Source organism: Lithobates pipiens, unplaced genomic scaffold (genome assembly GCF_037356315.1).
Source record: "Lithobates pipiens isolate NorthernLeopardFrog02 unplaced genomic scaffold, aLitPip1_a1.2 Scaffold_1, whole genome shotgun sequence".
NCBI lineage: Eukaryota > Metazoa > Chordata > Amphibia > Anura > Ranidae > Lithobates > Lithobates pipiens.
The window spans coordinates 75,435,652-75,507,740 of record NW_027507685.1 but is presented as its reverse complement, the minus strand read 5'-3'; the positions used below and the strand labels follow the sequence as shown (position 1 = coordinate 75,507,740).

General features: G+C 44.7%; 1 long non-coding RNA gene across 3 annotated transcripts; it reads left to right on the top strand.

Moving 5' to 3' along the window:
• The first annotated feature begins 39,397 nt into the window (after nucleotides 1–39,397).
• On the top strand, nucleotides 39,398–66,599 carry LOC143934672 (uncharacterized). Of its 3 annotated transcripts, none has more exons than XR_013263364.1 (4): nucleotides 39,398–39,562; nucleotides 45,329–45,507; nucleotides 45,626–45,670; nucleotides 66,173–66,599. It is a non-coding gene; the product is annotated as an uncharacterized LOC143934672 (long non-coding RNA). The 3 variants fall into 3 exon arrangements; XR_013263369.1 differs by having other exon boundaries at nucleotides 39,460–39,579; XR_013263366.1 differs by lacking the exon at nucleotides 39,398–39,562 and adding an exon at nucleotides 39,580–39,602.
• Nucleotides 66,600–72,089: the final 5,490 nt, after the last annotated feature.

The following is a 72,089-nucleotide window of genomic DNA, read 5'->3' as shown; positions in this document are numbered from 1 at the left end:
CCGAACAATTCGTTGTTCCACAGAGAAACAAATATTTGTATTTCATGAGATATAATCTAAGGGTCCTTTCACACGGGGCGGATCAGTTCTGATCCGCCCCGTGGATGTCCGTTTGCTCAGCGGGGATCACTCCGCCGATCCCCGCTGAGCAGGGAGATGACAGGTCTGTCTCCGCACACTGTGCAGGGACGGACCTGTCACAGCGCCGCTCTCCCCTATGGGAGATCGGATGACGACGGACCGCAGTGCCCGTCGTCATCCGATCCGATCCGCAGACGGATGGAAAAATAGCTTTTTCCTCCGTCACACTTTTTCGGATCGGAGCGGGTCGGATGTCAGCGGACATGTCACCGCTGACATCCGACGCTCCATAGAGCTCTATGGAGCACCCGTTCAGGTCCGCCTGAAAAACTGACAGGCGGGCCTGAACGGGACGTTAGTGTGAAAGGGGCCTAAGGCATTCTGGAACTATATGTTGATACATCGAAAAGTTGCAGTATTCATTGACCAAAAGGAAATGAACAGTCTTTTAGCCATTAAGTAAACTGGCTGTCTCGCTCAATTTATTTCTTTCTTCGTGGCTTTTGTGAATTAACAGCTGTTTTCTAAAAAGAATCGATTCGATAAATATAAACAAATAACATTTGAAATTGGTAACATTGAACACTGTAGTTTATGAATGGACTATATATTTATAACCATCGTATGGACACTCTTCTACAAGGGAATGCAGTGAAACTAGGCTGTTAGTAATATCTTTAATTTAGAACTAGTCTCTATTTCATGCTTGCTGCTGATTGCCAGAAAAACATACTGACAGATTTTGTAAGTGGTCTTACTGGTCTAACTTGTTTATAATAACCAATTTTTTGGCAATCGGTAGCAACTGGTCCCAACCAGCGTCATTCTTTGTGTTTGTAGTGTGTGTTATTTATGTCTTGTTTGTGGTTTGTCCTATATGATTCATGTTGGGTTTATTTTGGGAATGGATATTTTTTACGAATGGTCTTTGGGTTTTTTTATTAATGAAATTTTGGTTAAATATGATATTTGAAATCTAAAATAAATTATATATTTCTAAATTAACCTTTCTGTATGAGGTAAAGAATTTTTGTTAGGTGTCAAAAAGTAACTGCTTTCTACAGCTCGTGTCTATCGAACTGCGTCTTTTTTTTGTTTGTACATCCTCATCCTGGGCTGTTCTCAGCTTGTGCTCCTCTCCATTCAGGAAATGGCTTACAGCTTCTCCCCAGCCAATGGGAACAAAGGGGTGTGGACTGTGTAAGGCAAAGTAGAAGCTCAGTACTGGAGCGTGGCTGTGGGGCCCTAGAGCAGATCGGAGCTGGATTTTGTGGAGGATATGATAATATGACAGGGAGGCTGCAGGGTCCCCTCGGAGCTAGGGGCGGGGTTGCGATTGTGACCCCTGCAACCCCTTATGCTATGCCCATGTTTGCATCCCTGCCTCAGCCTGCATGCCAGCCAGCTCTCCTCTTCAGCAACATGTGATTTAAGTGTTACAGCCTCCCAAATGACACACTTCAGATTCTATGACAGGGCTTCTGTGTCACTTGAGGCAGGAGGCCCCTTCTTATTAACCCTGCATGTACCAGCACAACCTCTGACACATAGGGTGAACTCCTGGACTCCAGACTCTCCCTCCAGCTCTGGAGTCCAGGAGTTGACCCTGCGTGTCAGAGGTTGTGCTGGGACATGCAGGGTTAATAAGATGGAGCATCCTGCCTCTGAAAGCAATCATCAGTCCTCCTACTCCACCTCCCATTGGGTAAGTATGATTATAAGGGTGGTCTGGGATAAGTCAAGTGTAGCTGTTTTAGGGCTACTGATGCATTTTTGCAGCAGTCCAATAAATTTTTTTATTTCTACGTTATTTGGCTGTCATGCCAGCTGTGGGTCCCCAGAGTCTGGTTCTCACCTGGATGGCCCTCTATAATCGATTTTCCCAATTGGGCCAGGGGATTAAATAAATACATTTTCAAAATGGCACTGTGAGTTCACGGATGTGCTGACGCTGGTGCTTTTTGAAACGCAGACAAATAAAAACATCTTGATGTTGATACTGAGGGGGAAAAATCAAAGCGGCTTCCTTGTATTTTTTGGGAACTTGTTGCATGGTTTCTGTGCCTATGCATTGCTCTGTAAAAAAAATAAAAAAAAATACAAAATTAGTCCTTTCCCTATTCAGTTATGTGGATGTCAGTTGGGAGGTCTACAAAATATATGGAGGGCTGTGCTGTTTAATTTTGATACCCAGTTTTGCCTAAAAATAGCTGCTTGGAAAGAAAAAAAATTTGACTGCCGAAATGTTAGTCTATGGTATATGTATATTGACCTGCGTTGGTAGCTGCCAACTTTATTCACGTTAGCGCTGACTTTTACTCTGCATATGGTTACTACTCATGTGCCTGCATAGTCCAACTTCTTTTAAAGCGGGAGTCCACCGGGACTCCGCGTTTTTTTTTTTTTTTTAAAAGCCAGCAGCTACAAATACTGCAGCTGCTGACTTTTAAAATAGTGACACTTACCTGTCCAGCGCGCCCGCGATGTCGGCACCCGAAGCCGATCGCTAGGTCGTCTGTCGGGTCCTGCCGCCGCCATCTTGGGCATGGGAATCAGGAAATGGAGCCTTTCGGCTTCATTTCCCGGTTCCCTACTGCGCATGCGCGAGCCGCGCGGCGCAATCCGGACGGTCCCCGCTGCCTCTGGGAACTGTGTGTTTCCCAGCAGGCAGCGGGGCACTTGCGCAAAGGGGCGGGCAGTTGCGGAAAGGGGCGTAATCTACGCCCCTTTCCGCAGACAGCTATCCCGGAAGAGGGTGCAGTTACCTGGATTATCCAGGTAACTGCACCCCCCTCCCCCCTGAAAGGTGCCAATTGTGGCGCCGGAGGGGGGGGGATTCCGATGAGCGGAGGTCCATTTTAGGGTGGACCTCCGCTTTAAGTCACCTGCACAGAACATCAGTAGTATACAAAAAGGGAACTCCTGACTGTTTAATGAGAGCCACTATTTGCGTACGACTTTTCCCTTGGCGGTGGTGCCCACCCAGCAGTCGACTCTTTCTGAATGAACCAATGAACTTGGAACCAGGTTCCAAGTTCAACCCTCCTAAAACAGAGGATGCCAGTGAAAGTCTCAAAGATGTTGAACTGGCTAGACCAGTACCCTCTCAGTCGGGAGGCTTGGATCTTGCAGTCAGGATTGAACTGGGGGTTTTGGATCCCTTTCATCCACCCCTAATGCTCCTTGCAGGCTTCCTCACTTGGTGTGGTACCCAAAAAAGAACAAAAAACAAAAATAAAAAAATAATATACATCAGCTTATACAACCCATTTCTTTCTCTGCAGGTTTGTCAGTTAATGGTGGTATTGATCAAAAGAATTCCTGGGACCATTACTCCACTTTTGATACAGCACTTTCTTTGCTGAGTTCTTTGGTGCCTCTGCTTTCCGGCTTCCTTCCTGTACACTGTGAGGCCACGTACACACGCAGGGACTGTTCGCTCAACTTTGTCCGTCAAACAGTTTCAGCGGACAGTCCGCTCAAAATTAGCATGGACGGACTTGGCTACACACGACGAACGAACAGTCCGCTGAAACCGTGCGCGATGACGTGAACGGCACGTATGACGGGACTAGAAAACGACGTCCTATACACTGCAATGCAAACTTCGGCGTGTAAATCCTTTCTGAGCATGCGCGGAACTTAGTTTGACGAACAAGCCTACACACGAGGGGACTGTTCGCTGAAACAAAGTTTCAGCGGACAGTTTTTCGGAATTTCCGAAAAACTTTGTTCAGCAGACTGTCCGCTGAAACTGTCCGCTGAAAGCCCACACACGAGCGGACTGTCCGCCGAAACACTGTTCAGCGGACAAAGTTGAGCGAACAGTCCCGCGTGTGTACGCGGCCTGACTGTTCCATCCCAACAACATGGAAGGTCCTGCCCATCTTCTGTCCTTTTGGGCATTGAGATTAACATGGTGTAGATGGTTTGTTGACTTCCTGGGATAAATTATCTTCTTTCTAGGGCTGCAACTAACGATTATTTTCATAATCGATTAGTTGGCCGACTATTGTTTCAATTAATCGATTAATCGGTTAATAATCTTTAAAAAAAAAAAAAGTGGGTCAAATTGATGTTCATTTTCAGCCACAGTGACGGGAAAATTTGGAAATAATAGAAAACTTCTTAGTCAAAGGAATTTTTAGACAGTGTAAGTGGTTTTCATTTTAAAAACAGAATGTTAAAAACAAGTGAAAATTTCAAACAAAATTCTTTCATTCAGTGAATGTATCAAGATTTTTCGTCTGAATATTCTCATCTGAAAATTGATGCATGTGGCCAGCATAAGGCTCAGTACACACCTATACAGTTTGCTTTTGATCTGTTTCTGCAGTGCTTTTTGCTGTGCGTTTTGATTTTTGTGCACATGATTTTACTGCAATTTGCATTTTTTTGGGCTGGTTAAAAAACACAAATTGTTGCAAAAACGCATTACATGCTTTTCTGCAGCTTCTCCATTGAAGTGTATTGAACCAATAAAGCACCATTTTGCGTTAAAAGTCCCTGACCCTTTCAGATGTGAACGTGTCCCATAGGAAACCATGTAAATGAACTGTAGTGCATTTCTGCAAAAAGCACCATAAAACGCATAGATGTGAACCAGATCTAAAGCCGCGTACACACGGGCGGACTGTATGGCCTACTTAGTCCGTCATACAATCCGACGGACAGTCCGTCCTACTTTCGAATGAACGGACTTGACCCCACACGGATGCACAAACAGTTCGTCGAAAGCTTGCGCGATGACGTGTACAGCACGTATGACGGGACTAGAAATAGGAAGTCCAATACACAGCAATGCACCCTTCCGCCGTGTAAATCCTTTCTGAGCATGCGCCATTCTTAGTCCGTCGAACTAGCCTACTGACGAGCGGATTGTCCGCTGAAACCAAAGTATGACGGACAGTATTTCGAAAAATCCGAAATACTTAGTACGCCAGACTGCACGCTGAAAAAGTCCGCTGAAGCCCACACACGAGCGGACTGTCCGCTGAAATGTGTTTCGACGGACTAAGTAGGCCATACAGTCCGCCCGTGTGTACGCGGCTTAAGATGTTTAATAACATAATGGGGTTAATAAAAACTAAAATGACTCCTTTATAGTAGAAAAAAGCAGATAATCACTACTGTAAGGGGTTATTTTTTTTTTTACTGTAGAACAGTGAAAGTAATATTTACAGTAGTGATGATTTGCTCTTTTTGTACTATAAAGGGCTCATTTTAGTTTTTTTTTAACCCCATTATGTTACTGGCCGATTAATCGATTATGAAAATAGTAATCGATTAATTTCATAATCAGTTAGTTGTCGATTAATCGATTAGTTGTTTCAGCCCTACTTCTTTCCTTGGTTAAATTCCCAAGGGACTCTAGGAAGCTATGACTGTAGCAGCTTTAATCTTTTTGGACCATCTTGTTTTCACATTCCACATACTTCTCATGGGCAGTACCTTCTGTGGGCATATATGGAATGTATAGCAGATACACATCATTACGTACAAATTATCAGCCCTATGCGTGATGACTTGTGTCGCAAAGTCCCGGACCTCTAGAGGCCTAATGGTGACCTCCAGAGTCAGAGAGAGCTGACATCCTTCTTTGTAGAGTGGGTTATAATGGATGGTGGGTGTATGATTGGCACCAGACACTTTTTGAATGCAAAGAGATTAAATGTCTCTTGAACAAGAACTGTGGGAAAGAGGGTTAGGGCCAGAACACCCTTAAGTAGATGCAATGATAATTGTCAGCCTCAGAGACTTCTATAGTTAGACAGGGGAAGGCCTCCAGCCGGACACCATTTCTGTATAGGTAAGGCCACTGTCTCATATGGCAACAAATCTTGCAACAGTCACTAATGGTAGTTGTATTTAACTCACTGAGCTCCCAGTCTCCCATTAGACTCTCAGACCCAATCTCCACCAGATCCCCTGAGCTCTTATACTTCCATAACTCGGTATCTTCCTCAAGCGTCACCCCTGCTTCCCTGCTGGGTCCCTGGCTTGGCACTCACAGATACTCCTCAATCCTCTGCTGTCCCGCTGGGTCCCTGGCTTGGCACTTGCTGAAGTTTTCCCACTTCTTCACCATCCCCGGCTGGTGAGAAGAATGCCCTGGTACTGGCTCCAGCTTACCCACAGTGGTCTCCAGTAAAAAGGTGGATGGTCCCTTAGAGGTGACAGCTTTCCCCTCAGCTTCTGTATAGGCCCTTAGACAGCCTGGCAGCCAGATGTCCCAGGGATAGGCCTCAAACTACCGGCCTAGCAACCCAGGGCAGCATAACACATGTCTACCCAGCCGTCCAGGTGGCACAGAACCCCAATCATCTGACTCCGCCCAAATAAATAGGCTCTCCCAGCAGGCCATGGGGCTAAAGAAACCCCCACCAATTGGCTGAGACACCCCATCCATTCATAACCTGACCTTGCTAAGCCCTTGTCTATCTAATGTCACCAGCATAATGCCACATAGCGACAGAAGAGAGAAAGTGCAGAAAGTCCAGAACTAGAGAGGAATCAGTGGATCTACTAACAATTAACCAGGGCAACTACGGCCTGGCAAACTAAATTTACTAGCAACCCTGCCTAAACACCAGGGTGCTACACTTGGAAGAGTGGTTGTCCTGCTTGCACTCCTCTAAGCCCTTGTACACGGTCGGACATTCCGACAACAAAATCCGTCAGATTTTGTCCGATGGATTTTGTCCGAAACTTGTGTTGCATACACACGGTCAGACAAAGTTGTCGGAAAATCGTTATTGACGTTATTTCATTACGACGGGACTACGTTCAGGCTAGTAGCCAATAGCTTTGGTCTAGGAATTTGATCTGAGCATGCGTGGCACTTTGTCCGATCGGAATTCTCTACACACAATCGGACAAAGTGCGATAGGATCATGTTGTCGGAAAGTTTTAGAGCCCAGCTCTAAAACTTTGTCCGTCTGATATTCCGACGGAAACAGTCCACCTTTGTTCTCCCTGTTGTGTTTTTCTGGTGCTAGGATGTCTTCAGTTGACTGCTTGTTTCATATGTAGCTAATTCCAATGCTGATTTGTCCTCTTGTTCACAGTTCATAATGCTGAATTTTGACACTGTGGGGAGAATTTTCCTTTGCAGTTGGCAGAATTAGTTGTCGCAGTTTTCATGGCCTACACTGGCGGCTGGTATTACCTGGGACAATTTGTTTCAGGCCCCTTCATTCTTATCATCCATGAACGGGGTAACAATGCAGGGCATTACAGGCCTGTAGATTCAATCTCCTCTGTTAAACATGTTATTGCCCTATGTTGTGCCAGTTTTACCAATCTATTGTTTGGTCCAACATTGTTCCCCTTTTCTGGTTTTGGCCCATCACATATTTTATTCTTGCTTCTAGTTCTTGTTTGGAGCTGTTTTGCCGCTAGGTGAATGCCTAGGTTTTCAAACTTGTCTACAGGATTGGTGGCATTGTTGTCCACCACTGGGGTCTTGAGGGAGAAAACAGTATTAAAACCTGATAGGGTTCATTTAAATGATTGGCCTAAATATGTTAATCTCGGCCTACAATCTGGTGTCAAGCAGGTGTACCACTGACTTGCTTGGGGTGGTTTTGATCTTGCCAGCAATGGATGTTGCTTTATGGGTTTTGCCCTCAAGTTAAATTCTGGGGTCAGTCTAATGCCTGTCTGGCACTGATGGTAAGGACAGGCCTCTTAGATTATGTGTGGTTATGTTTATGGGTGCCCACAATATACTGTGACTGGCATTGTTGTTCGGTAAATTCTGGGGTCAGTCTAATGACTATTTGGCACTGATGGTAAGGACAGGCCTCTTAGACTATGTGAGTTTATGCTTTATGGGTGCACATGGTATACTGTGGCTGTGTTGTTTGGTACATTTGGAAAGTTGTACTTTTGAAAAGTTCAATAAAACTGTTGCCTTGCCCTATTTCCAACTTAACACTCATGCTATCCGATTCAGCAAATCACGCTGCATTTTGCAAACAGATTGCGGGGTGTCGCTAAAGTAACATACACTCCGCAATTGCTTCGCATTTGCAGTTGCAGTATAGATGCGGTGCAAATTCACTTTAAATTCGCACCATATCTAGTGTAAACCTAGGCTGAAAGAACAGGTCAGAGTCTAGGATTACACCTGACGTAAGGGGAAGGACTGATAGTTGTATTGTTCATTTTTATAGAAAAGTCAGGGAGGAGGGCACAAGCGGGTGTGGGGGTGGGGGAGGGGGAATGTTATACACACGGTTTTAGAAAGATTTTGTTTGAGAAGTGATGTGGTATCCATGTTGATATGTCAGTTAGTAGCTTAGTAAGTGGCTGCAGTCCCTGTCTGACTTTCTTCTGCCTAACTCCTTGGATTTATTATCTGAAGCATGTCCAGCCATGGTGTCACCAGGGTCACCATGGCTCAATTTTCACGGGAATCAGAGGAAATTTGAGCTGTATATGGTCAGGATTAAGGTTACAGATCCAATGGTGTTCCAGCGGTGCTTCCCAATAGTCCGACTTTGACCCCTTGCACACCACACCGCACCTTGCGTCGGCGGTAAAACGCCGCTATTTTTAGCAGCGTTTTACCGCCGGATTTGCGGCGCATTTCGGCCGCTAGCGGGGAGCTTTTACCCCCCGCTAGCGGCCTGAAAGGGTTAAAACCGCCGGCAATACGCCGTAATAGCGGCGTTTTGCCGGCGGTATTACAGCACTGCCCCATTGATTTCAATGGGCAGCAGCGGTGGAGGAGCGGTAAACACACCGCTCCTTCACCGCTCCAAAGAAGCTGCTGGCAGGACTTTTTTCTGACGTCCTGCCAGCGCACCGCTGTAGTGTGAAAGCCCTCGGGGCTTTCACACTACACACAATGGTGCAGCTTCTTTAGGGCGTTTTGCAGGCGCTATTTCTAACGCTATAGCGCCTGCAAAACGCCCTGGTATGAAAGGGGTCTTAAGGTGAACGATGTATCCCAGGGACCTGGCAGTCCTGCAGTAACACACAATATGAATTGAATTATGGTTTCTCACAGTCCTTAGCAATACTTGGCAATTGATAAAGTACAATTCTCAGCAGTACACAACAGAAAGGAGCTATAAGTCCCAGCAGATCTCAGCAGGACACAACAGGGAAGGAACTTCAACCCCCAGAATTTCCAGTGTCCAGATAGCAGCACACAGCTAATACAGAACTACAAGTCCTGGCAGTTTTGTCCTCTTCCTTATATAGTGAGACCCTGCAGCAATGACTTCCTCCATGTAGACCACTGGAGTAAATTCGGAGTACTCTGTTGAATCCTGTGCTCCCTTCTGAGTCTTCAAACACCCTATGCAGGCAAAGGAATCCACTGATCAATCATCAGATCAGCTGACTTACACACCTAGTTGTTCATGTAACATATGTTTTACAGTCTTACTAATTCCACTTACAGGAGTACATATGCCTAAAAATCCAGAAACCTATTTATTACCTAATATTAGGGCTGTTACTGATTAAAATTTTTGTGTTCAATTAATCGATTTTTTTTAAATCGATTAATCAACTAATTTCGATTAATTATAACGCACATACAGTTTTTTCAAATTTTTTTTTTTATTAAACTTTACGAACAATGTAGAAAGTTAGTTTAACTTATAAAACGTATCTAGTATATCTAGGCATCACTTTAGCCAGTCACGAAGACATACCAGAGTGTTTACATTTTCTGGAAGCAGACAGGATCGCATTTTATTTACGATATACCCTGAAGAACTGAACAGTCTTTCACACGGAACAGATGTTGCCGGTACACAAAGAATTGTCTGCACAAAACTGCTTAGGACAGGAAAACGATGGTTATTAAGTTTCCACCACATGAGCGGATCCTCCGTTTCTGGAATGGGAGCTTCTACTTGGTACCGCGTCAGCTCGGCCTGTACACTGTGTACTGCATCTGATTCGTCAGCTGAGGATTGCGATTCAGAGTCGCTCAGCAACAGAGTAAGTTTTTGTTTCTTCGGCACAGGTACTTTTGTCTCATCATTGCTTTTTTCTTCTAAGTCTGTTGGACGTCCTGCTGGCTGTGTTCTATCGTGGAAGGCCCTGAATGCATTGGACAATGCTGTCCACACTGCTTTGCGTTTCTCTCTTCTTAAACAGGTGAGTTTCTTGTAACGTGGATCTAAAGCCACAGCCATTTGCAATATTGTCAAAGCATCAATGCCTTCAATTCTGTTTGTGAAGTCATTCAATGTTGCAGTTTTGAATCGTCCAATATAACCTGGATCATCATCATTAACTATTAATAGTAGTGATGCACCGAAATTTCGGCCGCCGAAACATATCGGCCGAAAATGCCCTTTTCGGCAATTTGCCGAAAGAGAAAAACGGCCGATAATGGAGCCGAAAATGGGGCGTGGCCTGGGTGGGGGCGGGGCTCCGCCCCCCGCCCCTGGTGACGCCCATCATAGCGCAGGAGAGCCACCTCCGCCGCCTTTTTGATAAGAGTGCCGGGAACATCACAGCTTTCATTTCAATTGCTGTGTGTTCCCGGCCGTGCGCCGTCACACGCAGCCCCTCCCCCTTGTCCGGGCACTTAGATAGACAGATTATCCGCAGGATTGGACGGATGATCTGTCTATCAAAGTGCCCGGACAAGGGGGAGGGGCTGCGTGTGACGGCGCACGGCCGGGAACACACAGCAATTGAAATGAAAGCTGTGATGTTCCCGGCGCTGTTATCAAAAAGGCGGCGGAGGCGGCTCTCTTCCCTGCACACAGTGCACAGGCTGGCTGCAAAATGGCACACAGGCTGCAATGGGGCACACTGGCTGCAATTGGCTGCAATGGGACACACTGGCTGCAATTGGCTGCAATGGGGCACACTGGCTGCAATTGGCTGCAATGGGGCACACTGGCTGCAATTGGCTGCAATGGGGCACACTGGCTGCAATGGGGCACACTGGCTGCAATGGGGCACATTAGCTGCAATGGGGCACACTGGCTGCAATGGGGGATGCCTCCTGTACCACGTCCTCTGTCTCTGACCATCTCCTGTTCCATGTCCCCAGTCTGACCATCTTCTGTACCACGTCCCCAGTCTCTGACCATCTCCTGTACCACGTCCTCTGTCTCTGACCATCTCCTGTTCCATGTCCCCAGTCTGACCATCTTCTGTACCACGTCCTCTGTCTCTGACCATCTCCTGTTCCATGTCCCCAGTCTGACCATCTCCTGTAACACGTCCTCTGTCTCTGACCATCTCCTGTTCCATGTCCCCAGTCTGACCATCTCCTGTACCACGTCCTCTGTCTCTGACCATCTCCTGTTCCATGTCCCCAGTCTGACCATCTCCTGTACCACGTCCTCTGTCTCTGACCATCTCCTGTTCCATGTCCCCAGTCTGACCATCTTCCGTACCACGTCCCCAGTCTCTGACCATCTCCTGTACCACGTCCCCAGTCTCTGACCATCTCCTGTACCACGTCCCCAGTCTCTGACCATCTCCTGTACCATGTCCCCAGTCTCTGACCATCTCCTGTACCACGTCCCCAGTCTCTGACCATCTCCTGTACCACGTCCCCAGTCTCTGACCATCTCTTATACCGTGTCCCCAGTCTGACCATCTCCTGTACCGTGTCCCCAGTCTGACCATCTCCTGTACCGTGTCCCCAGTCTCTGACCATCTCCTGTACCGTGTCCCCAGTCTCTGACCATCTCCTGTACCGTGTCCCCAGTCTCTGACCATCTCCTGTACCGTGTCCCCAGTCTCTGACCATCTCCTGTACCGTGTCCCCAGTCTCTGACCACCTCCTGTACCATGCATGCAGTCTCTGACCATCTCCTGTACCATGTCCCCAGTCTCTGACCATCTCCTGTACCATGTCCCCAGTCTCTGACCATCTCCTGTACCATGTCCCCAGTCTCTGACCATCTCCTGTACCATGTCCCCAGTCTCTGACCATCTCCTGTACCATGTCCCCAGTCTCTGACCATCTCCTGTACCATGTCCCCAGTCTCTGACCATCTCCTGTACCATGTCCCCAGTCTCTGGCCATCTCCTGTACCATGTCCCCAGTCTCTGACCACCTCCTGTACCATGTCCCCAGTCTCTGACCATCTCCTGTACCATGTCCCCAGTCTCTGACCACCTCCTGTACCATGTCCCCAGTCTCTGACCACCTCCTGTACCATGTCCCCAGTCTCTGACCACCTCCTGTACCATGTCCCCAGTCTCTGACCACCTCCTGCACCATGTCCCCAGTCTCTGACCACCTTCTGTACCATGTCCCCAGTCTCTGACCACCTTCTGTACCATGTCCCCAGTCTCTGACCACCTTCTGTAGCATGTCCCCAGTCTCTGACCACCTTCTGTACCATGTCCCCAGTCTCTGACCACCTTCTGTACCATGTCCCCAGTCTCTGACCACCTCCTGTACCATGTCCCCAGTCTCTGACCACCTCCTGTACCATGTCCCCAGTCTCTGACCACCTCCTGTACCATGTCCCCAGTCTCTGACCACCTCCTGTACCATGTCCCCAGTCTCTGACCACCTTCTGTACCATGTCCCCAGTCTCTGACCACCTCCTGTACCATGTCCCCAGTCTCTGACCACCTCCTGTATAAAAATATTTTTTAAAAACAGTCATTTTCGGTATCGGTGCTGTTTCGGTATTGGTTTCGGTTTTCGGCCTAGTGTATTTTTCATTTTCGGTATCGGTTTCGGCACCAAAAAACCCATTCGGTGCATCCCTAATATTAGTCTATGCAAAAAGGCCTGTAATGGAAGAACGGCAGAACATGTCGCATATTGTTCACCCCCAACATATTCCGTAGCATCTGCAAGTGAACCTAAGACTGATGTATATTTGGCCATTTTGTCCCAATCTGACTCTGTCAGTTTTGGTCCACTGTAGTTTTTTGGAAGATCAATGTGATACTGCATTATGGCATCTTTGACTTCCAGCAATCTGGCTAACATCATGTAGGTACTGTTCCAACGAGTTGCCACATCCTGTTGCAATTTGTGGAACATGACATCTTTCGGCAAAGAGACACTGGAATGGCTGCTCTTCAGTTCAGATGTGTTGGCCGAGCTGTGCTTGAAATGTCCAACTAAGTGTCGACATTTTGCCACAAGAGGTGATGAGTCAGCTGCCTTCAAACCTGCTAATATGCTAAGCTGAAGACAATGTGCGATACATGGTATGTGACTGTAATCCGTTTGTCCGATAGCAGCAACCATGTTTCGTGCATTGTCCGTTATGATACCGCATATTTTATCGGTGATGTTCCATGTTGCAGCAAACTCTTTATAGAAACTGGCAACGTTTTCAGCAGTGTGTCGTTTATCCACAAGTAAGCAACCTAAAGCTACTGATCTCAGTTTCCAGTCGGAATCAATCCAGTGTCCTGTTATACCACAGTATGATTCATTGTTGTTTGAGGTCCAAAAGTAGTGATAGCAATACTGTGAATACTTTCTATAGCTTTCTTATGCTGTGTTAGTTTCTCGTTGTACATCTGACAAATTACAGCGTCGATTGTACGGCAAGTGGGTAACTTATAAGTCTGGTTTTGAAGAGCTATACGTAGTACTGTTTGTAGTCCATCATCTTCCACAATTGCTGTTGGACGTCCTGAAGTGGCAATCCACCGAGCAATAGCAATTTTCAAGTCCGCAGAAACTTTGTCACTTATAGGCTTGTTTGACTGAGACGACAAGAAATTAGATATTGATTGTACTGAAGAACTCTTCTGCCGGTCACTGTCGACAACGTGTTGATACTTAAGTGGATGTTTGTGCTGTAGGTGGTACGTCAGCGATGTATTTGAACCACGAAAAGCAAACTGTTTATTGCAGTGAATGCAGTAAACTTTGTTGCCATCGTCTACTTTGCCATCAGCAGTTAGTCTAAAAATGAAATGCTTGCTCAACTTTCCGCTTATATGCTTAACTGCAACGTTGCTTTCATTGCTCGCCATTGTTGTTTACTGTCTAAACATCTAAGTAAATTAAAATTTTATATAGAACGCCAAGGATCTCTTTCCGTCACACTGTTAACAGTGGAGGTTTTCAAGTTCTCACAGAACGTTTCCCTTTTTGCCCCCTTCCCTTGATGGAGCCTGATACATCCTCCTGCTCCACAGATACAAAGGTACCTCAATCCAGTGGGTGCAGTTTGCTCGCATTCAGCAGGGTAAGTCTCAATGTCCAGGCTATAAAAGCAGAAAGAAATATGCAATCAGTGCAAAAATGAATAAATAAAAACCCCCCTCTCCCCCCCATGTGCAAGCTGAACACTAAGGAATTTCAATTTCCACAAAAAAAAAGTGCAGCGCAAATTGAATCAGTCCCACATATAAATACATAAACAGAGAGTGATGATAAATAGAATGTCCAAATCGCTGACAATCCCTCCACCTCTGGTTTAACTACTTTCACCTCCCAGCATGGACCCCTGAGCAAACAGGAGGTCATGCAAGCAGAAAAACGGTCGGTTAGCGCGGATCAAAGACTTCCTTCACATCTCCTTATTACTCAGCAAGGGGACCGCATCATAAGTACAAATGAAGCAACAGCAGACGCCACGCCGGACGGCACAAATCTACAGCTTATCAGCCAATAGGACAAAATATACACTGTCCAGGCTGTCCGGTGATGTCACGGACATTAGGGGTGCAACAGATCAAAAAACTCACAGTTTGGATCGTTCCTCAGATCAGAGTCACGGATTGGATAATTTTTCGGATCACCACCATATATAGTCCCCACTGTAATATCCACATCTCCCCCCATACTGTAATGTCCACATCTCCCCCCATACTGCAATATCCACATCTCCCCCCATACTGTAATATCCACATCTCTCGCCATACTGTAATATCCAAATCCCCCCCATACTGTAATGTCCACATCTCCCCCATACTGTACTGTCCACATCTCCCCCATACTGTACTGTCCACATCTCCCCCCATACTGTACTGTCCACATCTCCCCCATACTGTACTGTCCACATCTCCCCCCATACTGTAATGTCCACATCTCCCCCATACTGTACTGTCCACATCTCCCCCCATACTGTACTGTCCACATCTCCCCCATACTGTACTGTCCACATCTCCCCCATACTGTAATGTCCACATCTCCCCCCATACTGTAATGTCCACATCTCCCCCCATACTGTACTGTTCACATCTCCCCCAATACTGTAATGTCCACATCTCCCCCCATACTGTAATGTCCACATCTCCCCCATACTGTAATGTCCACATCTCCCCCATACTATAATGTCCACATCTCCCCCCATACTGTAATGTCCACATCTCTGCCATATTGTAATGTCCACATCTCCGCCCATACTGTACTGCCCACATCACCGCCATACTGTACTGCCCACATCTCTGCCATACTGTACTGTCCACATCTCCCCCCATACTGTACTGTCCACATCTCCCCCATACTGTAATGTCCACATCTCCCCCATACTGTACTGTCCACATCTCCCCCCATACTGTACTGTCCACATCTCCCCCATACTGTACTGTCCACATCTCCCCCATACTGTAATGTCCACATCTCCCCCCATACTGTAATGTCCACATCTCCCCCCATACTGTACTGTTCACATCTCCCCCAATACTGTAATGTCCACATCTCCCCCCATACTGTAATGTCCACATCTCCCCCATACTGTAATGTCCACATCTCCGCCATACTGTAATGTCCACATCTCCCCCATACTGTAATGTCCACATCTCCCCCATACTATAATGTCCACATCTCCGCCATACTGTACTGCCCACATCTCTGCCATATTGTAATGTCCACATCTCCGCCCATACTGTACTGCCCACATCTCCGCCATACTGTACTGCCCACATCTCTGCCATATTGTAATGTCCACATCTCTGCCATACTGTACTGCCCACATCTCCGCCATACTGTACTGCCCACATTTCTGCCATACTGTAATGTCCACATCTCCGCCATACTGTAATGTCCACATCTCTGCCATACTGTACTGCCCACATCTCTGCCATATTGTAATGTCCACATCTCCCCCATAATGTACTGCCTACATCTACCCAATACCTTAATATTAACGATTGTCTGCTCTGTCCGGAATAGACAGCAGGCAGACCCATCCGTCTTCAGAGTAGAAGGCACAAACAGGCGGGCGATGATGACGTCAGCACGCCGCTACTAAGCCTCCGTCGGGTGGACCAAGATGGCCGCGGCTCCGGAGCTAGGCCGAAGCCGCGGCCTTTCCTATGGGCGAGACCGCGGAGCTCACTCCGCGGATCATCCTCAATCAAAATAATTTTGATCGATCAAAGAAATTAACGATTAATCGAACAATTAATTGTTAATTTCCGCAGCCTTACATAATATCAAACTTACAATAAAACAATATATTAGAACGATAATACCACATTTAATAAATGCAGCAAAACACCTGATCCCCAAACATTGTCAAGCATTGGAAAGCCCAATGCTGGGAGAATGAGTTCAAAGGGTAGAATTCATATTTAACCCTTTCATGCCTACGCCTATTTCTGACATGTGTTGCTTACATTTTTTTTTGCTAGAAAATTACTTAGAACCCCCAAACATTATATATCTTTTTTACCCTAGAGAATAAAATATGTATATATATAATGTATATACATATAATAAAATAAAATATGTATATATATATATATATATATATATATATATATATATATATATTATATAATAAATATAAATAAAAATAAATAATTATATATATTAAATATTTTATGTCACACTGTATTTGTGCAGCGGTCTTTCAAACGCAATTTTTTGGGGAAAAAGACACTTTCATGAATTAAAAAAAAAATTAAACAGCCCAATTTATTTGTATAATGTGAAAGATGATGTTACGTCAAGTAAATAGATACCTAACATGTCATGCTTGGAAATTGCGCACACTCGTGGAATGGCAACAAACTACGGTACCTAAAAATCTCCAAAGGTGCTTTAATGCTTTAAAATAATTTTACAGTTACCAAGTTAGAGTTACAGAGGAGGTCTTTTGCTAGAATTATTGCTCTCACTCTGACGATTGTAGCAACGTGTGATTTGTGATATGTATGCGTTTTCTTTGCTAGATGGGGGCGCTTTTTTCTTCTTTTTTTTTTTCTTTCTTTTTTTTACATTGTCCCTTTAAAAAAAAAAAATCTGATCACTTTTATTGCTGTCACAAGGAATGGGTAAACATCCCTTGTGACAGTAATAGGTGGTGACAGGTACTCTTTATGGAGGGATTAGGTTTCAGACCCCCTAATCCCTCCTTTGCACTTAAAAGTATTCAGATCACCAAAATCGACAATTCTGAATGCTGTAATTTTTTTTTCCATTTAATCGTGCCATTGGCAACTGAGTAAACCGGAAGTGATATTGTGACGTTGCTTCCGAGATTTTACATCGGAGACCCGATCAAAGCCGAATCCGGCTTTGCTCAGGTCTCAGCCTAGGCAACGGATGAGCTGGCTGGTGACTTGGGTCTCCCGGTGGGACAGGAGGCCCGGGAAGAGTGGCGGAAGGCGATGGGAGGAGATGGGACCTCCCTTCTGCTCCTTTAGGATAACAGCTGAGGAGTTTTTAGCCACATCGTTTGTTATCACTAAAAAGCCAACCACTGGCTCTAAAAAATGGCACCTGCAGCTGCAGGTATCACCCCAGTTTAACCCCTTCAAGCCATGAACGCAAATTTGCATATGGTCGCCACGAAGGGGATAACATGGGAGAATTGTGTAATTACGGAGAAGATAGAATAGAAAAATTTTAAAATACATGGAAAGGATGGAACGAGTTTAAGAATACAAAGAAATACTCCAATGCCGCGTACACATGATCGGAATTCTGGTCAGAAAAAGCTCTGATGGTTTTCCCGTCGGAATTCCGACGGAATTTCGCTCAAACTGTCTTGCCTACACAAGATCACACCAAATAACACTGCGACATACAACACGTCCTACGGCACTATAAAAGGGAAGTTTAATGCTTCCGGGCATGCGTCGAATTGTTTCCGAGCATGCATAGGAATTTTGCGTGTCGGAATTGCATACACACGATCTAAAAATCCGATAGAAAGGTCTTCCATCTGAAAAATTAATAACAGGCTCTCAATCTAAAGATCGTCGGAAATGCAGACAGAAAAAGACAGATGGGCATACACACGGTCGGAAAATCCGAAGAAAAGCTCCCATCGGACTGTTTCCATCGGAAATTCCGGCCATGTGTACGCGGCATAAGATAATGGGAATCTGAAAAAAGAGAGGTAGAGGGAATAAATAAAGGAAGATTATAACACATTTAAGAAATGTGGGATGGGGAAGGCAAGGGGAGGGGGGGATTGGGGAAAACTATATTTTTATGAACGAGAATTTTGAACAAACTATTTAATATTTTGTATATGTGGAAAAAAAAGAGACTCTATAGAGAAAATTCTATATCATTTATTTATTTATTTCAGGTACTTATATAGTGCTGTCAATTTTTACGCTGCGCTTTACATATGTTTTGTACATTCACATCAGTTCCTGCCCTCAAGGAGCTTACAATCTAAGGAATTATGTAATATACCCAATAACAACTTAGAGTTGAGATCCGCGCTATAGCCGTCATTCGGCTATAGCGTGGACCTGCTTTGCCGGGACGACGTCTATTGACGTGTGGCGCGCTCTGTGTTCAGCGAGTCTATGAGACTCGCCTGATCACAGATCGGAGCAAGGGGTCGATCCCGACCCCTTACCACGTGATCAGCTGTCAGCCAATGACAGCTGATCATGTGAACACAACAGAGCCGGTATTAGGCTATTTTTCCTCCTCGCGCTGTCAGCGCGAGGAGGAAAAATAGCCTAATACCGGCTCTGTTGTGTTCACATGATCAGCTGTCATTGGCTGACAGCTGATCACGTGGTAAGGGGTCGGGATCGACCCCTTGCTCCGATCTGTGATCAGGCGAGTCTCATAGACTCGCTGAACACAGAGCGCGCCACACGTCAATAGACGTCGTCCCGGCAAAGCAGGTCCACGCTATAGCCGAAAAAAAAAAGCTGATCACTAGCGGCTGTGAGAGGGACTTCAGTCCCGATCACGGCGAGCTGGGGCCAGCGCATAAGTGCCCACCTGCCCCCTGCCAGTGCCACCTAAAGTATGGGGAAAGTGCCACCCATCAGTGCCACCAATTAGTGCCCATAGTGCCACCCATCAGTGCCCACAGTGCCACCCATCAGTGCCCACAGTGCCACCTATCAGTGCCCACAATCTGCCTCAACAACAGTGCTGCACCTCAGTGCCACATATCCGTGCCCATCAGTGTCATCTACCAGTGCCCATCAGTGACGCCCATCAGTGCCCAGCAGTGCCACCTATCAGTGCCACCTATCAGTGGCCATCAGTCCCATCTATCAGTGGTACCTATCAGTGCCCACCCATGCCACCCATCCTAGCCACCCATCCGTGCCACCCATCAGTGCCACCCATCAGTGCCATCTTATCTGTGCCTATCGGTGCCACCTTATCTGTGCCTATTAGTGCCGCCTTAACTGTGCCTACCAGTGCCCACCAGTGCAGCCTATCAGTGCCCACCAGTGCAGCCTATCAGTGCCCACCAGCGCCGCCTCATCAGCGCATTTCAATGAAGGAGAAAAATGACCTGTTTGCAAAATTTTATAACAAACTATTAGACCCCTTTCACACCACACCGCACCTTGCGTTGGCGGTAAAACGCCGCTATTTTTAGCGGCGTTTTACCGCCAGATTTGCGGCGCATTTCGGCCGCTAGCGGGGCGCTTTTACCCCCGCTAGCGGCCGCGAAAGGGTTAAAACCGCCGGCAATACGCCGGCAATAGCGGCGTTTTGCCGGCGGCATTACAGCGCTGCCCCATTGATTTCAATGGCAGCAGCGGTGGAGGAGCGGTAAACACACCGCTCCTTCACCGCTCCAAAGAAGCTGCTGGCAGGACTTTTTTCGGACTTTCTGCCAGCGCACCGCTGTAGTGTGAAAGCCCTCGGGGCTTTCACACTACACACAATGGTGCAGCTTCTTTAGGGCGTTTTGCAGGCGCTATTTCTAACGCTATAGCGCCTGCAAAACGCCCTGGTGTGAAAGGGGTGTTAAAGATGATTTTTTTTTTCCATCTTTTTTTGTTTGTTTAGCAAAAAATAAAACTCCCAGCTGTAATTAAATACCACCAAAAGAAAGCTCTATTTGTGGGAAAAAATGATAAAAATTTCATTTGGGTACAGTGGTGTATGGCCGCGCAATTGTCATTCAAAGTGCATCAGCGCTGAAAGCTGAAAATTGGTCTGGGCAGGAGGGGGGTTAAAGTGCCCAGTAAGCAAGTGGTTAAACTACAGACATCAGATTCACATTACAGTTTGTACAGTGTAATGTACAATAGTGATGGTCATCTTCATTTAGCGGCCAACGTACACACAACTTAGTTCATTGTTATCCCATTAGAGCACACGCATGCATGAGAAACCTCCATAAACCTGCAAAAGGGCCCCAAGGTATCGACTACCTTAGGGCAGTGATGGTGAACCTTGGCACCCCAGATGTTTTGGAACTACATTTTCCATGATGCTCATGCACTCTGCAATGTAGTTGAGTATCACGGGAAATATAGTTCCAAAACATCTGGGGTGCTAAGGTTCGCAATCACTGGCCTAGGGGCATCTGCAGAGATTAATCCTGTACTGGGTTACAGCTACTGTTTTCCCCAAGAGAGTCTGGCCTGAAAATGTAATTCAAGTAAAAATACCATTTATGGCTGTGTTGCAGTGACTTTGCGACATTTGATTCTTTTGAAGCTGTTGCTATGGAGTGTGTGTAACATTACCATATATTATTTAGAGGAATGAAATATAAGATTGAGGAAAATGGTATAGGTGGGAACGATCATGATACTCAAAGATAAAGCACCACATTGGATCTCAGCATATTAAGGTGTCTTGAATAGAAACTGTATTGCATATATTGGTCATTCAGGTAAGGCAACTTAGATGGGAAGGAATTTTAACATACCTAAAGTGGAGGCAGCTACACTGAGCCATTTCTACCAAGGTGTCTCAAACAGCAAACCAATGTCCCACTCCATATGCCTCTAGAAACCCAGGCCCTGCTCTAAATGTCTCCATATACCGCACTCAAGATGCCTTCGGAAACCCTGATCCATAAACAGAATACAAAGAAACTTGGACCACAATTGTGGATGGCAGAAAGCCATGGAAAATATTTGAATATTTTCACCTGGCTGTAGTGGAAGAGCAATTACACTCTTTAAACAATGCCTGCCCAGACATACAATGGTTATCTAGACCTACTATGATACTGTGGACATGGAATCTTCCCTAGAGTACCAACTAGAACCTGGCAATACACAAGCACACCCTGGGATGACACCAGCCTGGTCTAACCAGCACCCTCCAAGCATAGCTCCCAACTGTCCCTGATTTAGACCAAAGTCCCTCTTTCCTCCTCATTTGTCCCTCATTTTGGTCTGATCCATATAGTTGTATATAAATGCACTTTTTCTCTTCCAAGAACTGTTTCCCAGTGCTAAACCTTTCATCCAATTTCTGATTTGCTTCATTTGTAAATTTCAAAAGCCAGTATAAATAAATAGTAGTGGTAAAAAAAGCACTCGTGGGTTTAACAAATAATTTTTTTGGTATAATTCTCCTTTAAGGGGGCTTGGCAGTAGTTTGTCTTATGCCTACATACTTTTCTAATAGGTGTCCCCCATTCCCATCTCACAAAGTTGGGAGGTATGCTCTAAGTAGTCCTTGTCATAACTGCTTTAGGCCTTACAGCAATGGACCCCAATAGCCACCTCACAATGCACTGCCTGTTTCCAGAGGACACCCCCATCTTGAGTTAGGAGATGAAAAAGAGTCCAGACAAAGAAAGGCTTTAAATTATTTACTAAACATAGGTTATTACATCCTTCAGTCACCTCAGCAGTGACAGTGCACTCCTGAAAGTATACAGTGCCTTGTAGCCTGTTTGAAGCATGTTTGAAGCCTGAAATGTGGCAAAAGGTTGAAAAGTTCAAGGGGGCCGAATACTTTCGCAAGGCACTGTAACTAAAGGCAGAACATTGTTCTTAGTTTTGGATGGAGTCCAGAGAGATAACATGCAAAAAACTAGTAATATCATTTTTTTTTTTTAAATCAAAAATTGTTAAAAAATATGTGTAGTATGAGCTTGCACGTCTTAAAGCTAGAAAATGGTCTAAATAGATTTTGAGAAAGGACCATGATTAGTAAGTAAAAAAAACATGGCGCCAATAGAGTAAAAGTGTCAATATTGCTGAAATATAAACCTCATAAATGTTATAATAAAAACGATAAATGAAAGTCCATAAATTAAGTGCTCTGTGTTTTTAAATCCATACATAAAGTGAAGAAAGGAAATTCATTGCCACCAAATAAAGGGAAGTGTTGTGCTTCTTCCCCACCAGTTCAGACTACACTCACCAAAGGGATGTGTCCTGCTTTTTTTTAAAGTGAAGGTCAAAAATCGCTTGAATTAAAAATCTCCATATGTTCCAGTTGTGATCTCACCTTCCTTACTGGTGTCATAGACAGTTTGGCCTCTGTTTGGATATCTGTGCTTTTGCGCCTTTTACAAAATTCTCTGTATGGGACTCCCTCACATTTGCTTAGGAAAAAGTGGATCAAATCTCTCTGGTAAGTGTGGTGTGAACTGATGGAGGGAACATTTTCCTTTGTTTGGTGGCTCTTTTTCCTTTCTTCACTTCATGGATGGATTTAAAGACACAGAGTACTTAATTTATGAACTTTCATTTATTTTGTATGTTATGACATATTTATGAGGTTTTTACTGTTGTCTGTGCCACAATTAAGGAGATTCACCCTCTCTATTTGCCCTGTTTACCATTATCAACAAAAGTGAAAGTAATCCTAAATTTTGGGTTGACCACAGAACAGTAATAGGTGGAAAATTGTCCAGTGGAGTATTGGTGATATAAAAAATGAAAAAACAAAAATATCGCGCTTGGGGTAAACCTAAAAGCTGCAACTAAAAACCATCTAATATCAAGATATGGAAAAACTCAGAAAAAATTGTATATATAAAGTTGCGCTAAAATTACATGAAAAATTAAAGTGAGAAATCTAATACAAATCATTGAGATTACAAATCAAAAAACATCCTGTGTAAAGTTCAATCAGGAAAGAAGGAGTCTTTTGTAATCAGGGACTCTCTGTTTCCAAGAAAAACCAATGAATAGGGAAATCGATCCTTTTTATGAATTCAGTGTAATCTTCTTACAAATCCAGAGTTGAAAAAAGTTTGACTCTTACCACAATGGGTGGACTCCCAGTCAATGGAGTCGTTAGCGCGAGCAGACAGCCCTCTGCAGGCTTCTTTTGCGTGTAATCCGTTCCGGTGTGCTACTAGACGCATGGATAGATGCGGATCATTCGGAAGTAACCAGCCTAGATTACGATTCCGTACGTCCTACTTCCTCTCTCGAACACCGTAGATAGTGGCTATCCGATCTCCCTGTACGTCTGGAGTTTGTTTATAGCTGCCCAGCGAATCAAGGTTTTTCAATACGCAAACCTGTAGTAAAACACAAGATACTCGGGCCTCTCGGCCACGAGTAAAGGGAAGGGGAAAACAAAGAAGGACTCCGATCGTGAACGTACTGTTAGGCAGTCGGCAATTTTATTAAAAAATTTTTTTTTAACATACAGCAGACCAAAAATGTGACCGAATAGGTCCGATTCTAGAAGATTTTTAATATACAGTAGACCAAAGGTATGACCGAATCGGTCCGATTCTAACAAAAAATAAAAAATATGCATTAAAAACCAGTTAAAATAAGAACAAATATACACCCGTGCTAGGGAATATTCTAAGCGTGGTGGTATCAGCACAAACAGCCCGACATGTTTCGTAAAAACTTACATCCTCCTGGGGCACAGGTGATATGCTGATCCATCACGTTTAAATAGCGTTACGACTAAACCAAGCCTCGATTCCGTTCGAAAGAGGTGAGGGTCGACATTCCGGTCGAACCAAGCCTCAGTTCCGAACGGCTACCATTTTTTCGAAGGTTATAGGAATGAACCGAATCCCTCGTCTCCCAAACCATTGGTCCCGCCCAGGTCGCCATTTTCATGGAGACCAAACGCGGTCCGGGCCTGAAACAAAGTCCGAGCTCGAGCTCTATTTTCTTATGGATTGAACCTATATCTGAACTGCACACCTCTGAGTGGAAAGCACATATCGAAAAATGTGTGACCACTCACGTTCGAATGGCCCACGGTGTCCAATTCCTATTAGGAAACCATCTTTAAAAAATCTAAATAGAAGGAAGTGGTCTGTCCTCATTTAGTTCAAAAATTGGAGGAGACACCAAAAACATATGAAAAAAGGAACAAAAATAAATAAACCATTCCCCCAAACAGACACATTTGCATCATATATCAACTGTATTTCATACCCCTCATGCATTATCTATAAAAGCATTAATCTCTATATCTACGTTGAGTCCAAAAGGTTTAAGGCTCTTGATTTTATATATCCAACTCATTTCGAGTTTTGAAATTGCCCTCTTTTTAGGGCCTCCTCTCCAGGGTAACTGTAATTTATCGATTCCCAGGAGGGACGTTCCCCGGGGGTCGCGATCATGTACTTCCAAGTAATGTTTCGAAACCGGGTGTCCTTTAAATCCCCTTCTAATGTTACCCAAATGTTCCCCTAACCTCACCTGGAGAGGGCGTAATGTGCGACCCACATAGTGGAGCCCACAGGGGCAAGTTAGGAGATATACCAATCCCTCTGTGGAAAAGGCTATAAATGATTTAATGGGGAAGATCTGTTTAGTGTTTCCTGAGCAAAATTCTGTTGTTTTCTTTTTCTTTATATTATTAATTGAACATACACAGCACTTATTACACTTAAAAAACCCTATCAGATTCTGAAAAAACATAGGTTTAATTGTCGGGGGGTCGCACACATTAGGTGCGATTTTATGTCTAATAGATGGTACACCCCTAAACACCACCTGTGGTTTCTCCGGGAGGAATGAACCCAGAATTTGGTCATTTTTGATTATGTGCCAATATTTACGCACAATCCTTTTGACCGAAAAGTGTTGTTGAGAGAATCTAGCATTGAAAATTGCGGTTAATATTATTCCCCTCCACCTCCGTTCTTTCTTTAAGTAAAAGGCTACGATCAATCTCTCGTACTTCTCTCAATTTTTCTTTTAAATCTTGTTCATCATAGCCTTTAGCCAGTAATCTCTCTACAAGAACCCCGGCCTGCGCATCAAAATCGTCCTCTCGGGAGCAGTTGCGCCTCATTCTGATGAACTGGCTCTTCGGAACGGACTGTAGCCACGCTTTATGGTGGCAACTGTCACATGGGATAAATGCGTTACGATCAGTATCTTTGAAAAACGTGGCTGTCAATAGGGTATCTCCCTCATTCCAAATTTTAAGATCCAGAAAGTTAATGGTATGTTGACTCGCTTTGTATTTAAATTCAATCCCTCTATCGTTCCTATTAAGTTCCATCATGAATTCCTCAAGTGACTCAAAAGAGCCATTCCATAGGAGGAGGACGTCATCTATATACCTGGCCCAAAGGGCCAATTCCGGTCTTTTATCCAAATAGATGACGTCCTCCTCCCATTTCCCCATAAAGAGATTCGCCAAACTGGGGGCAAATTTAGCCCCCATGGCTACTCCTCTCTTTTGGAGAAAGAAACCTCCCGCGTGCCAAAAAAAGTTGTGCGTAGTGGCATATTCTAGGAGTTCCATAATAAAATCCTTCTGTCTATCTACCAAACCTGAGTTTTTATCCAAAAAATATTTTACTGACCAGAGGCCCCAGTCATGTGGGATCACCGTATATAAGGATGTCACATCCGCTGTGACCATCCAAACACCCTCCTGATATTGACAATTCTTAAGGATATTAATAGTATGACGGGTATCTTTAATGTAAGCTGGTAACAGTTTAACTAGAGGCTGTAGGTACCCGTCTATGTATTTCCCTGCTCTTGATGTTAGTGAGTCAATTCCACTGATAATGGGTCTACCCGGTGGGTGAACCGGATCTTTATGTATCTTAGGCAGGTAGTACATGACGGGTATCCTAGAAGAGACAGGGACCAAGAAGGACTTCTCCTTCTTGTTTACAATACCCATCTCAAAGCCTTGCTTAACAATATCCTCCAGCTCCTTTTTATATTTAAATCTTGGATCGCCGGGTAGTGGAATATATGTGTCAGTATCCCCAACTATTCTATTAAGTTCGACTAAGTAATCCTCCTTATTTAATATCACTATCCCCCCTCCCTTATCCGCGGGCCTAATGACCAGATTTTTCTGGTTACAGAGCTGATTAAAACCTAATTGTAATTCCTTTGCCATCTTTACCTCTTTGATTTTCAGGCATTCAAGATCCCTAAGGACAACGTCCCTAAAGACCCTGATAGATGCAGATAGACCACCTGGGGGGTTGAAGAGAGATGCATTATTTAAACCAGAATGTTTAATATCTGTCTGGCTGATCGCATTCCTCTCCTGTGTGTTAGACAACATATACCTTTTAACGTTCAATTTCCTGGTGTATTTTTGTATGTCCATATACGTTTCGAATTTATTAAGAGCCTTAGGGGGGGCATACTTTAGCCCCTTATCTAAAACGGAAATCTCAGCCTCAGTAAGAATGACACTACTGAGATTGAAAATTCCCTCTCCATTTATTCCCTTTTTCGTTTTGCTTTTTGATCTCCGTCCGCCTCTCTTTCCTCTCTGGGTTCTATTGATCTTTCTAGACTTTGTTCCCCCCTGGGAAAACCCCACTGCTCTGATTGTTGTTCATCCCATCTGGGATATTGAGGGGGTCCCCACTCCAATTCCCTTCTTTGAGGATACGGGGGTTGGTACCATGGAGTCCTTTCTCTTCCTCCACCTCTTGGTCCCCTATATTCTCCTGGTAAATCCATCCTATTCTCAAAATATGCGTCCTGGTTATTCATACCCTGGAATCTATTCTGAGTTGGAACATTGTATTCCTGCTACCTCTCATCCCTATATACATTACCCTGGTTCCCATATGGTCCATACTCATTCCCATACATTCCATTCGGAAATGTAGTGTACGGGTAGTTATTCCCTTGTCTTACATCATTAACCACTTGCCGACCCCCGCACGACGATATACGTCGGCAGAATGGCACGGGCAGGCATATGGGCGTATATATAAGTCCCTGCCTGCCCGCGGGTGGGGGGCCCGATCAGGCCCCCCCCCCCCGGTGCCTGCGGCGGTCGGCATTCGTTCGGGAGAGATCCGGGATGAGGGGACGGCCATTCATTCATGGCCACCCCCTCGCGATCGCTCCCGACGAATAGAAATCCTTCGTGACATCACTTCCTCTCCTGTATTGTAAACACAGGCAGAGGAAGTGATGTAATCTCTCCTCGTGTCGGTCTTTTTCGTTCCGGCACCGAGGAGAGAGGATCGGTGAGTTGCACCCAACACTACACATACAGTAGAACACGCCAGGCACACTTTTCACCCCCCCGATCACCCCCCAATCACCCCCCCAATCAGCCCTGCCCCCCCAGTCACAGTGACACCAAGTGCATTTTTTTTTTTTTTTTTTGCATTGGTGTCATTTGTGACTGTAATAACTGTTAGGGCAGTTAGGGTTAGCCCCCTTTAGCTCTAGGGTGCCCCCCTAACCCCTCCAATAAAGGTTTAACCCCGTGATCACCCCCCGTCGCCAGTGTCACTAATAAGCGATTTTTTTCTGATCGCTGTATTAGTGTCACAGGTGACGCTAGTTAGGCAGGTAAGTATTTAGGTTCGCCGCAGCTTTTTATAGCGTCAGGGACCCCCATATACTACCGCATAGCCCCCTGATTGCCCCCCAGTTAACCCTTTCACCAGTGATCACCATATAACTGTTACAGGTGACGCTGGTTGGTTAGTTATTTTTTTTTTGTTTCAGGGCACCTGCCATTTATTACCTAATAAAGGTTTAACCCCCTGATCACCCGGCGGGTGATATAAGTTTGAGGGTCAGATAAGGTCTGCGTCGCCCCAGCGTCAGGTTAGTGCCAGTACCGCTAACACCCACGCGCAAAGCATACACCTCCCTTAGTAATATAGTATCTGATCAGATCTATATTAGCGTTGCCAGCATTTTAGGTTTCCCAAAACGCATTGTTAGCGGGATCAGCCCAGATACCTGCTAGCACCTGCGTTTAGCCCCTCCGCCAAGCCCAGCCCAGCCCACCCAAGTGCAGTATCGATCGATCACTGTCACTTACAAAACACAACACACATAACTGCAGCGTTCGCAGAGTCAGGCTTGATCCCTGCGATCGCTAACAGTTTTTTTTGTAGCGTTTTGAAACAGTCGCTGACAGGCTAGGTGCTTTTTTACCTGTGAGTCTCACTAGTGTACCCCTAAATTTAGAGCCCAAAATGGCAAAGCGAAGGTACACTAGTGAAGAGGCCTACACGTTTCTGAGCATGACAGATAGTGAAGAGGACGTCACTCATCTGTCAGATTCAGGCTCAGAATACGATCCTGTAGAGGACAGCGGCTCCATGACAGATAGCTCTGACGACGGAGATGAGGCCGCTGCTAAGAACAGGTGTGCCCAATCCCGAATGTATTCTGTTGTTGAGGTGCAGGAACCGCAGGTCACTCGTATGGAGCAGAGACGTACTAGAGCCGCTCATCCTTCTGGTGAACTGGCAAGCACCAGCGGCCTAGTACACCCTGGACGTACATCCAGCACTGCAGTAACACGTGGTGACGTGGCGAGTCCCATAAGTGCAGTTCAAGCTGGCGAGGTGGCAAGCACAAGTAGTGTCCCGCTGCCACCAAGAAGAAGACAAAGACAGGCCCGTCGTACCCATAGTGCCCTTCCTGCAGAATTCGCCAATCCTATTTGGGTGCCCACATCTTCTGCAGAACCCGTACTTCCCCCATTCACTGGCCAACCTGGCATTAACGTGGAAACAGTTGATTTTAAGACACTTGACTTTTACTCACTGTTTTTCACCGAAGATCTCTATAGATCTATTGTGGACCAAACCAATTTGTACGCTGGTCAACACATCGCCACTTTTCCCCAGTCCGCCCTTGCCAAACAATGGAAACCAGTTACGGTTTCCGAATTTAAAATCTTTCTGGGCCTCTCCCTCAACATGGGCGTAACCAAAAAGAGTGAGTTGCGGTCATATTGGTCCACTGACCCAATTCACCATATGCGCGTGTTCTCTGCTTCCATGTCCAGGGCACGATACGAGATGATTTTGCGGTTCATGCACTTCAGCGACAATGAACTCTGTCGTCCTCGTGGAGACCCTGAATACGATCGGCTCTACAAAATTCGGCCCCTCATAAACCACTTCAACCAACGTTTTGCAGACTTGTTTACTCCCCATCAAGTTGTCTGCGTTGATGAGTCCCTGATTAAGTTTTCTGGTCGCTTGTCATTCAAACAATACGTCCCCAACAAGCGTTCCAGATACGGGGTCAAGATGTATAAGCTCTGTGACAGGGCCACAGGCTATACACGTAGTTTCATGGTTTATGAGGGTAGAGATAGTCACGTAGAGCCGGAGAACTGCCCTGATTACATAGGAAGCGCTGGCAAGATAGTGTGGGACATGGTGTCACCCTTATTCGGAAAGGGGTACCACTTGTACGTGGACAATTATTACACAAGCGTGCCACTGTTTAGTCACTTGTTTGATAAGCAGATTGGAGCATGTGGCACCGTGCGACCTAATCGCCGGGGCTTTCCCCAGCGGCTTGTAGAGTCCCGTCTTAGGCTGGGGGAGAGAGCCTGCTTGCGCAGTAATAATTTGCTCGCTATGAAGTGGAGGGATAATAAGAATGTTTTCGTTCTTACCTCCCTTCATGCAGACACGACGGTCCAAATTCCTACGGCGACTGGTATTGTGGAGAAACCCCTCTGTGTCCACAAATATAACCTTAACATGGGAGGGGTGGACCTCAATGACCAGTTGTTGGCGCCGTATCTAGTTGCCCGTAAGGCCAGACGCTGGTACAAAAAAGTGTCTGTTTATTTATTCCAATTGGCTATACTGAATGCTTATGTACTACACAAAGCTTCAGGACGGACTGGATCCTTCCTTAAATTCCAGGAGGATATCGTCAGAGCCCTTCTGTATCCAGACGGTGCTCCACCTCACCTTCCCCAACCAGATGCAGTAAGCCGGCTGCATGAGAGGCATTATCTTTATGCCCTCCCGAGTACCCCTACCCAACAAGCCCCCCAAAGAAAATGTCGTGTCTGCAGAAAGCGCGGATTTAGGCGTGACACCCGTTATTGTTGTCCCCGCTGTCCTGACAATCCTGGTCTTTGCATTGGTGAATGTTTTGAACGCTACCATGAACTAATTGAGTATTAGCGTAGGGTACAGCATTGCACAGGCTAGGCACACGTTCACAGGGTCTCCCAAGATGCCATCGCATTTTGAGAGACCCAAACCGCTGGAACCGTTACAACAGAAGTGTTAAAGTTACATAAAAAAGTGTTTAAAAAAAAATAAAATAATAAAGTAAAAAAAACAAAAAAACAAAAAAAATATAAAATAAAAAACCAAAAATAGTTGTCGTTTTATTGTTCTCTCTCTCTCTATTCTCTCTCTATTGTTCTGCTCCTTTGTACTGTATTCTATTCTGCAATGTTTTATTGTTAACCATTTTTTGTTTTCAGGTACGCCATTCAGCTGTAGCGTGGATTTATTTATCTTGACAGCAACAGCGTTTGCTCCCACGATACGTAAAGCCACGACTCCAGCGCTGTCGGAGGTGATTTCACCACCACAGTTAAAAAAGAGCATATATGCCGAAGCATGGGGGCATAAGGGGTGGAGGAGCGATTTTGCTCCTAATGCCGCGTACATACAGTCAAAATTCCGACGGAGGGCTTGCCCGTGGAAAAGTTTGAATGTATGTACGCGGCATAACTTTTTTGCGGGAGGATGCCCCCATGCTTCGGCATATATATATTTTAGGCACAGATTGTGTTAAATGTGTTATTTTTTGCTATTTTTTTTGTATTTGCTTTGCAGGTATGGTAAGTCCTACTGTTATACTGTAATGTTACTTTGTTTTATTGTTAACCATCATTTGCTTAGCAGGTACGCCATTCTGCTGCAGAGCGGATTTATTTATCTTGACAGCAACAGCGTTTGCTCCCACGATACGTAAAGCCGCGACTCCAGCGCTGTTGGAGGTGATTTCACCACCACAGTTAAAAAAGAGCATATATGCCAAAGCATGGGGGCATACGGGGTGGAGGAGCGATCTGCTCCTACCTTTTGCGGGAGGATGCCCCCATGCTTCGGCATATATAAATGGTGCATGTATGCCCACCATTAAAAGTGGGTGGATGAAGGGTGGTATCTAATGGTGGGCATACCCACCGATCAATATTTTTTTTTCGTTCAGCCCACAGGCTGCATGAAAAAAAAATTACAATATATGCCCAACCAGTTCCAGCAACATACTGGTATGTTGCGGGACTTTGAGTGCTTATACCAGAATTATGCCTGCAGGTTTAAGTATCATCTTGGTATCATTCTTTTCAGCCAGCGGTCGGCTTTTATGTAAAAGCAATCCTAGCGGCTAATTAGCCTCTAGACTACTTTTACAAGCAGTGGGAGGGAATGTCCCCCCCCGCACCATCTTCCATGGTTTTCTCAGGCTCTCCTGTCCCAACAGGGAACCTGAGAATGCAGCCGGTGGTTCCGCCAGCTGACCATAGAGCTGATCAGAGACCAGAATGGCTCCAATCATCTCTATGGCCTAAGACACCGGAAGCTACGAGCATTTCATGACTTAGATTTTGCGGGATGTAAACAGCGCCATTGGGAAATTGGGAAAGCATTTTATCACACCGATCTTGGTGTGGTCAGATGCTTTGAGGACAGAGGAGAGATCTAGGGTCTGATAGACCCTAATTTTTTTTAAAAAGAGTACCTGTCACTACCTATTGCAATCATAGGGGATATTTACATTCCCTGAGATAACAATAAAAATCATAAAAAAATATATATAAATGAAAGGAACAGTTTAAAAATAAAATAAAAAAGCAAAATAAATAATAAAAAAAAACAAAAAAAAAAAAACACCCCTGTCCCCCCCTGCTAAGGCGCAACGTCGAACGCAAGCGTTGGTCTGGTGTCATATGTAAACAGCAATTGCACCATGCATGTGAGGTATCACCACGAAGGTCAGATCGAGGGTACTAATTTTAGCAGTAGACCTCCTCCGTAAATCTAAAGTGGTCACCTGTAAAGGCATTTAAAGGCTTTTAAAAATGTACGTAGTTTGTCGCCGCTGCATGTTTCTGCGCAATTTTAAAGCATGTCATGTTTGGTATCCATGTACTCGGCCTAAGATCATATTTTTTATTTCATCAAACATTTGGGCAATATAGTGATTTTTAGTGCATTAAAATAAAAAAAGTGTGTTTTTTCCCCAAAAAATGCGTTTGAAAAATCGCTGCGCAAATACCGCGTGAAAAAAAAAAATTAAACACCCACCATTTTAATCGGTAGGGCTTTTGCTTTAAAAAAACACTTCATGTTTGGGGGTTCAAAGTAATTTTCTTGCAAAAAAAATTATTTTTTCATGTAAACAAAAAGTGTCAGAAAGGGCTTTTTCTTCAAGTGGTTAGAAGAGTGGGTGATGTGTGACATAAGCTTCTAAATGTTGTGCATAAAATGCCAGGACAGTTCAAAACCTCCCCAAATGACCCCATTTTAGAAAGTAGACACCCCAAGCTATTTGCTGAGAGGCATGTCGAGTCCATGGAATATTTTATATTTTGACAAAAGTTGTGGAAAAAATACATTATTATTTTTTTTTATTTTTTTTTTGCACAAAGTTGTCATTAAATCATATATTGCTCTAACATGCCATGGTTATATGTGAAATTACACCCCAAAATACATTCTGTTGCTTCTCCTGAGTACGGGGATACCACAAGTGTGAGACCTTTTGGGAGCCTAACCGCGTACGGTACCCCAAAATCCAAGCACCACCTTCAGGATTTCTAAGGGTGTAAATTTTTGATTTCATTCCTCACTGCCTATCACAGTTTCGGAGGCCATGGAATGCCCAGATAGCACAAAATCCCCCCAAGTGACCCCATTTTGGAAAGGAGACACCCCAAGCTATTTGCCGAGAGGTATGGTTAGTATTTTGCAGACCTTCATTTTTGTCACAAAGTTTTGAAAATTGAAAAAAAAAAAAAAAATATACATTATTTTTTTTTTCTTCATTTTCAAAAACAAATGAGAGCTGCAAAATACTCACCATGCCTTTTGGCAAATAGCTTGGGGTGTCTACTTTCCAAAATGGGGTCATTTTGGGGGGTTTTGTGCTATTTTGGCATTTTATGGCCTTCAAAACTGTGATAGGTAGTGAGGTGTGAAATCAAAAATGTACACCCTTAGAAATCCTGAAGGCGGTTCTTGGTTTTCGGGGCCCCGTACGCGACTAGGCTCCCAAAAAGTCCCACACATGTGGTATCCCCGTACTCAGGAGAAGCAGCAGAATTTATTTTGGGGTGTCATTTCACATATGCCCATGGCATGCGTGAGCAATATATCATTTAGTGACAAACTTGCGGCAAAATATAAAATATTCCATGGACTCAACATGCCTCTCAGCAAATAGCTTGGGGTGTCTACTTTCTAAAATGGGGTCATTTGTGGGGGTTTTGTGCCATCTTGGCATTTTATGGCCTTCAAAACTATAATAGGTAGTGAGGCGTGAAATCAAAAATTTACGCCCTTAGAAAGCCTGAAGGCGGTTCTTGGCTTTCGGGGCCCCGTATGCAGCTAGGCTCCCAAAAAATCCCACACATGTGGTATCCCCGTACTCAGGAGAAGCAGCAGAATTTATTTTGGGGTGTCATTTCACATATGCCCATGGCATGTGTGAGCAATATATCATTTAGTGACAACTTTGTGAAAAAAAAATAAAAAATAAAAAAGTTTGTAATTTTCCCGCAACTTGTGGCAAAATATAAAATATTCCATGGACTCAACATGCCTCTCAGCAAATAGCTTGGGGTGTCTACTTTCTAAAATTGGGTCATTTGTGGGGGTTTTGTGCCATCTTGGCATTTTATGGCCTTCAAAACTGTAATAGGTAGTGAGGTGTGAAATCAAAAATTTACGCCCTTAGAAAGCCTGAAGGCAGTTCTTGGCTTTCGGGGCCCCGTACGCGGCCAGGCTCCCAAAAAATCCCACACATGTGGTATCCCCGTACTCAGGAGAAGCAGCAGAATTTATTTTGGGGTGTAATTTCACATATGCCCATGGCATGCGTGAGCAATATATCATTTAGTGACAACTTTGTGAAAAATGTATAAAGTTTGTAATTTTCCCGCAACTTGTGGCAAAATATAAAATATTCCATGGACTCAACATGCCTCTCAGCAAATAGCTTGGGGTGTCTACTTTCTAAAATGGGGTCATTTGTGGGGGTTTTGTGCCATCTTGGCATTTTATGGCCTTCAAAACTGTGATAGGTAGTGAGGAGTAAAATGACATATGTATGCCCTTAGAAATCCTGAAGGCTGTGCTTGGCTTTCGGGGCCCCGTACGCGGCTAGACTTCCAAAAAGTCGACCACATGTGGTATCCCCGTACTCAGGAGAAGCAGCAGAATGTATTTTGGGTTACAATTCCACATATAACCATGGCATGTGTGAGCAATATATCATTTAGTGACAACTTTATGTAAAAAAAAAAAAAATTTTTTTTTTTGTCATTATTCAATCGCTTGCGGCAAAAAAATTAAATATTCAATGGGCTCAACATGCCTCTTATCAATTTCCTTAGGGTGTCTACTTTCCAAAATGGGGTCATTTGGGGGGGTTTTGTACTGCCCTGCCATTTTAGCACCTCAAGAAATGAGATAGGCAGTCATAAACTAAAAGCTGCGTAAATTCCAGAAAACGTACCTTAGTTTGTAGATGTGACAACTTTTGCGCAAACCAAAGACATGTGGCTGAATACATTTTGGCCTAAATGTATGACTAAAATTGAGTTTATTGGATTTTTCTAATAACAAAAAGTAGAAAATATCATTTTTTTTCAAAATTTGCGGTCTTTTTACGTTTATATCGCAAAAAATAAAAATCGCAGAGTCAGTCAAATACCTTTAAAAGAAAGCTCTATTTGTGGGAAGAAAAGGACGCAAATTTCGTTTGGGTACAACATTGCATGACTGCGCAATTACCAGTTAAAGCAGCGCAGTGCCAAAGTGTAAAAAGACCTCTGGTCATTTACCAGCAAAATGGTCCGGTCTGAAAGTGGTTAAAGGGCTTCCTATTTTTTGGTTTCCAATAAGGGGATTTTTTTCTGGGGTGTAACCTGGAGTTTTTGGTCTCAATTGAGGTGGTTTATAGTATCTCTCAGGGGATCTATAAGACACCCTTCTTATATTGGTATTGGTGATAACCAGGGCTTCCCTCGCTTTGAAAGGATTTCCTCTCAACACCTGTTTTAGCTATTGTACAGAAAGTGAAGGGAAATGTACCCAATGGGAGGATGACAAAAAAAATGGTAGGTGTTATAACCCTCCCTTAGTCTATCCAAAATGAAAAAAAGTTTTAAATTTACCAACAAAAGAGAGAATATTGTTAAGAAAAGAGCCAATTTATAGGCTCATACAGTTTAGGAGGGTCGCCAAAGTCCAGCATTCCATACAAACAGGATGTGGGTAGTCCCAATAATCATGCACCTTTCCTCCCTGCTTCTCCCCTAATAAAAAAGCTAAAGCTTCTAGAGCTTCAAAGACTAGACCTTGCTTGATCCCCAAGACACTTCCCATGATGACCTACAGTGGACTCCCATCAGAACTTTTTACAGGGCTTGCACTACCTGAGGTCACACCCTACTACTCTGGGGCCTTTAGCAGCTATCTGGATAACTAAAGTACCTACCCACTACAACGGGTCCCTGAACCTTCTCTTATAACTGTGGCAACATCTTGTGGCCAAAGCAGGGAGCCATACCAGGCACTCCCATGCCCCTACAGTACACTAGCTAAAACAATCTTACCAAATTTGTTCTGGTAGGGACTCAGAACACTGCCAGTGTCATTTACACAGGAATCAATGCATTTGTATAGCATTGATTGCTGTATAAATGACAATGGTCCCAAAAATGTGTTAAAAATGTCCGATGTGTCCGCCACAATGTCGCAGTCACAATAAAAATCGCTGATCGCCGCCATTACTAGTAAAAAAATATTATTAATAAACATGCCATAAAACTATCCCCTATTTTGTAAACACTATAACTTTTGCGCAAACCAATCAATAATCGCTTATTGCGATTTTTTTTACCAAAAATATGTAGAAGAATACGTATTGGCCTAAACTGAGGGAAAAAATTTTTTTTTATATATTTTTGGGGGATATTTATTATAACAAAAAGTTAAAAATTATGCTTTTTTTTCTAAATTGTCGCTCTATTTTTGTTTATAGCGCAAAAAATAAAAACCGCAGGGGTGATCAAATACCACCAAAAGAAAGCTCTATTTGTGGTAAAAAAAGGACATCAATTTTGTTTGGGAGCCACGTCGCATGACTGCGTAATTGTCAGTTAAATCGAAGCAGTGCCGAACCGCAAAAAGTGGTCTGGTCTTAAACCAGCAAAATGGTCCGGTCTGAAAGTGGTTAAAGAGGTCCCGTCATGCTTTTTTTTCTATTACAAGGGATGTTTACATTTTCTTAGTAATAGGAATAAAAGTGACAGTTATTTTTTTTTTTTAAATGGACAGTGCAAAAATAAAACATTAAAATAAAGAAAAAAAATTAAAAATTTGAAGCGCTCTGTTTCGCCGAGCTCGTGCGCAGAAGCAAATGCATACATAAGTTTTGCCTGCACATGAAAACGGTGTTCAAACCACACATGTGAGGTATTGCCGCGATCATTAGACAAGAGCAATAATTCTAGCAAATGACCTATGTAACTTTAAACTGGTAACCTTTAGAAATGTTTAAACGTTGCCAATGGAGATTTTTAAGTGCCAAAGTTTGTCTTCATTCCACGAGCCAGCGCAATTTTGAAGCATGATTTGTTGGATATCAATTCACTCGGCGTAACATTATCTTTCACAATATAGAAAAAAATGGGCTAACGTTACTCTTGTCTTCTTTTTTAATTCAAAAAAGTGTATTCTTTCCAAAATCATTTGCGCTTGTAAGACCACTGCGCAAATACAGTGTGCCATAATGTATTGCAAGACCACCATTTTATTCTCTAGGCTGGTGTCTGAAAAAAATATATATAATGTTTGGGGGTTTTATGTAATTTTCGAGCAAAAACAATTTTAACTTGTAAACAACAGATCTCAAAAAGAGGCTCGGTCCAGAAGTGATTAACTGTGGGCAGCTAAAGCTGCTGCCTGTTCACTTCCTGGATTTACACACACAGGGGCACACCTCCAGCTCTGCAGCTCTCATTGGCCCTCCTATGACTCCCCTCTCTTCCTGGCAAACTCTCATGAGAGTGAGAGAGAAAGCTGTGCATGATGTCATATGCTTAGGCCAGTGGTGCCCAACCTTTTTAATAGCGAGGGCAACTTAACCAACTTGGTAACCAGTCGCTGGCCACAATGAGCGGAGCAGGTGGATGACAGGTCATGGCTACTCTATAGGCCCTCCAATCCGATCCACCCAGATGGAAGGGGACGAATTCCCTCCTATTTTTTTAATGGAATTTTTAGGATCGGATTGGAGGCAGCGGAGTAAACGGACAAAAGTCTGTTTACATAGTTACATAGTTAGTCAGGTTGAAAAAAGACACAAGTCCATCCAGTTCAACCACATCTGCTGCTCTGTAGAGGTGAATGAGGGTCCAAGGGTCCAATTGAGTAGGGCCGACCGTGTGAAAAGGGCCTAAACTGCTTTCACACTGATGTGCTGTGGTTTACCCACACCGCAGGTGCAGCGTAGTACACCTGTGTCTATCTTGTGGGTTAACTGAACTTTGCCATAGACTCTGCCTGTGGCAAAAGCCGCCACTTTCTTCCTCTACCACCAGCTTCATTCACAACACTGATGCTGCAGTATGACGGGTTGGCAACCTGCGATCTGGTCTTACTAACCCACCATTCCAGAACAGGAGGTCGTGGGCCACATCAGAGGGCTCTGCGGGTTGGCCACCCCTGGCTTAGACTAATGACCAGACAAGAAACAGGAAGTGGGCTCAGACATCCCAAGTCTCCTGCATTTGACTGCGAGCTCCCAGACACCCACGAGTTCCGGGCAATCTCCGGGCTGGGCCTGTCACTGAGCCAAAGACAGAGCAGCCCGAGCGCACAAATGGAGTACGGCCCCGCTGTGTGATCCCTGCCCTGATCTGTGCCCTATGATGAGCCCTGCTGTGTGCCCCATGCCTCTCTGTGTGTCCCGTGATTTGCCCTACAGTATGCCTCATGCCCTGCTGTGTGCCCCATGCCTCTCTGTGTGTCCTGCTCTGTGCCCCATGTCCTGATATGTGCCCTGTGATGTGCCCCATGCCCTGCTGTATGCCACATGTCCTGATGTGTGTCCCATGATGTGCCCTACAGTATGCCTCATGCCCTGCTGTGTGCCCCATGATGAGCCCTGCTGTGTGCCCCATGCCTCTCTGTGTGTCCTGTGTGCCCCGTGATGTGCCCTACAGTATGCCCCATGCCTCTCTGTGTGTCCTGCTCTGTGCCCCATGTCCTGATGTGTGCCCTGTGATGTGCCCCATGCCCCGCTGTATGCCACATGTCCTGACGTGTGTCCCATGATGTGCCCTACCTACTGTATGCCTCATGCCCTGCTGTGTGACCCATGCCTCTCCATGTGCCGTGTGACCCGCTGTGTGCCCCATGTCCTAATGTGTGCCCAGTCGACAGGGTCAGCACAGACGTGAAGCGTCACCTCCCTAAAATTAATTTGCAACATGCCTGAAATTCGTTTTTGCAGGTTTGGATGTCTGTGGGCTGTATAACGTATTTACTGGCAGAAAAGAAACGTTTTACTTTCCACAGATAAAACAACAAGGGCAGAAGATTTATTAGATGGCAAGTTGAAAAAAATGACTAAAGGTCCGTTTTAATTCCGTGGCCCTGTCGCCACCATGACAAGCTGACAACAGAACCACGGCTGTGCAGAGTGCAGACCCACTGCGGCGGATGCCCCACTCCCCACGTAAGTCATTGAAGGGCTCACGTTCGTCTCCTCCACATTGTGGTTGGCACTGGATGTCACTTGGGGAGGGAAATTCCGTGAGTCGCTCCCGATGACGTCACGAGAGGACGAGTAAACACACACAGCTGTGGAGGGGGCGGGGTGGAAGGCGGAAGTGTTTGTTCCAGTGGGTTCAGCTTGGGATCCTGAGGAACTCTGTACCCCTCTGAGGTCCAGTGGGGACCCCTGCAGCCTGGTGAGCGGCCGTGTCATGTAATGTGTCCTCGCTGTAGTTGGTGTGTGTGGAGCTCAGCTCCTGTGTTTGTTATTGTGGGGGAGGTACATGGGGCTGTGTGCACTGCTTTTACTTGTCCCTCATCTGGGGGCTTTGTCTTCCAGTCCTGTTTTCTGACAAATAGAACTTCTATGACTATTAGTGATTTCCAGTACTGGGAGATCTCTCTCTGGTTTCCTGTATTTAGAATAGATCTGATGTCACAAGACTATTTGTAGGTTTGGATGGAGTGGTGAGGGGTTAGAGCCCCTGGCAAGGTTCATACAGCTGGGTGGAAGGATGTGGGGGGGCTGGGGGTGTATATCAGCAGATATGGGGTGTAATATAGGGGGGGGTCCCTGCTTTACAGAGGGGAATAGCGGTAGGTTGATTCGTGTCCCCAATCATCTGTAGATGGAAGCAGAAAACCGCCAATCCCGTTTGTGAGTCCATGTCAGTGTCTGTGTCCCCACTGGGAGGGGGGGGGGGGGTTGATTGTGCCTCTTTGGTTTGGTGACAACTTTCACTGGCACACAAGTTTGAGTTGTCACCATAAGAGGAATAGAAAGGAAATCTCCCAGTGGGGACACTTGTATCAGTAAAAGCTGACCATACACTATACAATCTCTTTTTAGAGTTACCACAACTATATAATAAGAGGACACATGTCCACAAACCCATAAACTCCCACTCCTTCTTAGTATGTGCTGACTCATGGTGCCATGATCTTATAGGACAGGGGTCTCCAAACTTTCTAAACAAAGGGTCAGTTAAAGCAGTTGTATACCCCTTTAGCACATTTTTACCTACAGGTAAGCCTATAATAAGGCTTACCTGTAGGTAAAATGAATATCTCCTAAACTTGTACTTTTTAGGAGATATTCACCTTGTATGCAGCTGCTGACATCAGCGGTGCATACACTCTGAAGGTCCGGCGGATGCTGCCGGAAAATCAGAGCTCCTTGCCGGAAAGAAGACTCCAGCACGCGCAGTGATGTCATCGCGGCTCTGGCCACTCACCGCGCCGGAGCCGCGAACCCGGGAAGAGTTGCCGAGGCAAAGTTAGCTCCCTTGGCGGTGACCGGGAGATGGTGCGGGGGCTTCGTTCTAAGGTAAGTGTTTTATAATCTAGTATGCCTTGCATACTAGCGCATTGTGCCTTTTGCCTTTTTATAGTTTTTTTTTTTTTTTTTTTTTCCCTTTTCTTTTCTTCTGGTCATACATCCGCTTTAACTGCCCTTCAGGCTGTAAGGGGGGACAGTGGAAATAGAAAACATTTGCTGTCAGTGGCAGTGAACAATGACCTATCTTTGGTATTAGAGGAATGGTGCCCCGTCGGTGGGAGGAATGGTGCCCCATCGGTGGGAGGAATAGTGGCCAGGGTCCACAGTTTGGAGATCAGTGTTCTAGACGATATCAAGCTTGTATTTCAAGGTATAGGCAATGTTTTCATGCTGTGAATTCATTAGATTGTGTGTGCAAAGACAATACTTTTTTTGAATATTTTTAGTTGGCCAATTGGAGGTGTGAAGAAATCTTCCCAAAGTGGGAATTCCAACTGTAGACATGTCACCAAAATATTTGTCCCAAATGGAAGAATTCCATCTTTTTTTTTTTTTTTTTTTCTCTGACGGCTCTAAAATGTTTGATTTCCATTTTCTGCTTTGGTGACAGTGGCCACTAGGATAAATATCGTGGTGAATTTCCCCAGCAGGTACACAGGCAGCAGTAAAAAAACAAAACTGAATTGTGCCGTTTTAGGGCCAGCATCTCTGTCAAGGAAGTAGATGCTGATCCTGGATGATGCCTGAGTAAAGATGGTGACGTCCTACTGGACAGAAAATGAGATAAAGACATTATGTGAGGCTATTCTCTGATCTCTGAGAAATAATAAATACCTGGAAATGCTACACGTACACATTATATGGCATTCATGCATTTAACATGAGTAACATGTAATGCTAGGGCCATTGACAGCAATAAAACCTGACAGAGGTTCTAACCTCTACCCACTCTGATCTAAAACGTAGCAGAAAATGCATTGCATCCGGAAAGTATTCACAGCACTTCACTTTTTACACATTTTGTTATGTTACAGCCTTATTCCAAAATGGATTAAATTCATTATTTTCCTCAAAACTCTACAAACACTATCCCATAATGACATCATGAAAGTAGCTTGTTTGAAATCTTTGAAAATGTATTGACTAAAAAAAATCACATGTGTGTATATAAGTATTCACAGCCTTTGCCATGACACTCAAAATTGAGCTCAGGTGCATCCTGTTTCCACTGATCATCCTTGAGATGTTTTTACAACTTGATTGGAGTCCACCTGTGGTAAATTCAGTTGATTGGACATCATTTGGAAAGGCACACACCTGTGTCTATTAGGGATGCACCAAAATTTTGGTCCTTGAGGCTAGGTTCACACCATAGCGATGCGGGAACGCCGCAAATCCGTGGCGTTTTCCCGCATCGCATGCCTCCCGCCGGCAGTTCACACTGCCCTATGCGGACTTCTGGGAGTGTCAATGAAATGTTAATGACACCCCCAGATCCGTCCGCATATCGCAGTGCGATCTGCAGACTCGCACAGGAATCGGATCGCATGGTGTGAACACCCATGCGATCCGATTCTGCTGCGGACCAAAAAAAGGGTCCCGTGCGAGTTTGCGGCGGGAGCGATGCGAATTCAGCCATACTATCTGTATGGCTGAACTCGCATCGCTACGGAGATCGGATGTGATTTGCACTGCAGTGCGGTGCGAATCACATCCGGATCTCTCACCCGCAGCAGTGTGAACCGGACCTGAAACATATTGACCGAAAATTGCCTTTTTGCCGAAACAGAACCATTGCCGATAATGGCGCTGAAAATAGGGCGGTGTCCCGCCCCTGGTGCCACCCAGTACAGGGGTGTCATTCTGGAGCTCCCCAGTCCAGTCCTCTCCTCTCTTCCCTCCCACCCTCAGCGAGGAGGCTGAAAGACAGAAAGCCAAGAATAGTGCTCTATCTATGGAGGAAAGCTGTCAGCACACTGCGATAAGGAGCGGATTGTCGGTGTGATCAGCGGGAGGAGCATTATCAGAGTGCAGCACCGCGGGGGTTAAGAGTGCAGGACTTGTTGTTTGACATGCTGTTAGAAACAGTGAGCCTGCTCGGTGAAGCTTATGTTACCGTAAGCTTCACTGTTACCGTAAGCTTCACTGAGCAGGCTCACTGTTTCTAACAGCATGTCAAACAAGTCCTGCATTCTAAACCCCCGCGGCACTGCACACTGATAATGCTCCTCCCACTGTTCATACTGACAAGCCACTCAAAACGGTGTGCTGACAGCTTTCCTCCATAGATAGAGCACTGTTCTTGGCTTTGCCTTGCTAACACTGCCCTGTCCTGATCCTGTCTAACATACTAAGGCAGGCTGCATGAAGGGCACTGGTGAGGCACAGGCAGGCTGCATGATGGGCACTAGTGAGGCACAGGCAGGTTGTAAATAATGGGCAGTGCCTGCTGGGCACTGGCAGGCTGCATTTGATGGACACTGGTGAGGCTGCATTGATTTCCTGTACTACGTCTGCAGTCTCTGACCATCTCCTGTACCACGTCTGCTAGAGGTGCACCGCATGGAAATTTTTCTAATGCTATTAGCAATGTGTTATATAAAAATGTATACGTTTTATTTAAAATATAAAAATGTTTTAAAAACAGTGCTTTTCGGTCAGTTTCAGTATCGTTTTGGGTTAGTGTATTTTTCATTTTCAATATCGGTTTTGGCATCAAAAAACCCATTTCGGTCCACCCCTAGTCTATATAAGGTCCCCCAGTTAACAGTGCATGTCAGAGCACAAAACAAGCTATGAAGTCCAAGGAATTGTTTTTTAGACCTCCGAGACAGGATTGTATTGAGACACAGATCTGGGGAAGTGTAGAGAAACATGTCTGCAGCATTGAAAGTTCCAATGAGCACAATAGCCTCTGTCATTCGTAAATGGAAGAAGTTTGGAACCACCAGGGCTCTTCCTAGAGCAGGCTACCAAGCCAAACTGAGCGATCGGGGGAGAAGGGCCTTAGTCAGGGAGGTGACCAAGAACCTGATGGTCACTCTTGATAGCTCCAGTGTTTCTATGTGGAGAAGCTTCCAAAACAACAACCATCTTTGCAGCACTCCACCAATCAGATCTGGATGGTAGAGTGGCCAAACAGAAGCCACTCTTCAGTAAAAGGCACATAACGGCCCGCCTGGAGTTTGCCAAAAGGCACCTGAAGGACTCTCGGACCATGAGAAACAAAATTCTCTGGTCTGATGAAACAAAGATTGAACTCTTTGACCTGAATGGCAAGCATCATGTCTGAAGGAAACCAGGCTCCACTCATCACCTGGCCAATACCATCCCTACAATGTAGCATGGTGGTGGCAGCATCATGATGTGGGGATGTTTTTCAGTGGCAGGAACTGGGAGACTAGTCAGGATCGAGGGAAAGATGAATGTAGCAATGTAAAGAGACATCCTAGAAAACTTTCTCCAGAGTACTCTGGACTTTAGACCGGGGCGAAGGTTCATCTTCCAACAGCAAAACAACCCTATGCACACAGCCAAGATAACAAAGGATTGGCTACGGGACAACTCTGTGAATGTCTTTGATTGGCCCAGCCAGAGCCCAGACTTGAACCTGATTGAACAGATCTGAGGGATCTGAAAATGGGTGCACACCATCGCTCCCCATTCAACCTGATGGGGCGTGAACGGTCCTGCAAAGAATAATGGCATAAACTGCACAAAAATAGGTGTGCCAAGCTTGTAGCATCATACTAAAAAAGACTTGAGGCTGTAATTGGTTTAACAGAGTATTGAGCAAAGGCTGTGAATACATATGCACATGTGATTTGCTTTTTTTTTTTTTTTTTTTTCCTTTTTATAAAATTGCAAAGATTTCAAACAAACTTTTTTCTCATTGTGGGGTTTTGTTTGTAGGAAAATAATGAATTTAATCCATTTTGGAATAAGGCTGTAACGTGTGGAAAAGGTGAAGTGCTTTGAATACTTTCCGGATGTACTGTATATTGGCTTGAGCTCCACTTTGAGTTAACCATTAAAGATAAACAAACTTGTTTTAATAATCTAGTACAAAGTTTACGGGCCGTGTGTGAGGCCAGAACATTGTGTGATGTCGGTTCTGCAAATAAAGAATTATCCAGTTCTACAACCCCTATTTTTCCTTAAAGCGGAGTTCCACCCAAAAGTGAAACTTCCTCTTTTCCGGCCCCCCGCCCCACCACCGCTGTCACATTTGGCACTTTTCAGGGGGGAGCAGATACCTGTTAAATACAGGTATTTTGCTCCCAATTCCATGCATAGATACCCGAGCCCCCCCCCCCCCCCCACAGGTATTTCCCCGTTTTCTGGGATACACACAGGTTCCAGAACACAGCAGGGACCAGTGGTATAGTGCAGCGCGAGTCGCGCATGCGCAGTAGGGAACCAGTAACTGAAGCCGCGAGGCTTTGCTTCCTGTTGCCCATACTGAGGCTGGCGGTGGCAGCACCCGACAGCTGAGGGACAGATCGGCTTCGGGTGCTGACATTGCGGGCGCCCTGGACAGGTAAGTGTCCTTATTTGAAAAGTTTGTAGCTGTTGACTTTTAAAAAAAAAAGGGTGGAACTTCGCTTTAAAGTGACGCCATAGCTGACAGTGCATGTGTCCTTTTGTTGTCTGTGCCCTTGTGTAATACTCTTTCCTTTTTCAGGGTCTGTGGGGGTGACAGCACCCAGTGTCGTGGTGTGACAGAGGCAGGATGGTGTGTGAATTCTTCCTCCTCTCCTCCATCTGGTTCGTGGTGGTCATATTTTGGATGGAGACGATCAGTATGTGGCTGTTTCTGTGCCATCTATTCCAGGACAGAGCCATGTACCAGTGGGGAGACAGGTGTGTGTGGGGGGCTAATTACAAGGTCTTTACCCGAGAACGGCTTGTAGTAATTCACTGAAGACCTCCCACTATGGAGCACACACGTCATAACAGTTCTCTTCTGTTTCTTCCACAGGATTTACGTCTCCCATCCTGACCAGATCATGTACGTAATTATTAGGTGAGTGAGCACAGTGTGTGCACAGGAGGTCACTGCCAAATATTCCCCTTCCATATTTAGTTTCCCAAACAGACCAGAAAGTTTAAACGTTGTAGTGAGGGGGCTGTTTGTGTATAAATATGGAGTACAAATTATAATAAACACAAATTATTGGGGAGTAGCATAAATTATGATGCCTAATCCGGGATGGAACATTTATGTATTTCTGCCGCATCATAGAATACTGGTTGTCCTGCATAGTGAGTAGCAGGGTTACACCAATTCTACTTTATCTTGGAATCTAGTTCAATATCAAACTACTCTTTAAAGGGTAACTCCACTCTTGTAGGAACATAAACGGAGTATAGGAAAAAAGGATTGGTTCAATGATTTTTTTATTTATTTTTTCCAGGCGTCTGCACACAGATACAAGTCAGATTTTAGGCATCCTCTGCAACAAGTTTGATTTTCGGTGGGATACTTCTAACCCTACCTTTTTCCTCATTAGAACACAGAGTGCATCAGCTGATTAATAACAAAAAAGTCACTCTCACGCTCACTCTGCAGACAACTGTTTTTCTTCAGAGCATTAACTGGTAGGAATTTGAAACAGTTGTTAAAGTGGTTGTAAAGGCAGAAGTGTTTTTTTTTTTGTTATCTTAATGCATTCTGTGCATTAATCACTTCAGCCCAGAAGGATTTGCCCCCTTAATGACGAGGCCATTTTTTGTGCTACGGCACTGCGTCGCTTTAACTGACAATAGCTCGAACGTGCGATGATGTACCCAAACAAAAGTGACATACTTTTTTACCCACAAATAGAGCTTTCGTTTGGTGGTATTTGATCACCCCTGTAGTTTTAATTTTTTGTTATAATAAATATCCAATAACAAATTTATTCATCGGTTTAGGCCAATATATATTCTTCTACATATTTGTGGTAAAAAAAAATCACAATAAGCGTATATAGATTTTGCGCAAAAGTTATCACATCTACAAACTACAGGATATATTTAGAGTTTTTTTATTGGCAATGGGGGCGATCTGCGATTTTTTTTTTTTTTTTTTTTTTTTTTTTTTTTTTTTTTTTTTCGGACAAATCTGACCCAAATGACACTTTTTGGGGATCAGTAACGTTATTTATCGGTACTAGAAAAATGACACTGGCAGGGAAGGGGTTAACATTAGGGGGCGATCAAGGGGTTTAAGTGTGTTCCCTAGATGTGTTCTAACTGTAGGGTGATGGTCTTACTTGAACATGACAGATCACTGTTCCTAATTGCTGGAAACAGTAGATGATCTCTGTCACGTCATCTGGCAGAACGGAGAATTGCCTTATTTACATAGGCAGTTCCCCTTTCTGCCTCTCTCCTCCTCGCCTCGATCACGGGTCGCTGGCGGACATAGAGTCCGCAGGCACGATCGCGCGGCATGCACAGTGCGCTGCCATTCTCCCTGCACGGACCTGGCGCAGTATATCTGTGTAAGCTGTTCGGGTAGTGATTAAGATAAAAAAGCCTTCTGTGTGTAGTAGCCCCCCCCCCCCCCAACACTTACCTGAGCTCCCTCTCTGTCAAGCGATGTCCACAAGTGTCTCAGTCGTTTGAGATTCTCCCTCCTGATTCACTGAGACACAGCCGCGGCCTTATTGGCTACCACTGCTGTCAATCAAAGTCAGCTAGCCAATCAGGGGAGAGGGCTGGGTCTGGGCTCCGTCCTCCACGTCTGAATGGATACACAGAGCTGTGACTTGGCTCAGGTGCCCCCATAGCAAGTTGCTTGCTGTGGGGGCACTCGACAGAGAGGGGTCAGGAGCAGCAAAGAGGGACGCCAAAGGAGGAAGATCTAGGCTGCTCTGTGCAAATCCACTGCACAGAGCAGGTAAGTATAACATGTTTTTGTAATATAAATATATAGATAGATAGATGGATAGATCTCTCTCAAAAAAAAAACATTTTTACAATCCCTTTCCGCGATGTACATAGATCACGTAGTGAGGTGTGTGTTTTGTTGACAAAAAAAAAAGTGAAGTTACTCTTTAACAGAGGCAGCAATCCACAATGCTTTACATCAGCCTATGGCACAAGTAAATGTCGGCGTGAGAAGGAAAACTCATCTGTGCCCATAAGTGCGGTCTCGTCTGTCCCATAAGTGCAGCTTATCCATGCCCCCCAGTGCGGTCTCACCTGTGACCACCAGTGCAGCTTATCAGTGCGGTCACACCAGTGCACCTTATCTGTGCCCATCAGTGTGGTCACACTAGTGTAACTTATCTGTGCCCATCAGTGCAGAGCAGGGGTCCTTGCCTGAAATCATCCGCATGACCGAGCAGTAATCTGGAGATGACAGGTGTTGTATGTGAAAACACTGATTGCTTAAATGTCCCGCCTCCCATACCGGCATTGGAACAGTTCGCTCTGCGCGGTCTATCACAATGCTGATATGGGAGGCGCAAAATTACAGCGATCGGCATCTCACATTCAAGACCTGTCAGCTCGAGATCTCTGCTCTGTCATGCGGATGATCTCTGGTACCCCCCCTGCTCTGCACTGAGAGAGATGGCGGCAGGGACGGGGGTGGTCTAGTAATATCAATTTATTAATTTAGGCAGAAATGAACAATAAAGCTGCCCTGGGCCCCCACTGTTTAGCTGATAGGTTGACCTGCCTTCTCAGTGGTCCTGTCCATAGGTGGCAGCTGTCCAAACATAATAGCAAGCAGGATTGATTCATCCATTTGTTTAGCTTGAATGGGCTAATCAAGTGAACATAGTCATATGATGTATAGCCAGCTTAACCCCACTTCCACAGGCAGCGGTGAGGCCATTTTTCAACTCCATCTCACAAAAGGGACATCCCAGCTCTTATTCAGCAAGAAATCCCCTGCTGATTTAAAATGGACCCCGCAGTGGGGGCGTGTCTGAATGCCGAGCGAGTAGGACGTGCTGCGGAGGGGACACCATCCTAGTTAGTAAATCCTTCCCTTGTGTAATTGAACATGTTCACACTGACCCCCAGGGTAAATAAGTGATCATAGTGTTCACTGTCTGGGGTATCCGTTACATTGTGGTGGATGTTTACGTCCCCCCTCCTTTCTCTCCCTCCATCCTATACACCATTCTGGATAAAATTACTCCGTACTGCCCGGCCAAATTGCTGCTCATGGGTGACTTTAACTCCATTCTAGCCCCAGATCTGAATAGGCCTACCCCCCCAGAACAATTCTCCACTGAACTACATGCATGGGCAGAGACACTCGGTGTGTCTGAGGTGTGGAGATGGCTACATCCCACGATTAGGGCATACTCCTGTTTCTCTAACACGCACAAAACCTCTTCCCGTATAGATCTAGCCTTTGCCAACCCGACTATACTAGACGCTTTCTACTTGCCTAGCGGTCTCTCAGACCACTGTCCCCTACTCCTTAGCATTCGTTCCCCGTCCTCTCGTTCCTCGTCCCTGTGGCGCCTGGGGACCCACTGGATCTCCCATGCGGACCTAGCACATACCATTCCCCCACGACTGGCAGAATTTTGGGACCTCCACGCGGGGACCTCCTCCACAACCGTGACCTGGGTGATGCCTTTTAAGGCTTTTACCAGGGGGCAATATATCTCCTCTATTGCTGGGCTTCGGAGGGAGCAAACCGCTGTCACTGCTAACCTGCAGGCTGCAGCGCAATCCCAGTCCGACATTTATGCTGTCGACCTCTCTGATACAAACTATGACTCCCTTAATGCAGCAAAGCGTGAACTGCACCTCCACCTGACTGAGGTGACCAGACTGGACCTTTACCAGACTTGACAACGTTTTTTTTTGAGCAGGGAGACCAGAACAGCCGCCTCCTGGCGATGTTGCCACAACACGACAGGCCCTTGACAGCAATCCCCAGTATAGTGTCCCCTTCAGGTGAATCGATCTCCTCTTTACCGGAGGTACTAGAGGCATTCCATCAATATTACATCTCCCTTATACCTCAGTTCAGCCATTGGATTTCCAGTCAAGGGACCTTGCACCCTGGCTGGACCCCTTGGCCTTGGGTTGGCTTTCTGATGAAGAGAGGGAGTCTCTAGTCAGACTGATTACTCCGGAGGAGGTACTGAGCGGGTTGGGATCCTTCCCAACTGGGAGGTCTCCGGGCCCGGACGTGCTCCCCATCAAGTTCTATAAGACTCATGGGGACCTACTGGCTCCCAGGTTGGCTCAACTTTTTTACTCAATGTTTGGCTGATAGTGCCCTTCCGGACTCCATGGGCCATGCCCACATTGTTCTCATCCACAAACCTAAAGATCCCACAGCCTGTGCCTCCTACAGGCCTATTGCCTTACTTAACAGATTTCAAGCTCCTCACCAAGTTATTGACCCCTGAGACTACAGCCCCTACTACCCACTATTATTGAGACTGACCAGACTGGTTTTATGGCCAACAGGGCAACGGACGTCAACTTGAGACGCCTGTTCACCAATATACACGCACAACATCTTAATATGAGGTCCAGGGTGGTGGCCTCTCTTGATATTGAGAAGGCCTTCGACACAGTCTAATGGCCTTTTCTCTGGGAGGTCCTTCGGGGAATGGGCTTTCCCCTAGTTTTCATCGAATGGATCAAGGTCCTTTACCGTAACCCCCACCTCCGCCATTAAGCTGGGGGGGGTCTGTCACGGTCTTTCAGTTTATCCAGGGGTACGTGACAGGGCTGCCCTCTCTCCCCGGCCCTATTTGCCATTGCGATGGAGCCGCTTGCAGAAGCCCTCCGCACCTCCCCGTGTGTTAGGGGGCTGCGGATTGGTTGGTTGGAGGAGAGGATTGCCCTTTACGCAGACGACCTACTACTTTTTCTCAACGATGTGGATCCATCACTTGAGGGAGCCCTACGGTCCTCGACTCCTTTTCCTCTGTTGCGGGTCTCAAAGTTAACTGGACGAAAATCCCTCTTATTCCCCATAGACCCAGCAGCCCGAACCACGGCTTCCCCTGACACTCCCCTTCAATGGGTCGAGTTCTTCAAGTATTTGGGAATGGTGGTCTCCAGACGGGCCTCCGACTACCTACCCCTTAACCTTTCCCCGGTAGTTGAGGAAGCTTGACAAAGATTGATAGGACATGTAAATTTGTTTAAAATGAAACTGTTACCCAAGTTCACATACCTATTTCGCCACTCTTCCCCAGTGGATACCTAAAAAAATAAATAAAAAAAATAATAATTTGCACGTCTACACCGCCTCCTTTTTTGTGGGGTTCCCAGTCTCCCCGCTATAGCTGGACTACACTGACATGCCCGATCTTCTGGGGAGGCTTGGTGTTCCCGGATTTATACAAGTACTTCTTGGTCACTCAGCTAGTCACGGCCGCCTGGTGGTTCAATCCGGACACCTCCAACCCGGCCACCCAAATTGAGACGGCAGTGCTGGGATCTCTTGAGGTACTCAAATTTTTACTTTTTCGAGGCTCTCGAGCCCCCTATCCACTGACACCTTCAATGCGCACCACGATGCATGCATGGGGGGCGGGTCTAAAAGCCATAAAATACCCTAAACAGGCAATCTCGCCTAGTGCCCCCTTCTGGCGGAACCCTACCCTATATCACATTTATAAACTACTAGAGGTCGACTGATATGGGTTTTTCTCTGGCCGATGCCGATATTTAGAAATCATTGCGGCCGATAGCCGATATATGATGCCGATTTTTTTTTTTTATTTTTTTTTTGGGCCGATATGTTAGGCCGATTTTTTTTTTTTATTTATTTATTTTTTTTTCCTTTTTTATTTTTTATTTATTTTTTTAATCCCCCCCCTAACACACCTTTCCCACTGGGGCGTTTTTCAGGCGCTTTTGGGCTAAAAATAGCGCCTGTAAAGTGCCTGCAAAATGGCTCCCCTGCAGTCTGTGTGAAAGACAGAGTGCTTTCACACTGAGGCAATGCGCTGGCAGGATCTTAAAAAAAAAAAAAAAAAAAATGTCCTGCAAGCAGCACGTTTGGAGTGGTGTATACCGCTCCTCCACCACTCCTGCCCATTGATATGAATGGGCACCACTGCCGAAGCGCATGCAATGCGATTTGGCAGCAGTGCTTCATGGGCGCATTTAACCTCTTCCTTGGCCGCTAGCTGGGTTATATGTGCCCCACTAGCAGCCAAATGGCACTGCTAAAATGATGGTAAAGAGCCGCTAAAACTTGCGTTTTACCATCAACGCCTGCCCGCTCCAGTGTGAAAGCAGTCTTCATAAGTGATACAGAAAATTTCTTACATTTAAACATTTATTAAACAAAACAAACCTCCAATCAGTTTACTTGTATGTATGATTTAGATAAAAAAAAAAAAAAAAAAACCTGTATATTAAATAAAAACAGGTAGTCAAAACTTTTGGATGAAAAAAAAAAATGGGCTAACTTTACTGTTTTTATTTTATTTTTATTTTTTAAATAGTGTATTTTTTTCCCAAAAAAATGCATTTGAAAGACCTCTGTGCAAATGCCGTGTGACATAAAATATTGCAACAACCGCTATTTTATTCCCTAGGATCTCTGCTAAAAAATATATATATATAATTTTTGGGGGGTCTAAGTGATTTTCTGGCAGAAAATACAGGATTTTTACTTGTAAGCAACAAGTGTCAGAAAAGATTTAGTCTTTAAATGGTTAAACTGAGAACCTCTACACACTGAGATGACTTCATTCATTGAAGTGTAAACATTGTATCTTTCTGTTCTTTTCTTGGCAGCCTGCCCAGAGAGGAGGAAAGTGTTTCTATGACAACTCAGGCAACTTACACAGACTTCTATACAGAAGTCATTTCAAAGTCCTGCTGTAGTTCTAAATCGGCTTTTTATCAGCACAATCGGCCGATGCCAATTATTTAAACGGCAAATATCGGCCGATATATCGGTCGACCTCTATAAACTACCTGAGCCTCAGGCCTGGACCAAATTCAACATTAAAATGATATAGCAGATTGTTTCCGACCACTCCCTGATCCAGTTTTACAAATTACACTCAGACTTTAATGTGCCGTGGTCCTATTTTTTTTTTTTTTTTTTTTAGATACCTTCAACTCTCCTACGCCTTCAGTAGCCAATTTTCTGGCTCCCCTCCAACTAGTTCAGTTTTCCCCAGAGGATCTCCTTAGGGCTTACTGCGCACGAAAACCCACTTCCCAATTGTATTCCCACCTACTATTACCTCCCTCCCGGCATTAGATGGGCTAAGAGCTAAATGGTCTTGCGACATCCCCGATCTGGACAATGATGATTGGGATGACATTTGGGATTTCCTCTTTAAATCCCTGGTCTCTCTGAGAGACCGTCTGATCCAATTTAAGATCGTCCACCGGGCATACTTTACCCCCCACAGGTTACATAAAATGCACCCTGATTCCCCTCCCGGGTGTTGGAGATGTGGCAGAATTCCTGGGGATTTTACCCACGTCTTCTGGACCTGCCCATTGATTGCCACTGGCATGAGATTCTGGCCTTCATCACGCAGGTTACCTCAATATCACTGCAGCCGACAATGACAATCTGTCTATTAGGCCTGGTTGAGCAACTAGTCCCCACGGTGGTAGGTCGTACACTTGTTAGACTCCTACTGTTTTTTTGTTTCAATAGATTTTTATTGTTGTAAAAACAGCAGATTACAAAACATAGAGATAAAGAAATGCAGCAGGGCAAGACGCCCCCGTGAATTCGGATACAGCACGCTGGAAAAGAACAATTATTGCAATATAGAAGGCAAAAGGATAACCCAAACCAGACTGAGGTTAATAGCGTGTGGTTACTGCAGTATAATCAAGAAAAGGGGCAACGGGCCCCCCCAACTTGTGGGGACCCGGAGGCCCTTTATTATTACCCTCCGCCTTGGGCCGGGATAGACCCAGGGAAGAACGCCCCGCCGCCCCATCTGGGAGCACACTGCGACTGGGCAACTCCCCCCAGCCCCCCCACCCCCCAGCAAGAGGGTTGGTTCAGCATCCTATGCTGTTCATGAATTTGAAGTATAACAGGTGAGAACTAGGAAGTATGCATCTGGGTGCAGCCCAGGTGTTATGCACACGCTATCTAAAAGGAATAACAAGAAAGGTCACCGTAAAACAAAAGATTTCCTTTCAGTGTATAGACCAAGAAACCCAGCAAGTATAACATGAACTAACCCCGAGGGGTTCAATCGTCAAAAGGGAGCGCCCCCTACAGGAGGAGGAGGAGGAAGAAGAGAAAGGGGGAAAAAAAAGGGGAGAGGCAAGAAAGGAAAGCAAACAGGAGGAAAGAGAAAAGTGGTGTAAAGGAGAGGAAAAGAAAGTAGGAGGAAGGTAGTCCGGAGAGGTGAGTGACAATCAGGAGTATAAACAAGATCAGTGCGGAAGGGTGATTCCAACAAAAGAGGCCCAAGGTTCCCAAGTATGATAGAATTTTTCGGAGCGATCCAAGATTACACCGGACATTTTTTCTTGATTCATAATCCAAGAAATTTTTTTCTTAGCTAATCTGGGTGACACCGAAGATGTCTTCCAGGCTTTTGCCAGAGTGAGTTTGGCACCCAGTAAAATAAAGTGGATGAGGCGTTGTGAAATCTTGGACGCTCCCGTGATTGGGAAGTTGAGGAGCGCTATGAGGGGAGATGGTAGAATAGGCCGTGAGGTGATTATGCTGATCCAGGAGAAAATTTTACGCCAAAAGTGACGGATCCTGGGACAGGACCACCAAACATGAAACATGTCACCCCTAAGGTTACAGCCCCTAAAACAGAGAGGAGCCGCTGATGGGAAGATGTTGGCTAGTTTTGTGGGTACTAAGTACCATCTGGTAAAAACTTTTATGCTCGCTTCTATGAGACCGGTATTCAGGATGCCCTTGTATGAGCAGAAAAAAATTCCGTTGCCAAGTCTCCAGGTTCCAAGATTGGGCTAAATCATCTTCCCAGGCCAGCATGTATGAGGTTTTGGACTGTTTGCCTGAAAGTGCCCTGTAAATCAGTGAGATCCCACCCCTCTGCTCGATGCCCTGCCCACACCATTGTTCATAAGGGGTAATTTGCGTGCCATCCGGGAGGGATCTGCATTTTTTTGTGAAGGAACGTGGAAATCTGTGTGACTCTAAAAAATTCAGACCTGGGCCTATCCAGTTTACTCACACAAAATGCTTTCGTTAGAGGGCCTAAAGGTCTGAGAAAGTGTCCTATTCTGTAGAGCCCTTTGTCCAGCCACCACTGGAATGCTCTGATGTCTAGGCCTGGGTAGAAGTCTGGGTTGTGAAATAAGTGTTTCAAGGGTTCTAAGGGGGAGATTAGGTGTGTGTTACCTTTTAGGGAGTCCCACAAAGTAAATGAGTGGGACAGCGTCGGCGACATAATTGGGGGTCTGGATCTTCTGGGGAGGAAGTCCAGGGTATGAAGTGGGACAGCCAGTCTTTCAATGTGTACCCAGTCAGGGTGTTCCCATTGTGAGTAGATCCTGGAGAGCTGTGAAAGTTGTGCTGCTTGGAAGTACCAGAGCAAATTTGGCAAACCCAGTCCCCCCTCTGTCCTAGATCTATACAAGACAGACTTGGCTAATCTACGACCGCCTTTCCCCCAAATGAATTTGATGACTCTGGCTTGGAAGTGCCCAAGGTGACTTTTGTTTATTGGGATCGGAAGGGTTCTAAAATAATAAAGTATACGCGGGAGTAGGGTCATTTTGATTGCATTGATCTTTCCTAGCCAGGACATAGGAAGCCCTGACCACCTTAAGAGGTCTCCCTCTAGTTTTTTGTATAGCAGTGGATAATTGGCTTGGTAGATGAGATCCACCCTTGGAGTCAGTTTTATCCCCAAGTATGTGATGAACGAGTCATTCCAGGAAAACCTGAAGTTCTCTCAGAGCCTAGAGAGGAGAGAGCCCGTAAGATTAATGTTAAGTGCTTGAGATTTGTTGTAGTTAACCTTGAGTCCAGATACCAAGCCAAAGTCATCTAGGAGGCGACAAATGTTAGGGAGAGATGTGAGGGGAGAGGAGACAAAAAGTAAGATGTCATCCGCAAATAATGCGCATTTGTGAGTTTGTGAGCCACAGGATATGCCCTGGATATTAGGGTCGTTCCTGATAGAAATTGCTAAAGATTCAATTGCTATGGCGAAAATAAGTGGGGATAGGGGACATCCTTGTCTCGTCCCCCTCAAAATGGGGAAAGATTCAGAGTAAAATCCCTGCAGACGCACCTGGGCTGAGGGGGTTGAGTAGAGAGCCCGCAGAACATTGAGAAAAGGTTCTCCAAACCCCCGACGCTGTAAAGTTGAAAAAATGAATGGCCAGTGAATGGAGTCAAACGCCTTTTGCAGGTCCAGAGAAAGAAGGCAGCTTTGTCTGGGAACTCCTTTATCCCAGTTAGAGTTTAGAATAGAAATCCGGTCAATGGCTCTACGTGTCTGGTCAGAACCTTGTCGACCTGGTATAAAGCCAACCTGATCTTTATGGATGTACAGACTAATGAAAGAGGCCAGACGATCTGCAAGGATTTTAGTCAGAATCTTTAGATCATTATTGATGAGGGAAATTGGTCGGTCTATAGTTGGAAACTGCGCTAGGGTCTTTATCCGGTTTCGGGATAACCGTTACATAGGCCATATTGGAGGAAGCTTCTAAGGAACCCCCTCTCCTGAGCTCATTGTAGAAACAAGCCAGGTATGGGGCTAGAGTGGTGGAGAAGGATTTGTAATAGGGTATAGAGAAACCATCAGGGCCAGGAGCAGAGTGGGGCTTTAATCTTTTGATCACTGCACAGACTTCTTCCTGTGAGATGGGGGGCATCTAATATCTGGCAGTGTAAAGTTTTCAAGATTGGGTTCTGTACCGTGTTTAGGAACTGATCGAACTGCGCTTGCGTCGGGCAGTCCTTATTACTATAGAGGGATTGGTAGAAAGAATGGAATTGTTCCATTATGCGTTGGGGGTTTTGGGAGAGGGTACTACCGTTTTATTTTGATTTTGGGAAGTGCAGTGTGTTTGCTTTTTGGGGAAAGTCTATGTGCTAAAAACGTGCCTATCCTATCACCTTGGCAGTAAAATCGGGATTGATTCCGGCGGACCCATTTTTCACCTCTAGTAGTGAGTGCCAAGTTTAGAGAAGTACGAGCTGCATCCAGGGCCGAAATGGGAACCTCAGAGGGGTGAGCCTTATGCCTTTTGGATAGAGCTGCGAATTCCTGTTCCAATCTGGCAATTTCGTATTTTTGTGCTTTGTTAATTTGAGAAGCAATTTGGATAAGGTGTCCTCTGAGAACCGCCTTATGAGCAGCCCAAAGGCATGCGGGTCCAACCTCCGGGGTGTCGTTAATTTAAAATAAGTTTTAAGTTTGAGGTCAATCTCAGCTTTTCTACTAGGATCACTCAAAATAGATTCATTGAGGCGCCATCTCCTACTGGCTTTAACAACTCCAGGGCGTTGGAAGGTCAACACCACCATAGAGTGGTCTGACCAGACCACGTCTTTAATGAAAGCTCTGATCGTTAACGGAATGGTAGGGGATGTGATCTATTCTCGAGAAAGATTGGTGGGGATTGGAGAAATGGGTGAAGTCCCTCAGGGATGGATTCATTTCTCTCCAGATATCAATCAGCCCATGTTGAGAGATTAGTTTGGCTATACGCAGACTTTGTTTAGTGGGTCGAACAAGGCGTTTACCCGGGGGGCGTGCCTTGTCCATACCCATGTCACCCCCAAAAACTACAGTTCCCTCTAATAAAGGTGATACGGTGTCCAGCAGATGCTTAAAGAAGGCATATTGTCCCCTGTTGGGAGCATAATATGAAACTAATGAATAAAGGTGTCCATCCAGCTCTCCAATCACTAGAATAAATCTACCTTCTGGGTCTTTAAGTTTCCGATTTGAGAGAGAATTTACATCTATTGGAAAAAAATATACCCACCCCCTTTGTTTTATCATCTGCACTAGCCAGCGAGAAATAAGGGGATTTGGAATGAACAAAGGAAGGATGGAAGCGTTTAGGGAAATGGGTTTCTTGCATAAGTGCTACATCGACTTTTTGGGAGTGAAGATGTTGAAATATTTTCCGTCGTTTATCTGGGGAGTTTAGACCTTGGGCATTATGGGAGATTAGCTTAAGGGGCGTTTTTATCTGGGTCAGTTACCGCCATCGAGCAGAGGAGTGAGGATACCCCGATAAATAAAGTCACTTGCCCTTCGTAGACTCATAGTCCAGGATAACATCAGACCAACTGGTGACTTCAGCGTGCATGTGTGATGATCGTGTGCTCATCCTCCGGATGACTTCTAGAGGTAAGAAAGAACAGAGTAAGCAGGAGAAAGGAATAGAGAGAGACAGAGAACAGAAGATGGGGGACAATCGTGACCCCCGATGCGGGGTGGGACAAAATACCACCCGCAAAAAAAAAATACAAAATCCTCCCTAATCTCAATCCCAAATGGGGGAAAGAGACAGAGCAATCCTGACCAGCGAAGGGCCAAAAGCCAAGTTCACTAGACAGGATGGGGTGCACGAGTACCACCCCGGCAGATAGGACCATATAAGAAGATCTAAACAAAATGAAGCTTTCAATTAAGGCCCCAGGGCCAACATTAACATAAGTAATCGCCTAAACCTCCCCAGTTTCCAAAAAAAAACCAGGAAAGGAGAAAACACTTGAGTAGGGCGATGTAAAGGGAGAAAAAAGGGTGACCAGCCCCCCCCTCATCACAGAAGGAGACCTTGAGGACCGCCTCCACCTAGATGGTGAGATATTTCTCAGACGTATCCCCTGCCCAAGGGCCCTGAAAGGGGACTAGTATCCCACTAAAGTCCCAAATCATATATACACAAAACAGTCCATATTGGATCAAGGAGGGACGTTGTCCTTCGACTTCTTGTGTCTTGCAGATTCCCACATTGGGTTCAGGGGACTGGAGGGGCTGGAAGGGAGTTGCCTTTTTGCCGAGTGAGGAGAGGGCTCCTGTTGCATGGCGATCGGATTGTGAGAGATGAGGCCGAGTCGCAGGAAAAGCTTTTCTCCTTCTGGGAGTGAGCTGAAGGTGTAGGGCTTGCCTTTGAAGAGCATCTTCAGTTGGAATGGAAAGAGCCACCAATATTTAATTTCCTTGTTCATTAAAATTTGAAGTAGCGGCTTCAAAATGCGTCTCTTTTGAATGGTGGAGGGAGAGATGTCAGCAAAGACTTGTAGTTGGTGTCCTGGAAAGATGATTTTAGACATGGATCTGGATTTTTTCATGACTGCTTCTTTCACTGTGAAGTGATGAGGCTTCTCTACAATATCACGGGGCAGGCCATCTTCCCTGGGGGGCCTAAGGGCCCTGTGAGCCCTATCAAGCTCTAGACGGTGTTGTGGGATGTCAGGAAGCAGTTCTTTAATGAAGGCCTGTATGGTCTCAGGAACATCCTTGTAAGATTCAGGGAGTCCTCTGACTCTAAAGTTGCACCTCCTATTTCTGTTTTCAAGGTCATCTATTTTGGCGTTGGCAGTTGCTAGTTGCTCTTGTAAAACTTGTAAGCAAGCAGAATTTAGATTTGTTCTAGAAATGGTAGCATCCAGATTGGATTCAATAGTTTCTATGCGAGATCCTATGCTCTGGAGGTCTGCCTTAATGTCATTTGTGATTTTGGTAGCCGTATTATGTAAGCCCCTGTCCAAAAGATCTGCAAATTTAGCAAAGAGTTGAGCCATGTTGATCGGCTGCAGCAGGCCCAAATCCCCAGGCTGTATTAGGTGTTGGGACCGGGGGGGGGGGGGGGTTAGCTCCTAAGGGTGGAAAATCCATGTCTGGGAAGGATTGCTCCAGAAGGGACACTGTGGTGGCTGGGGATGCCAGGTCAGAGTGAACGGTACCTGTCGTTCGTTGCAGGGCAGGTGAGGGGGAGACTGCCAGCTGTGTCCCGGCTGAGTAGGCCGCGTCTGAGCGGTGAGGGGCGGCCGTCATTTTCGCTTCTTCCTGAGGAGAGCGGGTTGCCTCGAAAGTGGGTTTGAGGTTCCTCCTGACAGCCCCGGAATACATTAGGGAGATCCCTGGGGATTCCGCCACACTGCGGAGGTATCGCTGAGAGAATGCTGGCTCTCTGGGCGCCGTTATTAGTCCCGTACTGCCGGGGTGGGACGGAACTCCGAGTCTATGCGGCCATCTTCGGAGCTGCCGCGCATGCACCTATAACTCCTAGTGTTTTATGCCCGCAAAGCCATAGCCCTCAGTTGGTGCAAACCAACACCCCCCCTCTTTCCCTGTGGAAACAACTCCTTAATAATAGCCTACCTCCTCTATAAGGATATGTACGCCAATAGAGGCTGTCCCAGCAAGTATGACAAAACCTGGTCTAAATGGTTGGCTGATCCCTCCACTGCCTCGGAGGTCACCTAGTAGTGCCCGCACCAGATAGATCCCGCATAAATTCCATGGTGCATACTGAAAATGTCGGTTGTAATGTTGCCGTGAACTGCTTGTCACAGCACCCGGAGAGCTGTGCTGTTTGACAATCATAGTACTGGTTATGTGCCTGTTATTCTTGTAAGGAGCTACCCAATGGAATCCCTGCGAGGATTCCAACTTGCCATGTAAGACCAATGTATGTCTGTTTGGTTATGTGTTATGCTTTGTTTAAATCAATAAAAAGATGTTTAAAAAAAAAAAATGGACACCGCAGATATGAAATGGCCCTTAAGCCCCATACACACTATCAGATTTTCTGCTGATTTTTGTCTTCACATTTACCAAAATCATGTAGTAGAAGGGCCTGCCTGATTGCATACACATTGAAACCCCTATGGTTTGACCTCATATTATATGGTTTTGGTAAATCTGAAGGAAAAAAAAATCTGCAGAAAATCTGATGTGTGTGTGTGTATGGGACTTTAGAGGACGTTTATTCCTGTTCCACTCAAAGACATTGTAAACAGTGTAATTTTATTACCTTACCTCCAGGGGCAGTGGAGGGCAATTTTTAATTCCTCCTATACAGGTAGTCCCTGAGTTACAAACGACTCCTACTTAAAAACGGACCTCAATGCCAGCCGCTTGTGCTCCATGCTGGTCCTTGATACCTCCGAGCAGCTATCTTGCAGAACTGGATACATCCCACACTGCAGTACTACATGAACTGCATGGCCAGAAGAACCCCATATAACAAAACTGCATGCACCGAAGCGCCTGAAACATCCCACATCCCTGCACAGGCTGAAGTTGCACTTAAAAATGCATTGTTCCGACTTACACACAAATTCCACTTAAGAACAAACCTATTGTGTTTGTAACCTGGGGACCGCCTGTAAATAGAATCTGAGAAAAAAATGTTTTTATATTTCACTACCAAGGCCATAGTTTGAAATATAAGAACCAATCCTAAACTTTAGTCCATTTAGATTTGTCAGCGTGCTGGCAAGTATTTACCAATATAACTTGGACAATGGACATTTCAATAAGAATAGTGTTTTTTCTGATGGGCAATGCCACACAAATTGCTACTTAAAGAGGGATTTCACTGTAAAAAAAAAAAATATTAAAAGCCAGCAGCTACAAATACTGCAGCTGCTGACTTTTAATAAATGGACACTCACCTGTCCCAGGATCCAGCAATGTCGGCAGCCGAGGCCGGTCGATCACTCGCCTCTCGGATGCTGCCGCCGCCAATCTCAGTGAGGGAATTGGGAAGTGAATCGTTGCGGCTTCACTTCCCAGCTCCCTACTGCGCATGTGCGAGTCGCGCAGCGCAATAGGAATAGTCTGCGCTGTCTCTGGGACCCATGTGTGTCCCAGCAGACAGCGCGGCGGGACAGGAAGAGGCATAGACTCCTGTGGGAGTCTATGCCCGGAAGTGGGTGTAAATACCTGTCTTAGACAGGTATCTGCACCCCCCCCCCCTCCCCCCTGAAAGGTGCCAAATGTGATACCGGAGGGGGGGAGGGTTCCGATGAGCGGAAGTTCCACTTTAGGGTGGAACCCCGCTTTAAGTCGGTAGCAAAGGTTAGCTTTCATAGTGACATTAATTAAATATAGGTATAACTTGGTTGTCTATGGTGGAGCTAAAAGTACTTGTAGACATTTAGGAAAGAGGACTTTGGTGTGGATCTTTGCTGTTGTATCTTTAGAGGGTGCATATTCAGTTGATAAAGGTCATTCCTTAGTGACTGGTCATTGGGTGTGGAACAGGAGATAAAGCTGAGTTATATTGTCTCTGTTATCACATACGTCAATGGTAATAGATTTATGGGGTTAATGTGTTTTTTTTTTTTTTTTTTTTTTTATGGCAGGAACTTTCCAGGTTCTATTTAAATGGTACCATTAACTTTTTTTTTATCAATTTTAAAACCTGTGATCACTAGGAGTCGAAGACAATTGGGTGTTTATGAAGAATCTGCAGCCATTTGCACCCTGCAACCTCCACGCAATCATTTTATATTATACAACCGCTTCTTCCTGTGTATTTCCTATTTACAACTGTGTCTGCCCAAAAATTCAGGTCTGTGTGTGTTGTCATCACCCTGCCTCTTCACGTCATCTATTCCGATAACGTCTTCTATTCATAATGACACAAACTTTTCTTTCACTCATGGTTAGTGTTTGGCTGAAGTAATTTATCAGTCACCTGTGTTCACTCTTTTTAAATCATAATGGCAACAGAAACTACCCAAATGACCCTGATAAAGTTTACATACCCCAGTTCTTAATACTGTGTATTGCCCCCTTTAACATCAATGACAGCTTGAAGTCTTCTGTGGTATTTGTGGATGAGGCTCTTTATCTTCTCAGATGGTAAAACTTCCCATTCCTCTTGGCAAAAAGCCTACAGTTCCTGTAAATTCTTAGGCTGTCTTGCACGAACTGCAAGTTTGAGATCTCCCCAGAGTGGCTCCATAATATTGAGGTCAGGAGACTGAGATGGCCACTGCAGAACCTTCACTTTATTCTGCTGTAGCCAATGATAGGTCGACTTGGCCCTGTCTTGGATTATTGTTATGCTGAATTGTCCAAGTACGTCCCATGCGCAGCTTCCTGGCTGATGAATGCAAATGTTCCTCTAGTATTTTTTGATAACGTACTCATTCATCTTGCCAACAATTTTGACCAAATTCCCTGTGCCTTTGTAGCTCACACATTCCCAAAACATCAGTGATCCACCTCCATACCTTTCATCATAGGCCTTGTTGAATCCTCTCCAAATGTAGCATTTATGGTTGTGGCCAAAAAGCTCAATTTTGGTCTTATCACTCCAAATGACTTTGTGCCAGGAGGTTTGAGGGTTGTCTCTGCACTGTTTGGCGTATTGTGAGTGGGTTACTTTGTGGTATTTGCATAGTAATGGCTTTCTTCTGGCGACTCGACCATGCAGCCCATCTTTCTTCAAGTGCCTCCTTATTGTGCATCTTGAAACAGCCACACCACATTTTCAGAGTGTCTTGTATTTTACCTGAAGTTATTTGTGAGTTTTCTTTGCATCACAAACTATTTTCCTGGCAGTTGTAGTTAAAATTTTAGTTGTTCTACCTGACCGTGGTTTGGTTTCAACAGAACCCCTCATTTTCCACTTCTTGATTAGAATTTGAACACTGCTGATTGCCATTCTCAGTTCCTTGGATATCCTTTTTATACCCCTTTCCTATTTTATACAGTTCAACTACCTTGTACCTCGTGTGCATGTTATCAGGCCAAAATCTCCAGGGTATGCAAACTTTTGATCAGGGTCATTTGGGTGGTTTCTGTTGCCATTATGATTTAAAAAGGGTAAACAGTTGTTTGATAATAAATGGCTTCAGCCAAACACTAAGGGCCGGTTCACACTGCGAGCCGCGGCGAGGCGTCTCCGACTTCCTCGCCGCGACTTGCAGGGGGGGTCAGCGGCGACTTGCAGAGGACTTCTGCATAGAAGTCAATGCAAGTCGCCCCCGAAGTCGCCCCGAAGTAGTACAGGAACCTTTTTTCTGAGTCGGAGCGACTCGAGTCGCTCCTCTCAGAACGGTTCCATAGCACTGTATGGGGGCGACTTGCGGGAGCGAGGCGAGGCGAGCCGTGTCGCCTCGCCTCGCCTCGCAGTGTGAACCGGCCCTAAACCATGAGTGAAATAAATATTTTTGTGTTATCATTCCTATTCTCTGAAATATATATATCTCTCTATTCTCTTTCTCTGAAAGGAGGCAGTAGTGAGTGAGCGACCTCATGTGGATATTATGCAGAATTGCAGCTGCTCAACACTGAAGCTGGAAGACTGCTTGCATTGTAACAGAGATTTGCAGTTTACACAGGGGTTGGTTATGAAATATGCTTACTTATATTTGTCCAAACTAAACTAATTTAACTATGCAAGTATTCATACCTAAATTTCAGATTTGAAGTGCAACTGAACTCTAAAATGAGTGCAAAGTTATAGGGAACATCTAGAAATGTTAATTGTCTAAACAGTACCCTGAAAAATCTACCTTTCTGTCTAGAATACACCCCCCCCCCCCCGAAAATAGCAGTGCCCTTCCTGGTATGTGAGGGTGCCTAAGCACTCCTTACCCTACAGCCCTATAGCTGTATGGATCTATGGTACTGTCACCTCTGCTATCCTTAGGAGATTTAAGTGAACTATGTTGATGTCACTACTGTGCGTGCTTTTTTTTTTTTTTTTTCTGGCGAATCGGATATTAGGAAGCAATGCCCTGCCTCTACCAACATGACCACCACAATACAGAGACATATTGTAGAACAAGATATGGTAAGTCAGTAATGTAGAAGGGTCAGATAGAGGGAGACCACAGAAAATACTGCTTACTGGCCCTTTGTCCTCTGCCTGCTTTTTTGGGCACAGAATCTAGTGTTCAGTTTACAGAGGGCTATAGGTTTTATTTTCTAAAAAAAAATGTTGTTTGGAAAACCGCCCTTGTTACTCTTGGCAAGCATTTTATAAAAAAAAAAAAGAATTCTCCAAAAGCGCTGCTAGAAAGAAGAGTCTTTCTTCCCTCAGAAGCTTTGATTCATAAGCCCTTTGTAAGGGACTGTGTGTCAAGGGCCCATTGTAGTTTATTTTGCCTCACCATAAAAGAAAAGTGCAATGCTTACTTGCATCGCTGAGCTGTAATTGTATACAAGTAAATTGTAGTAAACAAATGTGTACATAAATATACAGATGAGTTCCCTGGCAAGCCTTTACAGTGTCTTGAAAAAGTATTCATACCCCTTGACATTTTCCACATTTTTGTCATGTTACAACCAAAAAGTAAATGTATTTTAAACTGACAGGTCGGGCAAGGAGAGCATTAATCGGAGAAGCAGTCTAGAGGCCCATGGTAACTCTGGAGGTGCTGCAGAGATCCACAGCTCAGGTGGGAGAATCTGTCCACAGGACAACTATTAGTCATGCACTCAACAAATCTGGCCTTTATGGAAGAGTGGCAAGAAGAAAGCCATAAGAAGCCATGTGGGGGACACAGCAAACATGTGGAAGAAGGTGCTCTGGTCAGATGAGGCCAAAATTGAACTTTTTGGCCTAAAAGCAAAATGCTATGTGTAATGGAAAACTAACACTGTACATCAGCCTGAACACACCATCCTCACCGTGAAACTTGGTGGTGGCAGCATCATGTTGTGGGGATTTTCTTCAGCGGGGAAAGGGAAGCTGGTCAGAGTTGATGGGAAGATGAATGGAGCCACATATAGGGCAATCTTAGAAGAAAATCTGTTGGTCTGCAAGAGACTTGAGACTGGGGTGGAGGCTCACCTTCTAGCGGAACAAAAACCCTAAACATACAGCCAGTGTTAAAATGAAATGGTTTTGATCAAAGCATATTCATGTGTTAGAATGGCCCATTTAAAGTCCCAGACCTAAATCTAATTGAGAATCTGTGGCAAGACTTCATAATTGCTTTTCACTGACGTTCTCCATCCAATCTGACAGAGCTGGAGCTATTTTGTAAACAAGAATGGGCAAAAATGTCACTCTCTAGATGTGTAAAGCTGGTAGAGACATCCCCAAAAAGACTTCCAGCTTTAAGTGCAGCGAAAGGTGGTGCTACAAAGTATTGACTCAGTTGGGCTGAATACAAATGCATGCCATGCTTTTCAGAGATTTATTTGTAAAAATTGTTAAACCATTTATCATTTTCCTCCCACTTCACAATTATGTACCACTTTGTGTTGGTCTATCACACAAAATCCCAATAAAATATGTTTTTGGTTGGAACATGACAAAATGAAAAATTTCAAGGGGTATAAATACTTTTTCAAGGCACTGTAGTTGGAAAATGATTCACGACAGTCCCCCAGGCGATAAATACATTTTCTTGTACAGCACCATCTAGTGGCTAAATAGGAATAGCACAGTCCATGAAAGTACCTACATGGATTTATAGGTGTGTTTGGATTTTTGATTTGTCTTGTTTTGCAGTTCCTAAATTGCAGTAAAAGTTCAGTGTGATTATTATTTTTTTATTTTTTTATATAAAGGGATGATTGTCTCCTGAAGTCCTTTTTAGATGGAATACTATTCTAACTACCATATTTAACCAGTAATTTTATTATGTACACTTTGTTTAATGTTGCCATTTTTCTTCCAGAGTTGATTCGCTGAGGTAGCCCCACAGTGTCGCTGGATGACTTAAAAGGAACATGAAGGGAAATTATGGACGTTTTCACTAATGTCAAAAAGGGAAAAGATGCAATTTTTAATAACCCAGTATTTTGTAGATTTGTTTTTATAATGACTGTAAAAATACTGGAGCTCCTCTCGAGTGATGTGAGGATACGTCTTGGAAGAGGAAAATTACATCTCTGGGCAGGAAAGGGTCACCCCCTATTACATGTAGGCTTTGGATCTGATGGACATCAGAATCCTCTTTGTCTGGACGCTATCTATATCAAGGGATCAAGACCCATTCGGATGTGACTTGTTTTTTCTTACACATAAATCAAGCCCAATGTCTCTCAGCAAATTTCTGTTTCGGTATTTCTATCTTTTAAAAATAAATCCTATTTTCAATTAAACATGGTAAATGTGTTTTAAAAATATTTAAAATGTATCTTCACCAATTCAGTAGGTCCTCCAGTAATGAATCAATTATAAATACACACACTACTGTTTTTACCAATCTGCATGCAAAAGTGGTCTGTATCATGGGCTAGACATCATTCCAGAGGCCAGACTCCACCCATTTATCTGCGGCATGTGGGCACAACCCTGCACTGATTGACGTGCCACTATTGTACTGTTCTCTTTGAGCTGTCGCTGAGAATAAGTACAGTTGCTGAAGCAATGCTCAGTATTTTTGTGCAAGATCATTTCTCCTATGGCAGAAGTATAGCATGCCATCTAGTGTGTGTGTGTGTGTGTGTGTGTGTGTGTTGTCTTGTAAATGACTACAATTGTATGGTAACCTAATTTTGGAGCTTGCTGACTATCCATTACAGGTAAAGATGTATTTTGTAATCATTCCTTAAGGCACATGGGGTAGAAGTAATCTTGAGACGCTGAGTTATGCTGCTGCCCAGAGGGGTTTCGACACTGGCGAACAAAACTGTAGGACAACCAGGTATAACCCTTCCCACTTCCATCATGCTCCACTTTTTTTGCTAGTGTCGTAGCAGAACCAATTTATTCTCCAAGAGAAGCAAAACCCAATATTTTACCCTTTTCTGAATTTTATCTAGATTCCTTTTTCTTCAACCAAGATTCTCCAGTTGTTGCAACGCTAAAAGAGCTCACTTGGCAGTTGCTCAGATTGGCTGATTTGCACAGGGCGTACCCAGGCCCCACTGGGAGGAAGACACAAAGCAATGTGACCTGTGGGCACTGGGCTCTGCTGAAGTGCTCCCAAGACATAATTGGGTTGAGTTACTAAAGGCAACTATACTGTGCACTTGCTCCAGAGCTTGCTAAATGAGGTAAAGATTCACTTTTCAAAGAATACCCAATCACATGCAAAGGAAATAAAAAAAAAAACTGCATTTTTGCTTGTACATGATTGGATGATGGAAATCAGCAGAGCTTCCCTTTAGATCTAGAACAAATGCACTTGAAGTGTGCAGTATATGTGCTTTTAGTAAATCAACCACATAATGTACACAGCTAGTTGGCATCAGTTTTTTACAGGTACACACACTACACTTGTTTAGTGGAATCCCCTCTGTGATGACTTCCTCAGGATCCTGCCCACTAGAGGGGTGAACACAGGTATGTGAATACTGGCCTGCCTGGGATCCTGTCTGCCATATAAATCACCACTTGAGTAACGGGACATGTCTCTGTTAAGTGAAAAGCACAGCACTTGTACATTTAATAATTTGTAGACATACCATGTTGGTGCCACAAGATTTTTTTTTTTTTTTAATAGTTGTATGCACCTCACTGTGGCTACTGCTGGATTGCTGCCCATGTTGCATGTCATGACACATGCTCTTGTGCACACGCACTTTCTCTGTATCTCACGAAGTGTGACTTCCAACTGGCTCCTCCATAAGGTCCAGTATCTGTCTTCTGTACTGCTGCTTTAGGCCCCTTTCAAACTGGGGCGGGAGGTGCGTCGGTGCTAAAACGCTGCTATTTTTAACGGTGATTTACCATCGGATTTGCAGCGCTATTCGGCCACTAGCGAGGTGGTTTTACCCCCCCCCCCCAATAGTGTCTGAGAGGGTTAAAAAGCGCCTCTTGCCGGTGGTATAGCCACGGTGCCCCATTGATTTCAATGGACAGGAGCGGTGGAGGAGCAGTGTACTCGCTGATCCAAAAGGTGCTGCCAGCAGGACTTTTTTTTTTTTTTTTTTTTTTTTTTACCGCCCTGCTAGCTCACTGCTCCAGTGTGAAAGCCCTCGGGTCTTTCACACTGGAGACACAACAGCAGCTGTTTCAGGTCAGTTTGCAGGTGCTATTTTTAGCACAATAGCACCTGCAAAATGACCCAGTGTGAAAGTGTTCTTACAGTAACCTGGTCAGGTGGCTATTAAAGTGGTATTAAAAACAAAAGCAAACCTTTATTATATTTTAGCTTGCCAATCCTTTAGAAGTAAGGGTTGCATTTGTTTTCTTTTTTAGGCTTTCTAGCAGTTAGAGAGCTGACTATTTACCACTGACAGGGGTGCTTGCATTGATCAAGAAAAAAATGCTCACACTCACCAATGTAGTGGTAAATCAAAACTAAGCTGCAGTGCTCAAAGTTCTGACAAATGTTTTACAAAATATAGGAACCATTGCACTGCACTAACAAACAACTGCTAAAATCAATGGGTCACTATGTTGAGTAATCAGCAGTTATAACACAATCCCAAAACTAGTGCATAAATTTATAGTGCTCATATAAGTGCAAAAAAACACAAAAGTTCATAAACGATCTTCAACAGCTGCAAAAGCCAAATCCACCTTGAAAAAACTCATTACAGCGAAAAGTGCGATTCTCCACTGTGAACCAACTGAGCAAACGCTGTCCTCCTTAGTAACAAGACACGTGGGTGGCCACTCGTTAAAATGAGAAGCAAATGGGTTTAACCTTAAACTACCTAGAGGGTTCTTTACTGTAAGAGTGGCAAGGATGTGGAATTCCCTTCCACAGGCGGTGGTCTCAGCGGGGAGCATCGATCGTTTCAAAAAACTAGATAGATAAGCACCTGTGACCACAATGTAATACTGACATATAATCAAACACATAGGTTGGACTTGTATCTTTTTTTTCAACCTCACCTACTATGTAAGTATGTAGTAGGACCTTTAACCACTTAAGGACCAGGCCTCTTTTTCGGACTTGGTGTTTCCATGTTTAAAACAGTTTTTTTTTTTTTGCTAGAAAATTACTTAGAACCCCCAAACATTTTATATTGTTTTTTTTCTAACACCCTAGAGAATAAAATGGCGGTCATTGAAATACTTTTTTTCACACCGTATTTGCGCAGCGGTCTTAGAAGCGCACTTTTTTTTGGAAAAAATTCACTTTTTTTGAATAAAAAAAATAAGACAACAGTAAAATTAGCCCAATTTTTTTTATACTGTGAAAGATAATGGTATGCCGAGTAAATTGATACCCAACATGTCACGCTTCAAAATTGCGCCCGCTCGTGGAATGGCGTCAAACTTTTAGCCTCAAAAATCTCCATAAGCGACATTTAAAAAATTCTACAGGTTGCATTTTTTGCGTTACAGAGGAGGTCTAGGGCTAGAATTATTGCTCTCGCTCTACCGATCGCGACGATACCTCACATATGTGGTTTGACCACCGTTTTCATATGCGGGCGCTACTCACGTATGCGCTCGCTTCTGTGCGCAAGCTCGTCGGAACGGGGTGTTTTTAAAAAAAAAAATTTTTTTCTTATTTATTTTAATTTATTTTATTTATTTTTACACTTTTTTAAAAAAAATAAAAATAAAATGGATCACTTTTATTCCTATTACAAGGAATGTAAACATCCCTTGTAATAGAAAAAAGCATGACAGGTCCTCTTAAATATGAGATCTGGGGTCAAAAGGTCCTCAGATATCATATTTCGGCTAAAATGCAAAAAAAAAAAAAAAATCTGACATTTAAAAAAAAAAATATACCTTTAAGAGGTATGGGCGGAAGTGACATTTTGACGTCGCTTCCGCCCTCCTATGGTATAGAGACGAGTGGGGGCCATCTTAGCCTCACTTGTCTCTATGCCCAGCAGACGGAAGGACCCGATCGCCTCCGCCGCTACCGACGGCTCCGGTAAGCGGCGGAAGGTGCGGGAGGGCGGCGGGAGGGGGGGGTGGCACCTCTCCCGCCGCCGATAGCGGTGATCTTGCGGCGAATCTGCCGCGGAGACCACCGTTATCGTACAGCCGACCGCCGCCTGAAGAGATGGATATCTCGGTTGTGGCAGCAGCTGCTGCCGTTACCGAGATATCCCTCTTCAAAAAATGGACGTACATCGTCGTGCGGCGGTCGGCAAGTGGTTAAATAATAAATGGTGACAACAGGCAGGTTTCCTTTCAATCAGCCAGGATAGGCTACATTGGAGGTAAATGTGGCCATGTTTTGGGAATTTCTCTTAAGCCTCATACACACGATCGGATTGTTGGCCAACATTTGTGAAATTTTGTCCTAAGGGTGTTGACCCAAACTTGTCTTGCATACACATGGCCACACAATTGTTGGCTAACGTAATGACATACTGCATTGTTTTACAGCTCTGTAGCGCCACCCTTTGGGCTCCTGCTAATTTCCTGTTAGTAGAAGTTTGGTGAGTGATGATTTGCACTTTTCCGTTTTGTTTCTGAACAGCCATTCGTCAACCAGACATGTTGCGGAATCGGAGGAGATAACGTGTTATTTATTATTGGCCTTGTAGTTATTGCTTTGACAATGTTTTTTTATTTTTTTTTTTGGTTGCATAGAATGCACTTTTTGGTTCTATTGGCAGATAGCATGTCTAATTTTATTTGTTTTCTTTTTTTTAATGCACAATAAAAAAAAAAATTGTGGAGAATATTTGTGTTTTACTTCAAATGACAGTTTGGGAGTGGATAGTTACAGTTAAAAAAAAAATACAAAAATGTAAAAAAAAATATATAAAATTAACAAGGGACACCAACATAGTTGTATCTTTGATCTTATAAACTACGGATAATGGTGTTAAATAAAGAAAAAAAAAAAGCATAATATTCTTTATCACTAGAAAAAAAAGCCTTTGAAAATTTGTAATAACTCCATCAGTATCACCAGCAAAGCAGCTTTATTATTATCCCATTAAAGAAACATGGCGTGTTGGGGGTACTTGAGGACAGGATTGAGAAGCGCTACTTTTGCATGATAAGGTTGCCAGTTCTGAGACCCATCTCAATGAAGTGACAGCCACAAGAAAAATTTTAAACACTTGCCGACTGGCTCACACCAGGCAGAATGGCACGTACAGGCATATTAACGTACCTGTACGTTGCCCTTTAAGACGTGGCATTGTGGGGCGCGCACCCGCCCCGAGCTCCGTTAGTGATCGCAGGTCCCGCAGACTTGATGTCCACAGGGATACCCGCGATCGTTTCACGGAGAGGAAGAATGGGGAAATGCTGATGTAAACAAGCATTTCCCCATTCTTCGTAATGACAGGACACTGATCACAGCTCCCTGTGATCGGGAGCGGTGATTAGTGTCGTGACAGGCGTAGCCTATCCCCCCACATTTAGAACACATCCCTAGGACACACTCGACCCCTGCAGTGCCCCCTACTGGTTAACCCCTTCACTGACAGTCACATTTACACAGTAATCAGTGCATTTTTAATTGCACTGATCCCTGTATAACTGTGAATGGTCCCAAAATAACGCCAAAAGTGTGCGATCTGTGTGCCATAATGTCACAGTCATGATAAAAATCGCAGCTCGCCATTACTAGTGGAAAAAAAAAATATTAATAAAAATGCCATAAAACTATCCCCTATTTTGTAGACGCTATAACCTTTGCGCAAACCAATCAATAAACACTTATTGCGATTTATTTTTTTTTTTTACCAAAAATATGTAGAAGAATACGTTTC